Source organism: Crocodylus porosus, unplaced genomic scaffold (genome assembly GCF_001723895.1).
Source record: "Crocodylus porosus isolate Cpor-Errol unplaced genomic scaffold, CroPor_comp1, whole genome shotgun sequence".
Classification (NCBI taxonomy): domain Eukaryota; kingdom Metazoa; phylum Chordata; order Crocodylia; family Crocodylidae; genus Crocodylus; species Crocodylus porosus.
In genome coordinates, this window is record NW_017728950.1 from 67,223,009 (window position 1) to 67,287,117 (window position 64,109).

The 64,109-nt window shown below is 43.5% G+C and overlaps 1 protein-coding gene across 1 annotated transcript; it reads right to left on the minus strand.

The window, feature by feature from the left end:
- Positions 1–7,394: 7,394 nt before the first annotated feature.
- RFK (riboflavin kinase) lies at positions 7,395–18,754 on the minus strand. The gene is made up of 4 exons (XM_019555259.1): positions 18,592–18,754; positions 14,905–15,056; positions 13,533–13,635; positions 7,395–10,524 (listed from the first exon to the last, which is right to left on the minus strand). Exons 1-4 carry the CDS (start codon positions 18,671–18,673, stop codon positions 10,394–10,396), a joined length of 468 nt encoding a protein of 155 aa, XP_019410804.1. The 5' UTR covers positions 18,674–18,754; the 3' UTR covers positions 7,395–10,393.
- Positions 18,755–64,109: the final 45,355 nt, after the last annotated feature.

Sequence of the window (64,109 nt, forward strand, 5' to 3'; positions counted from 1 at the left end):
CCAACCCCTCCAGAAGCTTCCTAACTAAATCCTCGCTAACCCATGGTCCAGGTCATGCACTTAGCCTCATGTGACCAATTTGCCCCTCTATTTGTTGCTGTGACCTGTTTATCTGAACTAAAATCAATGCAGTTACAACAGGAATGAATCTGACCCAGTGGAATGACTCAAATGAATTGAGAGAGCAAGACACAGTGCTAACTTTGAGTAGGTGATTATAGAGCTAGTGATGTATCTGGGGAACATTGTATTTTGGATTTTGTTTTTAAATCTGATAGTTCACTTTCTCCTCATGAGTTCCTGTTCTTTTTTAAAGAAAAAAAACCCTGCTCCCTTGGTTTAGTTCCATACTTACATTCTCAGCTCAGCTTCTATATGGTTAGCTTTCTTCAGGTGTAGTTCATTTTTTGCACTCATCTAACATCCAACATGCTGCTGTACATGTTCTCCTCCCTTCTGTCTGTCTGCCTGTCTCTCTCTTTCTTTCTTTCTTTCCCCTATGTATCAATTAGTTTTTTTCACTGCGTTCTCTCATCTTTAGGAAAATCAAAGTTGCTACAATTTTTTGGATTACTAATGCATCTAATCCCACATTCAGTTTCAACCATCTAATTCATAAAATTGTAGGGAAGGCAAAGCCAACTGAAAGACAAAAAACATAGTCCACCTGGGTCAATTTATCATTAATTAATTCTCAACCCAAAGGCTTCATCAAGTGATTCTCAGTGCCTAATCGTTCTTTGAAGTTACATAACTACAAATGTTACCAATGCTTATATAGTTCCGGTCCTTTAACAAAGACAGCCAGAAAATGTATCCCTAAAGCTTCCAGAAGCAGTTGATACCACAGGGTTTCTATATAATATATAAACAGTATGTCCTTCTATTTGATACATGGATTTTAAATCTTTCTTCTTTATTACAGAAGTATAAGCAAAGAAATACAATACAAAAGTATTTTATGTCCAAATTCAGTATGAAATCAATAGTGATTTGATATTTATGTATTTTATACTTTGTGCCAGAAAAAAGCAAGCAGAAGATCCAATATGCTTGAAAATTATAGTGCTAGAAAACCTACAGAAAACATTAAAGCAGTTAGGTGCTGTAGGATGTGGTGATGATGACTTGCGAGTCACTACTGAACCAACAACTTCCAGTCTGATGCTGAGAGAAACTGGGCTTGGGGGGCTGTCTTTCGAACAGGGCATCAAACTTTGCTAAATATTCCATGGAACCTAACAAAATACAGCCCCTTGTGCTCTATCCTCATTAATACGTTAGACTGAATTCATTCCTGGTGCAAGGACAACCATTTCATTGAAGTGCAACAAACAATTTCTATACCCTGGGCATCAGCATCAGTCAGGGCAGCAGCTGGGCTACCAGCAGTGGTGGCCCCCATTCTTGCACCCCCTCTAAATTAGTGTCTGGGACTGGTGCCCCATGCACCCACCCCCAGTTAGGATACCAGACTTCATTCATTATAATAAGGATGAATGATGCCACTTCCATGCTCCTTGTATTTTGGTAAATAAGGTATTTTTGCTTCATCCTACAGTTTTTGTCTTTCTAACAGACTAAACCTCTCTACATTTATTGCATATTAGTGGCAAAGAAAGACTTGTTCCTTGACTCCACTTTCAGCCATTTCCCTCATTCCTTTTCAGACACCAAACTTGGCTGATGAATACAGGGTATTATGGTAAGACTAACACAACTGTATAAAGAACAATGCACAAACATGTAGCCTCATGTAGTGGGGCTATTATGTCTTTCATCTGTGCATGCTTCAGCATTGTTTCAGTGGAGCCCTACTGAAGAGCTTTTCTCCAGCCATGCTTTGGGAACTAGTGAATTAACTTATCTTTCATTTCTTCTGATCCTGATTTCATGCTCTCGTTTTTGACACATTCAGAAGAATCTTCTGTATTTGATTTTCTATTACCCCAAATGCTAAGCCATAGATGGGGAGAGAGAGAGAGAGAGAAAGATCAAATCAACATAAAAACTCAATTTACTCTGGTGAAGAGATACTGCACAATTACTTTTCAAAAACTTGATATAAATGTTCAATTTACTTGAGTTGTACTGTTATAGATTAGAGCTATAAACCTGTTGGCATTTTCTATACAATATTTAGTCTTTATCTTAAATATCTTAAATACTAAAGGTATCCTTTGTACCTGAGGGAGATGATTCAACTAATGTTCAGTGTACAGCCCTCAGTAAATGACATTGGACTTTTCATCTAATTATCAAACCAAGACCAAATCGACTACTACACTTCCCTTATCCCACAAGCTTGTCATGACCAGTTTTCAGTTTTTCCTTTCATTTAATAAAACAACTTTTATGTCAGTCTCAGGACTGAACAAGTAGCAATAATGAACACTTTGTATTCTCATGACAAGTACACTTTATTCTTGTTTAGAATAGTTTGTTGTTGACAGTTTGAGAAGAATTGCATGACTAATATTTGGATTTCCAACCAATAGTGACTAAAGAGACAAAGTTCAATTAAAAGTGGGTTCCTTGAAATATATACATTTAAAAACAGTTTTAAGCATGATTCCTGCTTGTGACTGTGGCTGATTTTTGTGGTTCTACAGCCCTATTTTAAAAACATGTATCCATCTGTTGTTACTGTGTAGAAGACCCATACCAGCAGAGGACAATGACAGGCTACATATGAGTATACATTAGACCTGTGCAAAGTGGCCAGTATTCGCTTCAGATTCAGTCAATTAGGGGGACAGTGATTCAATACAGTGATTTGAATCACCGTCCCAAATCGATTTGGACAAATCTGATTCAGAGATTCGGCTGCTGCTGAATCAGCTGAATCCCCAAGTCGGGCAAGGGATGGGGCCTTTGTGGTCTCAATGGCTGCCCTACCTGCCCCAGCTCCCGGGTCTTTGAAAAAAATAGCACCCACTCACTGGCTCCTGCCAGGTAGAGGGGTGATCCCCACTGCCGCCCACCATGTGGGGGGTCCACCATGACCCCTCAACCCCTGCCCACTCTCTCAGCCCCCTCATAGCTGCCCCACATGCCCCAGCTCCTGGCCCTTTAAAAAAAAGAAAAACAAAAAAAGCCCCAACTCACCGACTCCTGACCGGCGGTGGGGGGCAATCCCTGCTGCTCCCCACTGCCCCATACTGCATGGGGAGCTCTGCCACGAGCCTCCAGATGCCCCAAGGCTGCTGCAGCAGCTTGCACATGGGGTGGGGGGTTGTTTTTCTTAAAGGGCCAGAGCTGGTGCAGGTGGGGCAGCCATGTGGGGCTGAGAGTTAGGGGGCTTGTGACAGAGCCCCCATGCAGTGTAGGGCAGTAGGGATCCCCCCCCCCCCAATTGGCAGCACCTAGTGAATCCGGACTTTTTTTCTTAAATGGCTGGAAGCCATGGGGGGGGCTGGGAGAGCAGGCGGGGTTGGAGAAGCAGGCAGGGGATGGGGCCTGGCAGGAATCCCCCCATAGTCCCTTCCCCCCTCCTCCAGCCTCTCTTCTCCCACCCCCTACTTACCAGCTCCGAGTCCAGGTTCAGCTCCCTGCTGCAGTGGGTGGGAACTGCCCGAATCACTGAAGCTTTCCAATTTTTTCCGAATTGATGCAGAGAACTTCAAATAGATTCAGACCTTTTAATTAATCCCCCAATTTGATTTGGATTCAAAGATTCAGCCACTGAATCGGGCCGCATCTCCTCCAAATCAAATCAGCACCCAAAGCTTTGCACAGCCCTAGTACACATGCATCCCTTCCCTGTTATCTAGTCAGGTAACAGATGTTATTACACAGATCAGACATGAGTTTCTAAAAAACTGTGTGTAAATACAGTCTACACAAATATATTTGTGCAGACAAGCCTGTGCCCTGTGCTCCAGCCTGCCCTGCCCCACACAGATCCAGGAGCCACCCCCTCCCTGGGTGCAACCAGCAGCAGGAGGTGCCCCCTTGACAAGCCATCCCTCTACCCCACATCCCTGCCCCCCTGGGCAGTGCCTGCCCATGCCACCTCCCTCCCCCACCACCCCTTCCCTCCCCACCTCCTTTCCACCACAACAGACTTACCACCTGAAGGCAGCTGCATCAAGTATCGGATCAGTATTGGCCGATATGCCTCCTTAAATATCAGCTCTCGGTATTGGCCCCCAAAAATCTCTATCAGTGTACCCCAACAGCTACCCTTTCCCTAAGTTATCCCACCAGACAAAAAAGTAAGATCTTACCTTTTTACTTTCCCCCTGCCTTTAATAGATAATATTACTTCTGTGAGGTGGGAAACAGCATAGCATCTATTTTACCTTAGTATTTCAAATCGCTTGGTAATTTACTACATGGTAATTTGATTTAAGCCCAGAGCTTTATAAGCAATTCTTTGCTCGAATTGGACTGCTTTTCCAGACCAGGGAAGGACAATTATAGCCTGAATGCTCTTCCCCAACTATACAAGTTGATGCAGTAAGTGGTATCACTTCTCAGCATAAATCTTCTCAGATTTTTACATGTGTTAAAAGTAGTAGTGTCAAAGATGCAGCCTGCAAAGGTATATCATACAGCCCAAAGTGCTGGGCCTGGGTCTCCAGTTGATCCACATGCCACACACAGTGGGCACCAGACCAGCCCCATGCACAGGGCCTAGGACAGGGGCTCCTAATGCAGTGCCCACAGGGACCATGACCTCCCAAGGTTTTCAGGTGCCCGCGTGCATTTTCAGAATCAATAAAAATCATTATTCCAACAAAAAATGCTGTTATATTGGTGCCCACTGCTTTTTCTTTTAAATTCGGATGTGCCCTTGGGCACATAAAGATTGGGAACCCCCAGCTTAGGATACGTGCTGCAGGTGGCAACCACTCAAGGACTTACATTTCACACAGCACCTGCACAGGGCCAATTTGGACCCCCCTAACATGCCAGATCCAATGCCCACAGGAGTTGCCATAGGACTGAGCTGTATGCAGCACCCACTCTGGGCAATCTGAGATATGATCCACACAAGGAGCCTGCGCCAGCCGGTCTGGGGCAGGCAGTACTTGCAAAACAGGTCCTGGAGCAGGCGTCTCATGCGGTGTAGTCACTGACCAGTGAGAGAGCAAGCATTGGATCTGAATGAAGGGGAGTAAGAGTAGCCGCATACTAGATCCACATCTTCTCTGGTCAGCCAGGGACTTGGCCACATGTGGCACCCACTCCAACCAGCCCAGGATCCACAGTGCACAGGTTTAGAAGACTAATTCCAAAGCCACGATCCTGAAAATCCCTGTTCAACTAATTTGAGCTGGCACAGAGGACACAGAAAATGAATCTGTAATAGTGATTTGGGCACTGCAATTTCCAAGAGAAATTTCAGTCCCTGCTCTACAGGATGCTTGTGTGTTTTACATTAAATGTACACTGGGCAAAAGGCATAAGTAGTTTTAATAGCAGGCAGTGAAATCCAAGACTGTTTTCCCAGGTGTATGTTCAGTATTGTTATCCAATGCAATACTTAAGTTATTTAAGTGCCTTAGAAAACAAAGTACCAGTCCCAAAAAACCTAATTTTCTAAGCATGCCTGAAAGCTAGCAGGATCAATTACAGCTTATTTTGATTTTCATACAAGTTTGAACTGCTTCCTACACCTAATTTTGAGATGGGTACTTTTTCTGCCAGCTAAAGAACCCAATACCTACTTTTTCATTACTCTAAAAAGATCCTGATTACCACGACTTTTGAATTGATTTTTTTTTTTAAAGAAAGGGTGAGTCTGCAAGGGGATAAAAATAAGTACCCAGAAAGCAGCACTTAAAAACAAATAATGTACTTGTTTTATTTTCTATATTGGAATAGCACCCTGGGGTACTAAATGAAGGACCGAGTTTTTATTGTGCGAGGCAATGAACAATATAAAAATGGGACTAGGCAATAATGTGATATCATACAGTACTCTGTGAGAAAGTAGTTTATGATTAAGCCATGAATTGCTGAGTTTTGCCAGTAAAAAAGGTCTGGTGAAAAATTAACATTTGCTGAAAATGCGTGAAAAATAAACTGTTTTTAGCCTGGTGAGTTTACTAATTTTCATTAAAAATAGCTTGCCTTTGCAAAAACGTTACCTAAAAAGCAATAAATGAGCCATGCTATATAGCACAATGTGTTAATGAATAACAGATGACAGAAATTAATAAAATTCCAAGAACGTGACAGGACAGAGTAAGACAAATCCCCAGCTAACAAAATTCTCTGCATACTACTGCAAAGTCTATAGTAATATGAGGGATTTTGCCAGCCACTTACACTATCTTGACTTTTACAAAGATTGTTTAAAAGGTTATCTTCCTTTGTCAGCTCTCCCCCTACCTCTGACCAAAAAAATATAGTAAAGACTTATGACAAAAGTATTGGGTTCCCACAGAAGAGAAAATTAAATACAAAAACCCAAATTGCTAGAAATGTTCAAATTCACACCAGGAATTATTAGAAGCTGACACTATCAATTTATCTACATGAAAACCCCAAATAGCAACATCAAGGTCTTGCTCAGTTAAGGTAAAACAGTTTTCCAATTGTGTAAATTACAATGAATTTGTCTAAAAGTTTGCAGCTGACCATTCAATATTGGATTTTTAAAGATGAATACCATTTAGTAGTGCTTCATGATGATTTGGACTGAATTTCAACAGTGCAGTCCATTTCATTGTCTGAATTTGGAAAATTGTATCTGCTGAACTACTAAAGTGAAATGAAATTTATTTAACTTAGTTTTAAATATTAAATATTAAGAAGCAAATTGAACATGAAAACTATTTAAATCTTGTATTGAAAGAAATCTTTTTCAGAAGGCAAAAGATAGCAAGATACAAGCTTCAATATTTAGTAGACTTTCATTTTAAGTTTGTTTTTGCAAATCTTTCATGATTAGTCTACATCAGGAGCTGTTGCAATTTAAGCTAGTTTGGACATTTAGTGTGAAACAGCTGTTAAACTTCATCTCCCTGCATGGAAACTCACTCTGTAAAATACTAAGTGCAGAGTAGAATATTCACATTAGGAATATGTGATCAGTATTTGAATTGCTGTGATCAGCATTTGAATTGAACATTAACTCAAGGGAAAGGCTAGTTAGCAGTTCAAGTCTTCCCTTTGCTGTTGCTTCCCTCTCCCTCAGTGCAATGGCTATACATCCAAATGGTGCAATGGTCCTAGACACGTAGTGTTTGTTACTAGTTACAGAACAGTTCTACTCAAAATGTTTCAAGGCACCCTGGTTTCCTAAAATTATGATAAATAATTTCAAAGCTGACATATGAAACAGTTGGCAAAAAAGGCAGCTACTATAGTAACTGTAATCTTAAAAATGAACAGGGGTTTTACTAGATAAAACAGTTAAGACAGAAGAATCAGGCAAAAACAACAACTTATTGTACTTTATTTAAATCTTCAACATCAGCTACAAGTGTATACACACTGTAAACTACCAAGACTCAAGGAAACATTGTGCAGTTTTATCCAAATGCAGGACTAAAATCCCTCCCAGCTTCCAATTTTGAAGAGTGTATTGTACTGATTGGCCCCCAACATCATCAATAAGTTTTTTCAGACAGCAGGAAATTTCAATTGAAATTCAGCTAAAAAATACAAGCTTTGTTTAAAAAAAAAAGTTTTGTGTTTTGTTTTTTTACAATCATCAACAGAAGCATTTCCATGGTTCTTTTTAAAATCTAACATTTACGACATTTCCCTTGAAGGGTTTGTAACCCAAATTGCTACACTGAGCTCTTCAAAACAAGCAGCAATGACAGCTTTCTTTCAGCTTCAACACTGAAATGCAAGAAAGAACAAAATAGTGAAAAGATAACAGCACTTCTTTCAGAACATGCAGGATTTATATCACGCAACAACTTGTTTTACCTGAAAACAAGTAACAAGCAGGAATATCAGTAACTGTCACTCAGCTTCAGTTTCTTCAATAAGTTAGGCAGAAGCAACAGTAGTATAAGCAACAGTGTTTGTATGTTTAGTTTGATATAATACAAAAATATAATCCTTCATAAAGTCTCTGTCAAACTAAGAATTCAGTATTAAATAATGAACGGTGTGTTTAACAAATAAATGGAGATGGGTGCTGTCGGACAGTGTAAAAATATTCATCTGTTTTTTTCAGTATGCTAACTTGAAGACAAAACAAGCACTTCTCTGTGCATATCAGTTCACTATAACTGAAGTCAGAAGTACAGTTACAAATCTCACAAAATTAGCAGTTCAAGTCTTCCCTTTGCTGCTGCTTCCCTCTCCCTCAGTGCAATGGCTATACATCCAAATGGTGCAATGGTCCTAGACACGTAGTGTTTGTTACTAGTTACAGAACAGTTCTACTCAAAATGTCTCAAGGCACCCTGGTTTCCTAAAATTATGATAAATAATTTCAAAGCTGACATACGAAACAGTTGGCAAAAAAGGCAGCTACTATAGTAACTGTAATCTTAAAAATGAACAGGGGTTTTACTTTTAACATACAGCTGTCCTTCTAATGCTGGCCACATTTTGCTTATAGGCATCTCTGCTGTTTAGACCTCCAAAAAACACTTACTGAGGAATATCCTACTAGGAAAAACTAGTCATCCTTGCACACAATGAAAACAACCTCCTATCATACCTTCAGTTAAATGAAAAAAATATCTTGAACAGTTGCCCTCCTTCCTGCTTAGAAGTCTGAATTGTTGTACAGTTATTTTATTTAGGAATATATCTTCCACTGAGTCAGATAGGAAGTGCCACTCAATCACTATGTCATTTAAATAATATTTGCAACCACATAAGTGAATTTGTCTTTAGTATGAATAGAGGAAGAGTGACAAGAACTGAAATGTCTATGGAAAAATTCCAAGAAGAAACTAGAATTTTCTGTGCATGCTCTGAAGAGACAGATTTAGGGGGACAGTTTTAACTAGAAAGGTTAATATTTACTTAACTCTGTAGACTATTTATATTAAACAAGTTTCTGCTGCAGAATTTCTGAAGCAAGAAATACAGCCTAATACATATGGTGAGATCTTCTACCTCTTTAGCCCTCTGCAGTTGTGGAACTAGAAGCCCTATATCCAGTACACGAACTGAAGCAGTAAGCTGTAAGGCTATCTTCTGAAGATTTCCTCGTAAACCCTGGAGAAAGAAGCATGCTGGGACTGGGATGTGTCAAGGCAAGATCACAGCACTGCATTTATTCTGAGTCCCACTACAAAGCCTGTAACAGCTCTGGGAGGCAGCTGTAGTTTTGACAGGTTCCCAACACTGTCTGAATTGGGGCTGCTCCAGCCCATGGAGTAGCCCAAGATCACAAAGACTTAAAACCACTTTAATTATTCCCTGTTCCCAACATAAAGCTAGAAGAAAAACATTTATAGGTAAAAATGATCATATTTGATCTAAATCACACAAAATGCAAGGAACTTGATTTCCAGAATCCACTTCCCAGAGTACATCCAGTTTATAACATGGAATTTTTGTCTGTGTCCATGGCTTGTGTGTCAAGAACAAATTTTATTTAATATTTTTTTCTAAAAGAATTTTTGCTACACTATATATACTTTTGAAGTTACCCTCTTCAATTCCCAAGGTGGCTAGTTTCCTTGAATGGTAACTGATTCAGTGGACCTGATCCTTAGCTCCACTCAAACTAGTGCATTCAGTCTTCAGGTTAGTACATTGTTATTTTGAAAGTAGTCAATTCATAATTTTTTATGATGGAATTTATGTACTTAAATACAGAGTTTATCTTTGGTTTCCAGTAAACCTTAATCTAGTGGCCATGGACTTTAAACCAGAAGACAGTCTAATGATAAAACATTTTATATAAAGTTACAATAAATAGTCTCAATTAAAAATGCCAGCTTCAACACTAATTTCCAGAGATATATACACCTTGTGAAACACAAAACTTACAGTATGCTATTCTCGCTTTAGTTATCTGACTGCTGGCTTTCCACCAACAAATTTGTAACATGGTCAATATTTTTATTTCTTAAGCTAATAGCTAAAGCCTATATGTAAGGAAATGTAAAAATAATTACAAAAAGTAGGGAATGACTTTCTAATTTGAAATACCTTTAAATGCTACCTAAATATACGAGTTTAATAAGGATATGACTAACTTTGGTTCAACTTTGTACATGATACAAACTTTTGAGCAATTTAAAACAAAGATTCACAATGATTTTCTAAAGAACCTACCAGTACTTTCCACTCCCTTTGCATGATATTTTTAATTTGTTTGTGCAAGGAAGCCTAACACAGTGGTACTGTTTTACAGTGCTTTGCTCCCACTTCAGTTAGCTAACCAGAAAGGACAGTTCAGTATCAATGGAAGTAGTGCAAAGATTTCATGTAAAATTGCCCAAATAAGAGCTTTCACTTAGTGGCCATTTACTATTGTGCCTCCTAGCATTTTGAAGAAGTTGTCTTCCTTGAGTTTAAGATGTTCTGGTAAGTCCAGTTTTCTCTTAGCTTCTGCAATGTCTTCCTGAATTTCTGAAATGAGTTCATCTGTAAATGGAAGGAAGCACAATACTTGCATTAAAAAAATTAACCTGAATTCAAAGCACAACACTGAAAGAAAGCAAAGGCAAGGACACACATAACAGGTGTGGATACACATAACAACTGAACTGTTCCCAAATGTCACTGATTAGGAGCATGTGTGTGCATGAGCATGCACATGCACTCAGCCCAGTATGCCTCATAGTGAATAAGCACTTGGGGCAAATGTTAGGGCCTGCACTTTAGGGTCCCAGGAGGTATTTTTAGTTTTCTGCTTTCCTTTCTCTCCTAAACAGGAGTTCAATAAACTTCAGTTCCCTGCAAGTGACCAAAGCCTGCAGCGTGCTTGCTTGATTTGTAAGTAGGGGGGAGAAAGTGCTTGGAGGCACACAATTAGGTTCCCAAGAGCTGGGGGAAGATGAGGAAGGGCTGCAGTCATGTAGCACATGAGGGCAGAACTGGGTGTTAGAAAGATAGCTTTCACTGAACAAGCAATGCAAGGGAGCTCAGTGATGATAAAGTGCCAACAAAATGGGAAACAGGTGGGGGGCAGTAGAGTTCTGGCTGCATACCAAAGTAGGCAGTTACAGCAGTGTAGTGTGGAATGCCCAGAGGACTGAGCAGACTTATGCCACAAGACACTCGGTGCCCACGCAACAGTGAACCAGTTCACACTGATTCAATCTATTCAAAATAGTACTTGGTTTTTCAGGTACATTTTTAAACATTCCAGGCAGATGTAATAGGCTTGCATGTGTGTCCACTTCAGGTTTAAAGCCCTCTCAGGGATTAGAAATATATAGCATTTAGAATATTGAGATTCCAAAAGTTTAGTTTATTTCTCAAAATAGACATTTACTAACATGATTTTTAGTAAACTTAAGAGAATGCATTTAAAGCAGATTCTGTAAGACACCTTTGTTTCTCTAACGTACAAATTATAAGCAAAGAAGGCTAATAAATGCCTCCTGTTTGAGATATGTATTGTGTAAGAGAAAAAAAATAAGATATGGACTAACGAGTGAAAGAGAAAAGTAAAAATCTCAAAAGAAAAAACATTAAGCAAGCATTAACTTAACATAATACACCACTGGAGAAGAATAAACATCCAAAGATTGATATACCAGAAATCCAGGCACCACTGACATGCACTGGAGCAGGTAGAAAGTAACTGTCTCTCAATGCAGGTTATTGGTAACCAGTTAAAATAAACTTCAGTATATGCCAGTCTTGCTTCATTTGTAGTAAGGTGTTTTTGTCCTGCTTATTCACGTTTAAGATGTTAAAAAGCTAATTTTGTTTTTCCAAGTTGTCCTCGGAGGTCTCTTTGGAAAACCCAAAGTTCTTAATAAAAGAACTTAATGAAAGACATTTGACATAAATTTGTTCTTCTGTTTACTAGCTGTTTGCATCAAGCACATATCATATGAAAGTGAATTTAATATACTTTCCCCATTATTTTGCCATCAACTACATTTGATTTCTTTAGCACTAGTAAACCTTTAATCTGAAACTAAACTTTTGAGAGTAATGTCACATTGGATGCAGTGAGAAATTTAGGAAGTTCCAATTTCTGAGACCACGATTCTCGAAGGATTTCCAACATAAGAATCAGAGATTCCTAGATCAGAAAGTACCTCAATAAATCATAGAACCTTGAACAGCACAGACCACAGAATATTACCTACTCATTTGCATATCAAGTCCATAACTTTGGGTTCATGGGGGGGAAAACCCTGCTATGTATAATCTGAACAGAATTTCACATCAGGGGCATTTAATGAGTGTTGAGAATAACTACTGTAATGCCAAATTCTTTTCCTTGGACACTTTGAAGAAAAGGTAACATGGAGAAAAGTAAGTAGTAAAAAAGGCACTACTGAAGAGATGCTAAAGTGAAATCTTAACATTACTCTTCTTCAAAATGCAAAGGAGAACTGAAACGCTTAAACATAGCAGCCTCTTAACCTGTTAAACAGGCTGCCACATATCAAGCCACTGCAGACAACATTACAAAACTAAAAAAAGTGAAGGTAATTTAAGTCCTATGACAATCACATGATTGCAAAGCATAAGCAATCTGCATCTAAATCACACACTTCAGTACAAAAAGACTCATTCTCAGAGTTTCCTACTCTTGATGCATACCAGATGAAAGCTCAGAGCACCTCCCACTGTATAACGAACACCAATATTGGGAAGAGGTTCAGGCACTTTGAAGAGAGTGTGGCCTAAGGCATTATCTGTGACAAGATTCTTCCCCGCCACCCCAAGTCTACCCCATATTCTGTGAAAGCAAGACAAGTTTTATACAGAATTTTCTAACAAATCAGTTCTAGGTTGCCTGCTGCTCCTCCACAGTCAAAGTTGGGGTTTTTTGGCCAACATTAGTAAGAAATGTTAAAAAAAAAAAAAGGGCACGACTTCGGGTGGCTTATTCTAATCATAGTGAAAGGTTTAAATATACCATCTACTGGGGTGTCTTATGCTGCCTGCAAAACATAGGAGTTCAACTGAATTTTGTACTAAAGAGCCACCCAAGAATAGGGTACATGTGAAAAGTAAGCAGCCTTGAAAAATAATTCAGATTTTCTGAAGAACTCACTCTCAACTAAAGCTCAGATTCAGAAAGAAATGTAGAAAAATACCATGGTTTTAGCAGTGATATTAACACAGTAACCCAAAGGAAAGTATTCCGTCTAGAAAAAACAGATAGAACAAAGTTGAAAGGTATGAAGTTTTGGCAGGATACTCTTCTGTGTTTTTCTGTATTCCTTAATTTTTCCTTTTTACCTAAATAGTAATGGCACCTTTCTTCTACGTACTGTACAAGTAGGCACAGTACATAAGAAAGAAATCTGTGCAACTATGGTTAAGTAAACACTACATTTATGGTTGGAATGCAGAAGATTACCTCCTTTTTCCCTTTGATAATTATGTAATAGAGAAAAAAGACAAGGAAATGTACAACCAGCTCAAAAATACAATAAACATTTGAAGATCTGTATACCTACCTAAGGAATCAAAGTTTTTTTCTGGTCTGATGTACCCAACAATAGCTATACTAAGAATTTCTCCATAAAAGTCTTCTTTGAAGGTATGGATGATGTGTGTTTCCTAAAGACCCAAAGAAATAAGTTAGGACCTTAGCAATTTAAAATTATTTTAGGTATCCAACTGCCCTATTTCTAGAAACCTTAACCCACATTTATCCCTTTAGCTCATATTATATTGAAAGAAAAAAACTTTATTTTCTTAAGGCGTTAAAGTAAAATACCTTAGTTTAAAATTTATGCATGTTCAAGAAATCTGACTGAAAACTGTTACAGTAAAATGTGAGCATCTGTGAAGCTCCAGTTAGACAGACTTAAGTCTGTTTCATGCCATTCCCCACATGAGGGGAGACTATGGATCATAAATATTACTAAAAATACCCAATGATTTGATATTCCAATCATGGATTCTCAACTGGGATACTATGAGACCCTCCCTGCCCTCCAGGAGTTCTGCAACACTGCAGCCAGATAAAACTGCCCTGTGACTAGGACTATGGTGCATGCACACACTCCTGCACTCGGGCTCTTTGATAATGCTGAAAAAGACCAAGCTGACTTGGGCTGTACCTATTTTCTTCCATTTTTAATGGCATTCATGTTCCTTTAGCTTAGTACTAATTCCTTTAAGAAGTCTTTTTTTACATTAATATACATAGATTCCCACAGTTATCAGTAAAATGAATGGAAGGTTAAAACAAAAGTACACAGAGCAATGGTTTTCAAACTTATTTCACTTGCCGACCCCTAACAAATTTGAAATGGAGGTGCAGACCCCTTTGGAAATGGAATGCCTTTTCTGGGATCTGAAACTATTTTCACAGTCATCTTTCACAGACCCCTTTGACATAGTCTGCAGACCCCCAGGGGTCCACGAACCACAGGTTGAAAACCACTAACAGAGAAACCTATTAAGTTTTACAAATGTATCTTTTGATTTATAGGTGGATTAAAAACAAACAAACAAAAAGATAGATGCCATGAGGCTGCTGGTATCCGTATTTACTATGGAGAAGTCCATATTTATCTGCCACTATCAGTACCACAGCATAATCTGTCACACTTCAAAGAACTTTTGCAATAAAAATTTAACTAGTTTAAACTTATAAGACAAGAAGTAGAAAAGAGTCTCTCTCATTCTTGATGACTCTGAGATGCAGTCTGAGAGTTTACCTGTTCAGTATGTAAATACACTAGAACCAGTTTCCTGACTGAAATGGGATTTCTAAGCCCCACAAAACCCATTTAAGGACCAAATACTACTTATGTTACTCACGCCAAATGTCCCATTGGTTTATTGTTGTTGAAGTACCATAATAAGCAGAATTCTTACCACTGACTTCTTAACATTCTTGTAGTATGGGTTCCAGCCTATGCTTAAAACCATTTTATGCACATCTCCATTTCCAACGCAGGCCCATCCATAGTATATACCAGTAGAAATATCAGATGGAAAGCTTTCGACCACTTGTTCAGAAAAATTAGCTGCAAAATATTTTTTAAAAAATGTACACATATGTAAGTCAAGTGCTTATAATATACTGAACAGTTTAAAAACACAATTAAAAACAAACCATCGCTCGTGACACTTAAAAATAGAAGATACTCAACATTAAGACACAATGTTCTAATCAATACAAACTTTAAGTGTAAAACAACATGGCCAGCCCAGGAAAGGCTGTAGCACATACACATGCTTTTTGTATGTGAGGGCTCTGATCAGCCTAAAGCAGGAAGGAGCTGCTTAATGCTGCTCAGCCATTTCCAGTTCAGTCCTGCTCCTTACACTCCATCTGGACACAGAAGCACAGTGAGTAAGGACGATCTTGCATGCCTCTGAGGTAGGGCTAGAGCCAAAAGCCAGCTCCTGCCTACTTCAGCCTGTTCAGAGCCACAATGCAGCAGGAGTGTGTGTGGGGCAGCTTTACCCGACTGCTCCTGCCATAGCAACACCTACATCACTGAACCCAAGGTGTTTCATGGACCCTGGTTGAGAACAACTAAACTAGACAACAGAATTCACAATGAAACAAGGTTTTGAGTCTTAGAAAGTCAAAGTTAGGACTGCAAACACCCCTCAGTAGCCGGAGTACATATTGCTTTTTTGAAGTTCCTAGAATTAAGAAACCCTCAGATGGCAGAAACTCAACCAAAGAATGTAAAGCTAAGACCACACTTTAAAACAAATCTTTTTTTTTTTAAACTTGAAAAGAATGATCCTTGACCTCCCCCAGTTTGAATCTTTGATCATCCTGCAGACCTCCCAAAGGATATCAAATTCATTTACAGAAAGAATTCAGGTTCATAGTTTCATAGCTGTTAGGGGCTGAAAGAGACCTCACAGAACATCGGGTCAAGTCACCCTGCACGGGGGCAGGAAAAAATGTTGGGATCAGATGGCCTTATGTAGTTGTTGTCTGTGAACTGGATGATGAATTCAGGACTTTGTATTCGTCTCAAAACACTTCCTGTGGAAATTCTGTAGAGTTATTAAGAAAATACACCACTGTAACAACTTACTCATTTTCTTCCTGCTAGCCATTATCACTTAAGGCATGTTTCCGCAAAGAATTTTAATTTGTAATAGGTCTACTTAAACCAGTACAATTTATGTAGGAGTGTATCGATGGAGATTTTGGGGGCCAATACCAATAGCCGATTTTTAAGGAACCACAACGGCCAGCACAAATCCAGTTTCAGATACAGCTGCATCCAGGTAGTAAGTCTGTTGTGGTGGAAAGGGAGGGGGGAGAGAAGTGGTGTGTGTGGTGGGGGGGGCAGATCAATGTCACCAAGGTGAGGGAGGGAGTGGGGCATGCACTGTCCAGGCAGGGCAGGGCACGGAACAGAGGTGCAGCTCTTCCAGGGGGTGCGGGGGGCATGCGCCCCTGGATCTGCATGGAGCAGGGTGGGACAGCTGGAGCCAGGGCTGAAGCCAGAGCTGCACTGGGCCCCTTTCAGCAGGGGCTAGGCTAGAGGCCAGCGGCAGCAGGGCTGGGAAGGGGCTATGGGGGGTCAGGTTGCAGCCACACTACATTTCACTGTAGCCTACTCCCCCCCACCCCGTAGTTCCTTCCCAGCACCACCACTGCGCACCCCAAGCCCAGCCCCCACCAAGAAGAGCCCAGTGCTGCCCTGGCTCCAGCCTGCTCGTCTTGTCCTGCACAGATCTGGGGGGCACACGCCCTACCCACCGCCACTACATCTCCCGGAAGAGCCACAGATCCATCCTGCACCATACCCTGCCTGGGCAGCGCCTGCCCCAGCCCCTGCCCCACTCCCTCCTTCACTATGGGGGCACTGATCTGCCCCACTATGCCCCTTCCCTCCCCCTTCTCCTTCTACCACAACAGAATTACCAGCTGCACACAGCTCTCCATGCTGCCAAGCTGTGCTCCTCACCGCCTACAAGCTGTATTTTGGCTGCGCGCATGCACAGGCATTTATCAGCCAAATTACCAGCTACATCAGACAGATTTCCAGTTCAGCCAATTTTCTTTATATCAGTGCCAATCCAATAGCGGACCAATGTATCAGTGAACCTCTAAATTTATGTGATTTAAATTGTGGTTACCGATTTGGATTACATTTATAAACTTACTTACATGTGTACAACCTCACTTATATACCGAGACTCAGTGAAAAAATATATTCCCTTTAGGCCGAGCCTAGATACTTTTGCCTTCTTTTTGTTTCCCACCTTGCATTTTCTTCTCCTTAAGGAACTCCTAATGCTCATGTTTTTCCTTCTAGAGCTAAAGTACAATGACACTTTTATAAACATCTTATAATGCTCACAAGCACCCACCTGTTCATCTAGTCAGTTCTGACCTTGAGTGAAGAGAATTTTTTTTAATGACACAGAGTAGTACACACAAACTTTATTCAACACTAGGAAACTAATTTGTTACCAAAATCTGTGATCAGTAAAAAGACACCTCCAACCAATGATGCAACCATTCAAACTGTAATATGTTTTCAATGTATTACAAAACATGCTATGTCATTGTAGGAGGGAAATTCTTCAGAAATTTTCCTTCCTGCCTAGACCAGCCAAGTTCCTCCAGCTTCCCAGCATTACAGTCACAGCCAGGCACTAGCTGTTACTAGAATCGAAAGCTGAACATCATGTAGTCAAAATGAGAATCAAACACTAATGGCTCGAGTTTAGGAAGCGCACAGAAATAATTACAGAATTTCTCCAACACGGCCATTGCAATCAGGATACGTTTCACTCTCAAAAAAATAAGTCTTATGCCTACATGACCAGTTGAAATTTTCCCCACTTCACCCCATCTTGGTTCAGGAGACCCAGTGCAGATAACCTTGCTCTGGACAGCAGGGGCACTTGTGTGTCAGCAACAGGTGCAGCTTCACCTCTGCAGAAAATGGCCTGCCCTTTATTACACATCATGCTGTCCTGCACGGGCTGCGAAACATGGTCTCACATTACCAATGCTGCAACACCACCAGAAGTTTCTGCAACAGCAGTGACATCAGTTCCAGGTTTCCCTCCTCTCCCCCTGCACCCCAGTCTCTCTGCACCAACCAAATCACCAGGGCTGATGAACTGTCCCAGGGCCAGACTGACTGTGCTCAGGGGACTGGCAAGAACAGCATCGGCAAAGGACACTTTTATTTTTTACAGTACCGTGTCCACAGGAGCATGTACAGGCATGGGCATGTGTGTGAGTGCAGGCATATATGCCTGTGTGTGGCCACCTGTGTGAGAGCAAATTTGTGTGCTGGTGTAAGGGTGTGTAAGGACAGACATATACACATGCAGATATGTGTTCACGCACCCGTATGCCTGCCCATATGTCCGTGTGTGGAGATGGGCATGGGCAGGCGCACAAACATGGGTGCATGTACACGTGGGCATGTGCGGAGGCAGATATGCCAGGGAGTAGGAGTGTGCACCTGGGCACACACGGAGGCGCGAGGGGGAGCCGGTTTTGATCCCCCCAACCCCCGCCACACACACACACACACACCCCCCGCCACGTCGCTGGCCGCTCACCCGTGGGGATGCCCAGCTCCTTGGAGCCACGGCCGAAGCCCCGCACCACCTCCCCGCGGCAGAAGTAGGGCAGGTGCCTCATGGCGCCGGCAGTCGGAACGGGGGCCAGTCCGTGACGAGGCCGCGCGGCTCTGTGTCGCAACCCGAACCCGGCAGCCGCGGCTGCAACTGTCCTGCGCATGCGCGCGCGGGCCGGTGCGGAAGCGGGTGGGCGGGGCAAGGAAGGGGGCGGGGCGGGGCGTGACCGTTTCCAGCCTGTGGAGCCGTCGTAGTCCGCTCCGCCCCCCCCCGTCCCGAAAATGGGTTCGCCCAGCGGCGCTCTGCCCCCGCCTCCCGCAGGCGGTTTCGTCGGGTTACGCCTACTGGCAGCATCTGGCCCGTGGGGGCTACTCGCAGATGCGGAAACGTAGCACTGAGTTGTTACACGAGTGGGAAGTCTCGGGGCCCTGCATGCTGGGCTGGGTGGTGATCGCAGTGCGCGGGGACAGCACCAAGGCCCGGGGGGCACGCCTAGCGCCCTGCACCGGAGCCCGATCCTCGTGACTGCCTCACAGACGGCCGCGCGCTGCTCATCTGGTCCGAGGGGCCAGAAGGTTGAGCCCCACCGGGTTAGACGAGGGATTTGTACGGCATGGTTTGGATAGGGATGATCCTGCCTCAAGCACGGGACTGGACTACACCTCTGGAGGTCTTTTCCATCCTGGCTTCTTATGATTCCCTATGAATGATGCTATCACTCCGTCACCACCACATTTTTGAGCCCCCGAGGCCTGGATGACACGCCTCCGCAGGCTGGCTCTGGCCCATGAGGTGCAGGTGTTGAGCGCTAGTGCCACTGGCCAGTAGTTCTCATTAGACTCCAGACAGCCCGTTGGGAACTGCCAGCCCCTATCTTACAGGGGCAGTGGCCAGCCTGACGAAGGGTGTGTGTACCCGAAAGCTTGCTAAGAAGAATTTGTTCAACTATTTGAGTCCGTCTAATAAAAAATACCAGATTTATCCAAAAAACATTATCCAGCGTGTCCCTCGAGTTTTAACTACTGAAAAATAACAGCAGTTCTTCTGTGGTGAAGAACTTGGAAGGATTGCAACTGGTCAGATGCATTTTGACACTATAGATTCCTATCTGAAACTCCTGGGTTTGGCCTGTGAATCATGCACAGGTGCCAAGACTGAGCAGCATACTTAAAAGGATTTTATGGCACCCTGGCTGAGAATCTGCTATAGACTCTGTCTATACTAGAGAGGCCTTGTCATTGAAAAGTGTTGGGAACAACATCAGGACTTGTATATGGCTTTCATTGACCTTACTAAGTCCTTTGATTCCATCGGTTAAGAGGCTGTGTGGAAAGCACTGGCCAGATTTGGCTATCCTGAGAAGTACATCAAGGTTTTGAGGCTCCTCCATAACCAGATGACCGCGACAGGTCTATGTACCAGTTTGGAGACAGATACATTTGTCATCCAAACTGGAGTCAAGCAAGGTTATGTGATCACCCCAACCTTGCTGTCTCTTTTTTGACAGTCATCCTAAGAACCACCTTCCTTCTGGAACTGACATTGAGTACCAAATGGAAGGATCTGGGACAATTTCAAATGTCAATCTGGGACATTTTCTCTCAAAGACCAAAATACTCAAAACAACCTTCTTTGACCTTCAGTACATGGAGAACTGTACCATCCTTACACACATAGGCGACTGGTGCCTCCTGAATCTGGGGGGGTATCCGCAGAAGCCGGCAGTGGCAGCAGGGATGGGGCTGGTGAGCACCTGCAGACACCACCAGCAGTGGGGTCAGGGCTGGTGAGCACCTGCAGACATCATTGGTGGCATCAGGGACGGCTGTCGGGGTGGAACATGCCCCCCCCCCCTTGCCTCCCCTACCAGTCACCTATGCTTGGACACACTGAGGAAATCCTTCAGGTGGCACTGGATCTTTGGGCCTCTCTCAACACCAAGAAGACTAAACTGTTTTATCAGCCTGCTTCAGACCATAAATTCGACCGACCTCCCTAAATTATCATTGAGGGAAAGACTGAAAGTAGTTGTACATTTCCCTTACCTCTGTCAGAGTGAAGGAGATCAATGAGGAGATCAAGCACAGGATTTGGTGCACAAGGGCCTCCTTAGGAAAATTATTTCAGCATGTCTTTATTCATCACAATCTCGAGAAAGACACAGGTCTACAATGCAATCATCGTCACCACCCTCCTCCCCAGGTGTGAAAGGTGGATGACCTACCATCATGATCTCAAGAGGTGGAGAGGTTAATCTCAATGCTATTCCTGTACTGCTGGAGAGATATCACGAACGATACATCCAGCAAATCGTCCGTATCAAATGGGAAGATTGCCGCACAAACCCCAGCATCCTTGCCAATGTTACCAGCATTGAGTTGGTGATCCTCAAGCACCAACTTTGCTGGACCAGACATGGTGTGTAGATGCCTGACTCTCAACTCCCAAAACAAGTGTCTTACTCCCAGCTTAGTAACAGCTTGAGATCTTGATTTTGTAGTGGCCAGAAAAAATGCTACAAGAACACATTGAATGCATACCTCAAGAAAACAGATGCTGAAATCAAGAATTGGGAGGAGCTGGTTGCCAACCAACTCCAATGGCACTGCAGCCTCAACCAGTGATCACTCATTTTGAGGTAAAACATCTTGCCCTCAAAGCAGAGAAGAGACAGCAGAAAAAAGGAAAGGAGAGACATCCTGCCTGCAGCTGACTCTCCCCTGTGGAAAGACCCACGCCTTTGTGGTTCATTCAAGGACTGGACTCTTAAGTCACCTCAAGACCTATCAATGAGCCATAGTAGAGATCATTATCTAATCAAGGGATTGCAGCTGCTGCTGACTAGAGGGGCAGCTGCTACTGCTGCTTTGACAGCAGTGTCTGGTCCTGCAGGTGTAAATGCAGCTTTGCTGAAGGAGATTCAGAATTACGCCCACCTCCCTTGCACAGCAGAAGATGGGGGGGTTTGCTCGTAGAGCCCTGCCATGGATTATGATCCTTTTACACCACTAGCCTTCCTGGCTGACTTGGCACAACTTTGGTATGTATGCCATGGGATGTTTCTCTCTACTTTTCTTTTGGATGTGAACTCTACAACTCCTTATAATACAGTGTGCATATTATCTGGGTTCTTTGGAGCTTAAGCAGAAAAGCAGCAGCATTTCAGTCTTTCACAAATCACTTCAGAATCCTGTCAGCCAACAGATGTCTGTCCTAGTAGCACATGGGGTAATATTTCATTGGCTGGACTACTTGAAACAGTAAAACTCCAGTATTAACCATTTAAAATGCCCATGTGTAAGGCAAGCAGCCATTTAATTAGTGCATAAAAGCTCTAGCTATTTGCCAAATCCCACTGATTTCAATATTCAAAGCGGTGGGATCTCCTAATTTGCACTCAGATTTTGCAACTCCCCAATACTGGTTACCTTGTTACACAGAAGGCGCACTCAGCCTCTGTTTTAGAATTGGCGCTTCGTTAAGACTCCTTACTACCCAGAGGGCCTTGCTCTTGATCGGCCTTAAACCAATGTAATTTAGCCCGGTGGTGCTCACATTTTTGACTCTGCAGACCAGATGAACAGCACTGGTTCACAGGCCGTATTGGACCCCAGGCTACCTCCACTTCATGGGAGTTCAATCCCAGCCAGATGGGTGTTGGTGTAGGTCCCTGGGATCCAATCCCAGCATATGGAGGCTGGCCAGAGGCAGTGTGGGGCCCCAGAGCCTGATCCCAGCCAGGGGGAGGTGGCATGGGACCCCAGGCTGCCACCACCTGGCTGGGAATGGGCCTTGCAAAGGCCCTGCCCAGCCCCTGTGCACTGTGATTGAGCTCTGCACTACCCTGTACACCCAATGTAGCATGCAAGGGCACAGCCCATGGGAGCCCCACAGGAGCCATGGGGAGCACTGTAGGCTAGATTACGAGGTGCTAGAGGCTAGATCTGGCTCATGGGCCAGGAGTTGAGCACCCCTGATCTAGCCAGTTTCAGAAGTATTAGTAGCGCAGCATTGTTTGAGATGGGATTGAACTGTCTATCCCACACAGGCAATGTTCTGATTGCTAAATAAGCCTGGTACATATGATTTAAACCAGGGGATGGGCAACTTGCAGCACAGATGCCACAAGTGACACAGGGAGCCTCTGAGATACCCAGCAGACTGGGGTGGGGATAGACAGAACAGTGGCAGAAAGGATGGAGCTGAAAGCTTCATCAGATGAGGTAAAAGAAAGGAATTGGAGTGGCAGTCAGGGAGGGCCTGGGTCTAATTTCAGCATGCCTGCTGAAAAAGTTGACCCCCATTTATTAAGACCAGCCCCATCTTGGACAGACATATCAGTCCTATATTAAATGCTGAGTTTACAGGCTTTTCTAATTCCTACACTGATACTCTCCACACTGAAGTCATCTTGGTGTCATTCTCAGACTGGTTGTGAGTGGTCTTACAGCTTGGCTGAATGCACCTCTGAGTAACCAGGTAACCAGTATTAGGGAACTGCAAAAACGGAGAGCAAATTAGCAGGCTCAAGTGCCTTCAGTATTCAAATCAGTGGGATCTTACAATTTACTATACAGAAATAGCATATATGAGACCTGACACACACCGTACCTTTGGGATGTTTCCTATTCATTCTAGCTGAGTTGCAGTGCACTACATACTGTATACATACATTTGGAATCCACCTCAGTACTTTCCCTCCTCTTAAGCCAAAATCATGCAGGAAAATAAAGCTCATGGACTACATGTACATGTCGAAAAATGTCTTATATCAAGTAGTTTCATATATATGTATGAACAAAGAAGTAGAAGGGAGTGAATCAAAAAAAGAAAAATGTCCAGGTGTTGCTTGTAACAATGGTACAATTGCAGTCATCATCAAAACTTTCCTCTGTGCTGTAGTTGTTGGGAAGTCTTATTATGGATCATTTTGTAGCCTGGGAAGTGCAGCAGCACAGAAATGCTGTTCCAGTGCCTATTTCTCTGTTAATGCAAGTAGAGTGGCCAGTTGGGGGAGGTGCCACTTCACTTTTTCATTCCTCCTTTGTGGTGTCAGAAATTCTTCATGCTCTTCCAGTATTGCTAAAGCAGCTCCTAAAGTTCTCTGATGGATGTCCCATCCCATTACTCAGTTGGTTTAATAGAAGATAGCACACCTACGCAAAGAATCTTGCCTGCCTGTGTCCTTAGACCAACATGACTACAACCAAAAACCCATTCCTCACTATTTATCTGATCCAACTGACTTCACTGCATACTGGGTCAGACTGCTGGATCTGTGTATGCCATACGCAGATTTAGAACTTAATGCCCCAGCAGCACAAATAAAGAGCTCCAGTATTACAAGACTGGGAAAGGGAGGAGGTGAACCAGGAAGAAAAAGAGAAACTACACTTAAGCTCATTAGAATCAATACAGAGGCTTATACGAACTTCATCAAGCTTTAAGAGAAGAAACCTAGTTAAGGAAGAACAGAATTTCTAACAAAGGAAGGTGTTGTCTGGTGTAGTACTTACATGTATTTGTCAATTGTGTTCTATGTGCAAGGAGTATTAAGTATCCTATTATTTTTGTTACACCTGCCTTTCTATGTGACTGTGATCATTCTGCCTATTGTATCTTTTCTATCAGAGTATAAGAGATTTGCATCAGAGATTCTATCTGTATATGTACAAAATCCTGCAATTAATGGTATGTGTACAGTCTGTTGTGCCTCTGAGTGCCATATTAACTTCCACACAGTCATAGCAGTTTATCTGGTATCCATTAATTGTAGGACTGGCCTAACCATTAGGCACTAATTTTTCTAGAATGCCTAGTACAATGGAACTTAGCCTGTTTGAACAAATTTAGGTACTATTACAATACAAATTCAAAATAATAACAACACTTAATAATCTAATTGCACCTATTACTTTTAGGATTTTTTGCATTTATTTGTTGAAAAATCTGCAGTTCCTTTGTATAACTTATTCAGATAAAATATGAAGAGCAGTAAGAGATTACAAGCAAATTATTAATTTAATCAACATCCTGTGATAACATGTGCTGTCATTTCACATTTTTTCCACTGCAGATGTTTCTATGTGTTAACGCCATTTTCTTTAACTTATTTAATTACTGATGGATTTCAAAGAACAGCCTGATTTCAACAGCAACTTTAATACCCCAATTTCATTAGCAAATATTTTCAAATGTGCTGTGTTTTAAGCAAGCATATTAACACTTTGGTCAAATCTTTTCCCTTGGTAAATACAAGGGAGTTTAATATATATTGTCATAGCATTTTATGATGTATGATGTTTGTTTGCTTTTGGTAATCCAGGAAATCCAAGCAGGTACATACCATCTTGGCTTTTTGGGTCTCATTTTGCAATCCTTTCTTTTACTAATATGAGCAACTGCTTGGTACTTGGCACTCCTTGAATGGGTAGCTTTTCAGTATTTCCTTTTCCTCTATTTCAGCATATGATGCTAAGACTATACCAGGGGTTTTCAGCCTTTTTTGACTGGTGTACCATGGGCAGCCAGCAGAGAAGCGGGGAGTCTCCTGGTGGCCAGTAGATGAGCGAGGAGGAAGAGGGGAGGTCCCCCAGCGGCTGATTGGCTATGGGGGAGGGGATGTGCAAAAGCTCCGCCTCCCACTTCTCTTGTGATGCTGCCACATACCCATTGGGCCCTTCCCAAGTACCCCCAGGGGTACACATACCCTGTTTGACAATCCCTGGTTCTATAGTCTTCTACTGATGGCTGAATTATTACATTGGCATTTCAATGGTTATTTGTCTTCCAGATGCTCCTGTAGGGTAGAAAGAAGTTGTTGCTATCTTGCAGATGGGAATTTCTGAGGGATTTAGGTCAAAATTGTAAAGTATCCACTGGTTTTGGGTACTCAAAATGACTACAGGTTGAAAGGACACAGCAGGATGCTGCCTGGTGCCACAGAACTGCAGTTGTTTTGCTTTTGGGTTGGTGCCACAGGCTCCTGAACAAGAAGCAATATGGCTGTATGAACATGGCTATGCTAATGAATGTTGCTGAGGTAGAGCTAATCAAGCTGTCCCTAGCACCTCACTATGGTAGCTGCAATGTCTGGAATTAGAAGTGGTATAAATCCTGGTTCAGGAGCTCTATGGAGTGCTCAGAACTGTGTCCTGGTTTTTGTTCCCTGAAAGTTAGCCTCATTAATATATGCTCATGAATACTTGTCCAAAACAGAGCTTCATACTTGTGATTGGTACACATTTCAATAGACAGGAGATACTCCAAGTCTACCAGTTTCCTTCAAGTGACATCATATACCAAGTAGTTTTTTTAGGGTCTCATTTAGGCAGGCACTACAATTTTTACAGTGTGACATGTTGGTTGCTGAAAACGGTAAAAGCGAGTTTAAGTTTTATTGACTACAATTTTCTGAGCTGAAAATTGCCAGTTTTACTAATGCAATTTTATTAGTGCAATATAGCTATAGTCTGGAGCTAACTTTAACAATTGTCTGATATTTGACTCAGAAAGACCACTGTGAGCTTGTGTTACCTGTGCTAAAATCTGACTACAATCCAATGTGCTGGTAAACAGTATTAAAAACTGAATGATTTAGACCTGGCAAATTCTCATTCAGGTCCTGAAATGATGAGTGCTTTCATCTGGGAGCTGAGGACATACAGCACCTTGAAGGGTCAGGTCCAAAGTTAATAGAAAGTATTCAAATTCTTTTTACTGTTCTCTCTAACATTTTACTCCACTCATTCTTTCAGAATTGCTGTATTTCATTTTTCTTCAGTCCCAGCTCTCTATGCTCTCCTGTTTTCAAAAGATTACTTTAATTCATTCTTTCACCCTTAGTGTCTTAAGTTGACTGACACAAACATTTGTTTCTGCCAGTCCAACTAAATTAAGTAAAAACAATGTGTCAGCAGGGGAAAACCATTTATCTGTTTATGCATATACTCATCGTGCTGCTAGCTAATAATGAATATGGTGAGACATTAAAGCTAAGTACAGACAGTCAAAAAGCCTGAGGCTGAATCAATTCAATCTTTACAGGTTAGTTTAAACTGCATAGATTGAACTGATAAGCAAGTGAACGGACATTGGCTTTTGATTCTGGAAATGCAGCCACATGCCCATGGTGGCCCAGGCCAGAAACTGCGGGGCACTAGGGTATGCCTCCCTGCTCAGCTGGGGAAAACAGCTTGAGCCAAGGCTAGCTCACCCACCCTGCAAAGGGAAGTTTACAGGAGAGGTGTAAAGCATCCTGGGATGCTGGGGGACCATGAGTTAACTTGAATCTGGAGGGGATCTGGGCCAGTAGCTTAATAAACTGATTTAACCTAAACCAGTTAAGCCTGATACTACATCCATCCAGGTTTATCTTAAACTGGTTTTGGCCATTTTGAAAGTGATTTATATGTGCTGAACTTCTGTTGTGTTACAGATCTGAACCAGTTTCTGATTACTTATACTGGTTTATGTGTAATTTATGTCCCTAGCCAAAAAAGCCAATAGTAGCAGTTTTCTGATTTTATTTACTAATGGTAGTAGCTTGGAAATAGTAAACCAAATTCTGAAGCCCTTGCAGTGGCAAAATTACCAATGACGCCAGGTGGGTGCCTGGCAAATGAAGGAGCAAAGGGCTGCATCATATGACCTACTGGCAGCTGGGACTCTCAGTTTAGCTTAGTCCAAGGAACTAAGGTGCTTTTTAATGGGAATAGACAAAAAAAAGTATGTCTCTATTGTTTAGCATGTTTCTTCATCCCGAATATACTTAATAATTCATTTTGTATGTTGAAAGAACTGCAAGCTTCGATTTTACCATTTTTAAAGAAACTCAAAAGTCTTCAGTATTTTGACTAAAACATCTCAGAATAAATGTATAATGTTCCTTTGATACCCACAAGGGGGCAGGCATTCTCTTTCTTACTGATATTGTTACTGAAGCTATTTCCATAAAACTGAAATGTAAAGCTTACTTTAGAAGTAATTATTTGTATAAACAGCATGCTTTATAATTTCAGAATATGTTCATTAATAACTAATATCTCATTCTATCAGGTTGTTGTCACAGCTAATAAAAAGGGACTATGGTCAAAGATAGCTCTAATTTTTAGGAGATACTTATATGAAATTAATTGACAGTCGCAATGTATTCATTTGGACACCCATGACCAAGTCTGGAGACTCTGCACCTACCATTTTCTGATTCAGTGTTTCAAAGGATATCTTGAACATAGAAACAAAAAGAAGAAGAAAAATGAATCTCAATTACTGAGTCTTTTATTACAAGACAGTTCCTTCTCAGCTAAAATTCTTCTGAGTGAAAAATTCACAGCAAATGTTTTCAATGAATTTCATGTTCTTTACAGAGTAATAAGTACCTTGCAAAAATCATATTCAGTATATTCACCAAATGAATTTCATTGCATAGTTTTTAGTGCATAGGTTGTAGATATAGACAAAATTATCTCTATCATAACAAAAGCTTCTCATGATAATGACTATATCTTTATATACTCTACAGCAGGAGTTCCCAAAGTTTTTATGTCGCAGCCCGGCAAACCGCAGCCCAGCAGTCACAGCCAACCATGGCTGGAATTTCCAGTCGGAAGACAGGTAAGGATACCCCTACCTCCCAGGCGGGGGGGAATGGGCCAAATCCTGTGCTGCCACAGGCCCTGCAGAAGGAGCCGCAGTCTGTCCACGCGGCTCTGGGGGACCGTGGTTTGCCAGTCTGCAGCCACTTCCGGTCTGGCAGCTGACCGTGCTGTGGACCAGCAGCAAACCTGCTGTGGCCTGGTACTGGGCTGCGGCCCAGGGATTGAGACCCCCTGTTCTACAGCAATAGGTAAACTGGGTAAATTGAGTGCAGAAATAAATTTCGGCTTTCACTTGTACTCCTAGGTGTCATCAACAGTAAGAAGCTGTAGGAAATCATTATTTCCATAACTTTTCCTCTTTATTTTCACTCACTCCACAAGAAAATAGTATTTCAGTTTGTTTAATTATATGGACTAAATTTCAATAGACATAATAAGTTTGTGACATTACTTGAATAAAACCCACATAATTAATGTATATAATGGATATCTAATATTTATGCAGTGCCCCTCTTCTGGAAGGATCCCACACTGTTGGAAACATAAACGATCTGGAAGATGGGTTGGAGTGCATCCTCAGCAGGTTTGCAGATGATGCCAAGCTGAGGAAAGTAGTAGATGTGCTGGAGGGTAGCACTAAGATTCAGAGAGCCCTAGACAGATTGGAGGATTGGACCAAAAGAAACCTCATGAAGTTCATTAAGGACAAATGCGAAGTCCTGCACTTAGGACAGAATAGTCCCATACACTGGTACAGACTGGACTGACTGGCTAAGCAGCAGCACTGCAGAAAAGGACCTGGGTGTTACAGTGGACAATAAGCTGAATATGAGCCAACAGTGTGCCATTGTTGTGAAGAAGACTAATGGCATACTGGGCTGTATTGGTAGGTGTGCTGCCAGCAGATTGAGGGAAGTGATTATTCCGCTCTGTTTGGCACTGGTGAGGCAACATCTGGAGTACTGTATCCAGTTTTGAATCCCCGACTACAGAAAGGATGTGGACAAATTGGAGAGAGTCCAGCAGAGGGCAACAAAAATAGGAGGCTGAGGGAACTGGGCTTATTTAATCTGGAGAAGACTGAATGGGGATTTAATGGCAAGCCGTCAAGTACCTAACTGGTGGCTACAAAGAGGATGGAGCTATATTATTCTCAGTGGTGGCAGATAACAGAACAAGGAGCAATGTTGTCAAGTTGCAGCAAGGGAAGTTTAGGTTAGATGGGAGAAAAAACTCTCTCACTAGGGGGCTAGTAAAGCACTGAAACAAGCTACTTAGAAAGGTTTTGAAATCTCGATCCTTAGAGGTTAAGACTTCACTAACCAAATCCTTGGCTGGGATGATATAGTTAGGGAAGGTACTGCTTTGAGCAGGGGTTTAGATTAGATGACCTCCTTATGTCCCTTTCAACTCTAATTTTTTTATGGGTCTGTGACAAATACGGAATGTAAATGGATTGCTTCACTCATCTCTGAAGGGTAGTAATCTGCTACACAGTTCACAAGAACCAGCTGTAACTAGATAGAACAAGAAATACTTGTGACACCACCACTATTTCTCTCAACCAAAAATACATTTATCTCCAACTGAATAAGTTATTAATAAAACTATTAATAACCATGAGAATTAATAAGCATTTCTTTGTTCCAGTGCAGCTTCATCAATGTTGGAAGCTATTAAGCAGGCCTTCAGCTGAGAAAACTTGCTGGAAAGAAATTCTGCACCCAATGTAAGCTGCAGCTTCCTCAATAGCTACCATTGGTGGAGCTGAACCAATGCTGAACAATACTTACAGTAGTGTAGGTGTGCTGTTGTAGTCATGATGGTCCAGAAATTATGAGAGGCAAGAATTTCTTAGGGTGATATATTTTATGGGACCATGTACTTGGAATAAAGTTATACAAGCTTTTGAATGCAAGTCATTTATTTCCCTCAGGTTTCTGATCACAGGAAGCCAGACACCACATAGTGAAACAGAGCAGAGCGGGGGGTGAGAGAAATTCTCAGGGGTAGCAGACACATGACGGGCAGAAAAAAGAAGCTGATTACTGGAAAATCAAGACCTATCAAAAGGAAGGAGGGTCAATCTCATCTTCCTTGTATGGAAAGAATTCAGGAATTTGGTAAATTATAATGTGCCATAAACTCAATATCCATATTTTAGTTCTTGGTTCTTAGTGTCCAGCTAGCTTATGAATTTTTGTTCCCAAGTTCACCTTTTAAAGGTGTTAAATAAATTTGCCTTAAGCACAAGAATAGTGTGGTCAGAGAGAAAGTGGTTGTATTGTAAGAAATATGCTCCTTATGGTATATGTATGTCTCTGTCCTTTATATTTTTTTCTGCAATGTTATGTTTCTTACACAAAAACAAGAATTGTTCTTAAGAAGAATGCGTATGAATTTTACCCAGAATGAGGTATTTGGTTGCTTGCTGTCTGTTAAATCACTAACACTCTTTCCAGCAATACTTAGCTAGTTATTCCTTGACAGTCCCACATTCAAAAGTGAAAGCCTGGCTCCAGCTAAAGCAATAGCAAAACTCCCCTTGACTTCACTTCCTTGTGACTGCACTTTGAGAGCTCATCTCTGACATTGCTTGATGCTAGAGAGTTGAAGCCAAATGATAAAATTAGAACACAGAGGTGTATATAAAACATTCACTAGGTATACATACACACTTTCTCTAAGTAGGCTACATTGGGATCTAGGACAGCACAGGGCTCTCTTTTTTAAAGGTTCAAAGTGTTTATTTCATTTGAAAGATCTAGGACCAAACAAGAAATGACTGCCAGAATCTGAACCTTAACTTGGTGCATAACAAGATTCCAGTTACTGTAAAATAGGGCATGAGTGGGTAGAGCTTGTTGACAACAGGAACTTTAAATGCCAGAGCACTAGAGTAATGCCGGTAGCAGAAATTAAACAGTAATTAAGAACCTTAACAATATCTCTGTTTAATTCGTCCAGTGATACCACAATTCTGTGTTTCAACATTCATTCTTTCTACAGAAATGAAAGTTTAAGTGTTTGATGCTTATTGAAAGCTTAGCTGTATAAATTTACTCTCAGCCTTCCAATCCTGATTTATTTCTCTCAGGCAATATTTTCCACAGCAGAAGCTAAACTGATTCTTCCGGGCATCAGGAAATGTTAAGGTACCTAATTTCTGGTGGACTTCTGTTGTAGTCAGGTCATCTTCTCCTATATCTGTGGAATCTGCTGTAGAAGCTGGACCTTCTCCCAGAACCGTGCCTTCAAATCCGAGCACACAATTCCTAGCCCTTGTGATTGAAAAATAAGATCCTCCAACTGGGACCTGAGGATAACTGAAGCAGTAAAGTCTGCCCAAGTTCAAAGATTACCTGAAATAATAACGGTACTGTTGACTGCCCTCATTGTAACCTGAATTGTGACAACGATGATTTAAATGTGAAAAATAATTGTTTCTATGGGAGAGATTTTAGCAGAGAGATCTAGTTAATGTAAAAAGGCCACAATCCAAAACTGCTTTGTTAGGTGCCCAAACCCCCAAATATCTTTTACTTAGGTATGAAAACCTTCAACTTCTACAAAGCAGCTCTGCATTTACACACAAATGTCTACAGAAAAGTGAAAGTGTAAGGTCAACACATTAAACTTAATTGTTATTCAAGTTAATTAATACTAATTAATCCCTCTGGTTCTATATTCTAATATTATAAAAGCCTTAATCTGTCTATCTGTCTGTCCATAACACTTTATTCACGCTCTGATTGTCTGACTGAAACAGCCGATTAAAGTCTGAATAAGCATTCGGACAGGAGGTGGTGGTGCAGCAGAGCACCACCATGATGTCTGGGACCCAGGGGACAGAGTGAGGCAGCTTCCTCCCTTTGTCTTGTGAACCAGCAAGGAAGTCCAGAAAAAAAGGGGGAACACTGCACTCTACACAAAATTAAAGGCTTGTTGAATTTTTTTACGCTGAGACAGTACTCTCTCTCTCCCATTGTGGGTTTGCATAGAAACTGAAAAGCCCTGCAGCCTCTGCATGTTTTTATAAAGGAAACAGAAGGGAAATTAGTATCACTGATGAAATGAGTATATGCAAAAGAACCTGTGCAAATGCTGCAGACACTTGACTGTTAAACTGCAGGTTTAATGCAAAGAATTTACCAGCACCCAAAGAACTCGGATCTATTTTTTATCACCTGCAGGAGGGGATTTGGGGATTGGGCAAGTGAAGGTTACTACTGAGTTACACTGAGTGTGGAAGAACTGCCTGGTTCACCTCTAGTTTTCCCATCTAAACTGAGTCCAGTGATCTTACCTTAACAACTGCAAGCAGAACTAGCAAAGTCAAGTACACTAGCAGAGTGAGCTGAGAATCCTACAGCTGTGGGGGCTCAAGAGAAGCAGCTTCACATGGCATTGGACTGACTTGGGATGCACTAACTTTTTCTTCCTTTCACTTACATCCTGGCATCCTATACTCAAACTGGTCAAATTTGTCCCAGGGTCCTCCTGAGATAAACTGTCTGCCTGGAGGAAAGTGACATCTGATGATTTGTAAGGTTCATGTAGTTTCTCCACGTAGGGTAGAAAAAGGTGTTGCCTTTCATCACCTTTGTGCTGTAAAAATGTTTATGGCAGCACAAGGGCCAAGCAAACAGACATCTATAACCCTTGTCACACCACAGATGTCCAGAATTCATAGCCATGACAAAAGCAGTGTCAAGTTGTGCTGGTATTTATAGTTACTTTACAGTGCAAGACGTGCTGGCAGGCCTGAGCTGCCTATGCTCTCCAGCTGCCCAGAGAGGTGCTGACCTGAGGGGCCCAATCCTGTGCACCGAGAATTCCTGTGCAGAACTGGGTCCCTCAAGCCCTGGGAACTCCCACCTGGCTTTCCCTGCTTCCTGAGAAGTGTCACCAGCCTCTCTGGGGCATGTCTCAGTAAATGGGGAAAGTCAGGGTGTCCTTACTCATGGAGCTATACCCCAGAGATCCTGGAGGCACACCTCATTACAGAGAGAAAGGCAGGCTCTTCCAGGGTTTGGGGGATTTAATCTCAGGAATTCCTAAGGCACAACACTAGGATTACACATCACCCGTTGTCCCACAGCGTCAACAGGTATGACAACAGGCAATGTGTGTTTTGCAAAATGAATCAGACCAGCTGTGTGAAGACACCTCATTTGGCAACCTAGCCTCAGAAAGCTTTCAGAAAGGGTTGTTTTTCATTTTTCATTCTGAAGTGCTCCACAGCTACACTTGTCCAGATTAACCAGCAACAGTTCTCTTGCTGGCTTTGTGAATGATGGGTGATGTTGCTGCTTAAGCTGATATCAGTACCTGACATCAGTTTCTCTCATTTGTGTGATTCAGTATGTATGCACTGTATTAAGCAGTGTTAAAGTAGGAGTAGTTTTACTACATTTGTAGCACGCCCTTTTAAAACTACTTCAAATGTAGGTGAGTCCACACCTTCAAGCAACTTCTACTTTTCAGGGTTTTTTTCCACCTTGCAGAATAATAGGCTTTGTGGTGTGCAATGAAATCAATGAATAACCACAGTCTTGCAAAACAGTACAGCAATACAGTCAGCCAGCACAGGTACAGGGGTCAGAGCAAGAATACCTGACCTGACTATCCAGTAATGCTGAGAGAGCTCTTTCCAAAAACACAGTTTTGCTCTGCTTCCAGGCTATAAGCAAGCATAAGCAAATCCTCAGTCATAAGGAGAAGCTGACTTGAACTGCAACTTCAAGTGGCTATACTTAACTTACGAGAAATAATGTGAAAACCTCCAGTGAATGAACACAGAGCAACATATGACAGTATTAGGGTAAAATGGCATGGCACAGCTGAAATGAAACAAAAAAATAGTTGCTTAAACTTTTTGCATTGCTACAAAAATGGTTTACTGCCAGGTGTGCCAAAAATCAACATGGACTTATAAAAGTGTTCTGTTTGAATTAATTCATATTTTTGGCAAAAAATAAACAAACAAAAACAAATTTATCGGGGAACAAATAATGACCAGCTCTACAGAGAGGGAACCAGTCTGAGTAAAAGGGAACCAAATAACAGTTCTGCTACATATGAAAGAATAGGGGAACTGGAGTCTTTCATGGAAAGGCTATGACTAAGGTTTAGTTTCTAACTCTGTACATTAAAGGATGGCATCTTTAATGCTTCAAGGCTGTAGGTTGTAGCCATGTTAGTATAAAGACAGGCAGACAAGGTTCTTTGGGTGAATCTGATATCTTTTATTAGACCAACTGAAATAGTTGGGGAAAAAAATATTGGCAAGCTTTCTGGTTTAAAAACACTTTGTCAAGCTAAGGAAGTCTCTGCAGTTGGTGCATGCTCTTCCTGGATGGAATGAATAGTAAAGAAGCCAGAGGCTGGTATGTATTGGAGGGGTGGGGTGAGGGAAAAGGAGGATGAATGTAGTAGTTAAATAATGGAGAGGTACCTGGGGAGTCAGATGTCAGGCAGGTTATAATGTGTGTCATAAATCCAATGACTATATTTAGTTCATGATTTTTTGTATCCAGGAGGTTGATGAAGTGAAATTCATGGCTTGTCTCAGAACTGTTTTGTAAATTCCCTTTGAGGATCAGAACTGAGAGATTGGAGAGAGAGTGGTTTTCTTGTGAGAAATGTACCCCCACTGGTAACTGGGTATTCTTGTCTTTGATAGATTTCCAGTGTGCATTCATTCTGGTGCGCAGTTGTTGTTTGGTCTCTCCTACATATTTTCCATCAGGGAATTTGGTGCACTGGATGAAGTATATTCCATTTCTGGAGGTGCAGCTGTAGGATGCAAAGATGCTGATGGCTCTGTTGTGGGGTGTAGTAAATGTGGGGGTGGTGGATGTGTTGTCAGGTTTTGCATTTCTTGTCATGGCATGGTCTGGGTCCATTTTCTGTGTTCTGGGCTGTAGGAAGTTTGCTTCTGGTGATGAGGTTAGCAAGGTTCGGTGCTTGCTTGGAGACTAGAATGGGTGGTTCTGGGAAGATCTCTTTAAGAATAGGGTCTCTTTCTAGTATGGGTTGCAATTGTTTGAGCATTTTCTGTACGGGTTCGAGGGAGGGATATGTCATAACCAATGGTGTGTGATTTGTGGGGGGTTTTCTCCTGTACTGCAGCAATTCTTCACATGGTATTCAGGTTGCTCTTTCAAACGTGCAATCTCTCTCTCTGCAGGAGTGTCCTTATTGTGTGAAAGCCGTTTTAAGATTGGTGAGGTAGCAATCCCAGGTGTTCTTCTCAGTGCAAATTCGGTGGTATCTGAGGGCTTGCCTGTATATCACAGGTTTGGTGTGTTTAGGGTGATTGCTGGTTCTATGCCGATATGTATGTTGGTCTGTGGGTTTCTTGTATAATATGGTCTGTATTTTACCATTCTGGATACTGATCATCATGTCTAAAAAGGAGAGGTTGGTGTTCAAGTATTCAAAAGATAGTCCGATGGAGGGATGATGATTGTTGAATTTCTAATGGAACTCAATCAGATATTGCATGTTTTCAGTCCAAATAATGAAGATGTCATTGATATATCTTAAGTATAGCAAGGGTTTGATGGTGCAGTCCTTGAGGAATTCTTCTTCTACGTGGCTTATAAAAAGGTTGGCACACTGTGGGGCCATTTTGGTGCCCATAGCTGTGCCCATGGTCTGGAGGAAGTGTTGGTTATTAAAAGTGAAATTGTTGTGTGTGAGGATGAAGTGTACAAGGTCAGTAATATCTTTGGGTCTGTATTCTGAATTGTAATCTTGCTTTGTAGATATGTAAGGCAGGCTTGGATGCCATCCTGGTGTGGGATGTTGGTAAGCTGGTAACAACCATGGTGGCTAGGAGGGTGTTGCTGGGAAGGTGGTTTATGTTTTTAAGTTTCCATAGAAAGTCTGTTGTGTCTTGGACAAAACTTGCTGTTTGGGTGACGAGCGGTTTTAGGATTGATTCAATGAAACCTGATATTTCCTCAGTTAGGGACCCATGGTTAGATATGATAGGTCTGCCAGGGTTCCCTTGTTAATGGATTTTAGGGAGCATGTAAAAAGTCCCTTGGTTGGGTAGTGGGGGGATCAAGCTCTAGTTTTTCTTGTAGTCCTGCTGGAAATGATTTGATGGTATTTTTGAGTTTCATGGTGAACAGGGGAGTAGGATCTTCTTGTAGTAGGTGGTGTCAGAGAATTGTCTGTTGGCTTCCTTTATGACATGTAGTCTTCACGGTTTAGGATGACAGTGGCTTCTCCTTTATATGCTGGTTTTATTACTATTTGGTGGTTAGATCTTAGAGATGCTATGGCCTCTCTCTCTGGTAGGCAGAGGTTGTTATCGTGGCATGTATTGTTGGTTATTTCATTGTTCATTCTTTCCCTGAAGCAGTCAATGCAGCGGTAAAGGTTAGAGTTTTGTCCATTGTGAGGTGTCCAATCTAATTTTGGGGGGGAATTGGGGGGTTGATCTTTTCCTCTGTCTGCCTCCTGCCACCAAGCTGCACTCTGTGGGGCTGGCAGAGCCTATCAGAGCACAGCACCAGCTCTGCCCCCCTCCATCACCAGACTGCACTCTGATCGGCTCCGCCAGCCCCACAGAGCACAGCACCAGCTCTGCCAGCCTCCTGCCACTGGCTTGAGCTCCGTGGGGCGGGTGGAGCCAATCAGAGCACAGCCTGGTGGCAAGAGGTGGGCAGAGCCAGGGCTGCTCTCTGCCTCCCGCAGCCGGGCTGAGCTCCGTGGAGCCTGGCAATGGGTGCAGGCTGCACCCAGCACCAATCCCAGGCAGCAGCGGCAGCCTCCTGTCATCTGGTGCAGATCTGGGGGCCCACACCCCTGGGAGGAGTCTGGCAGAGCCCTGCAGCTCTCTCAGGGGTGCAGACCCCCAGATCTGCACCCAGATAACAGGAGGCTGCCGCTGCCTGGGACCAGCGGCAGCGTCTGTCTTCCCTGGCGTTTGGTGTGGGCTGTGCCCAGTGCCGGTCTCAAGCGGCAGCAGCAACCTCCTGTCATCCAGTGCAGATCCGGGAGCCTACATCCCCGGGAGTAGTCCGGCACAGCCAAGCAGCCCTCCAGGGGACGTGAGCCCCCAGATCTACACCCCAGATGAAAGGAGGCTTAGGCTGCCTCTCCCACGTGGGACCAACACTGGGTGTGAGCTGTGCCCAACACTGGACAAGAGTGCTGCTGCCGCAGCCTGAACCTCCTCTCATCCGGGGTGCAGATCTGGGGGCTTGCCCCCTTGGGAGGACTGCCAGGCTGTGCCAGATTTCTCCCAGGGGTGTGAGCCCCCAGATCTTCATGCTAGATGAGGGGGAGCTGCCACTGCTGCCTGGGACAGCAGTTTTATCCAGTGCTGGGTGCAGCCTGTGCCTCGCGCTGGTCCCAGGCGAAAGAGCAGCCTCCTCTCATCCAGGGCACAGATCTGGGGGCTTGCACCTCCCAGGAGGGCTGCCAGGCTGTGACTCCTCCTGGGGGTGCAAGCACCGGGATCTGTGCACCAGATGAAGGGAGGCTGCCACTGCTGCCTGGGACAGGTGGCAGCAGCAATTTTCTCTGGTGCTGGGTGCAGCCCATGCCCAGCACCGGTCCCAGGTGACAGGGCAGCCTCCTCTCATCTGGATGTCAAAATTAAATGATGGTGTTTTGCACAGCCCTAATGATATACAATATCTGAAACATCAAGAATATGCTATAACAGGCTACAAGTAAAAGCAGAGTGGGTAAAGGTATTGGCAATGCCCTGCTACTGCAACAGTAGAGTAGTCGTTGGTTAATTAAGGTATGCTCAGAAGATCCTAGGAAAAGGACCATACCCCATGCTACAGGTGAAGGTAACCTCCTCCTCCTCACCCCCGTAACACACACCCACCCCTACCTCAGTCTATGCCAGTCTCCCAAATTGGATGATTAGGATGGCTCGGAGCAGAACAATTTCTTTTAGATCAGGGGTGTCAAACTCACCTTGTGTCCTGAGCCAGATCTGGACTGCAGGGGGTCCTTGTAGGCTGTCTCCAGCTCCAGCATAGGAATTGCACAGCTTTGGCATGGGGCAGCAGTGGGGCTAGCACTGGATAAGGTAGGGCAGACATGCAGTGGCAGTACTGTAATGGCAGACCAAAGGGCAGCAGAGCAATCAGACCTGCATCAACCCTTTGGCTCATCCTCCTACTGCCAAGGACTATGACTACAGGCCTCAGGGACCCAGAATCCACAGCAGGCCATACCCCTACCATGTCTCAACTTCCAGCCAGTAGCCTAGTGGGCCAGATAGAATGGCTCAGCAGGCCAGGTCCAGCCCACAGGCTACATGCTTGACACCCGTATTCTAGATTTCTAGTACCAGACAACACACATCAATCAGAAATCTCCATTCTTAGCTGTTTCTTTTTCTTTTTCTTTTTTTTAGCCAAAACCCCAAAGTTTTGGGGAAGGTGTAAGAGCTCTGCACTTCAGCCAGGCAACTAGATCAGCAACACTCAACCCTGCATGTAGGATCGGCTGAGCCTGACTCTGCTGTTTGGTTCCAGGGTTGTCCTTAAGGAGCTGTTGAAGCATCTGGCCCCTGCCATGCAACAAACTGGTCTCAGTATACATGGAGCTGTTGTCTGTGCGACCTCCCTGCTGCCTGTTCATGCATTCCTGCCTGTATACCCAGTTCCTGAACTTCAGTACCCTGGTTGATGTCACACACTCTTGATTACATATGCATCACTTGGCACACTGTAATTAGCACTCTGATTAGCATGTCAGAATTTCTTATGTTACCATAAGACCATAGACTGAGAACTAAAAGAAAGCACAGTAGTTATGAATGAGCTAGCCCAGAGCAAAGTTAATGAAGGGTTTGAATGCTGGGATTTTTTGAGTGAGGTGGGAATAGTGAAAAATAGCAACAGGAATTTGAACAGCCAATGCAAATTTAAATGAGGGAAAAAAGAAAGTGCTTGAAAGAAAGAGTGGGGGGAAATCTAGTGGGGTCCTTGTCTTTCCCCTTTAAGGACAGCTTACATTTGCGCTCAGTATTACAGCTTTTGAGGTATAATTCAACTCCATCTTCATCTATGACACACAAAAATGACAGTTTAGAAAACATACAAGAGCTGAGAACAGATCCAGTCATGGCAAAAATTTCTAGAGTATATCAGAGTATACGAGATTCAGGGCACATTGTAAAACCCTTCTCTTCTCAAAACTTCCCCAGTAAAAACAGGTTAATAACTGGAGGTGGGAAAGAGAACAAAGAAACAGAAAATGCATGTCTCAAGCCAAAAAGCCTCCATGGTTTAAGAGAAGACAGAGAAGAGCAGATCTTTTTTATGAAGTCCACCAAGGACTTTGCCTTGTAGACTTAAATTCACTGGGAAAATTCAGTAGCATCCATCATCTTAATACCTGAGCTAATCTATATAAGATACAATAGCAGATATGTGGAGCAATCTATTCAAAAGTTTACACATTCCAGTTACCAATATTAATTAATCCATATGTGTGTGTAATCTTCCCATGGTCTAATTGAACAAAGGTTCCTGTATATATGTATTTTTATTATTTTATTACACACACACACGAGTGCATATATGGACACAGTGGGAACCTTTTTGTTCAACTGGAAAACAGGATGTAATACCCTGGGAAGATTTCAATAATCTTTTGCTTTTTCCCAAAGGAGAGAAAACCAGTCTGTTCAGTTTTTTTGCTTAATAGATTTTTCACATCAGACAAGCAGCTCTAGCATTCATTTGCTAACTCTTAAGAGTAAACAGCAAGAAATTTAAGACAGTGTAAAATCACTGGAGCTCCTTTATACAATACTAAATGATTATCAAGAACCATGCAAACTGATCTTTTCTCATCTTATGAAAGGAAACTGAATCACAGTATGGAAGCCAATACCCTATATCACTTCAGCACTGTACAATAAATTATTGCAATATAAACTCGCCCTGTTGCTGTGTTTATTCTTGTTCTTACATGACTGTTTCTTAATAACCAGGTATCTATTCTGATTGCCTGTAAGTTTAGTTTGCATCACTAAGGACCTTCCTAAATAGAACTTAATTTTTTTGATATGATTAGATTCTGAAAGGAATTGGAACTTACAGTAGAGACAATAACTTTTATTAGACCAACTAGATGTTTTCCAAAAAAATCTTTATTTGCAAGCTTTTGGGCACAGGCTCCCTTCTTAGGCATAGGAGAAAAGTTTGTAAAAAGTTCTCCTTGATAGAAAGGAAAGTTCATATTTCATAGGATAGTTGAAGATGTGGTTAAATCTCCTGTTTAGAACAGTTTATTTTATGCAGATTAAGCTCAGAGAAAAGTTGGAATAAGTCTGTTTACCTCCAAGTTGTTTGTGGCAAGAAGGATATAGAGTCATATTTCACAGAAGAGCAAAAAGGTGGAATGCTTTTCTGGGCAGGAATTTTTTTTGTGCTGGGGCATCTCCTGGCTCTGTGATAATGCAAATTACCTCGAACAAAGGCAGGAGCAGGATCACAGGTGGTAAAACTTGCTTCCTCCTTTTAAAATTACAAAGATTCTGATTCTGAAACTTATTTCCAAATGGTTCAGTAGTTCAATACACCATTCAAAAAAAGCTGTGAAGCATCAAATACCAAAACCTAATGGCAACCATTCTTTTGTCTCCTGGGAAGATGCTCATTGCTCTTTTTTTCCTAGAGGCTTACTATCCGTGTCACTTATCAGTTTCCAGTTTATACTTACATTAAGAGACAGGGCACAGTAGCTCACAGGGTGATATTTGATTACCAGTGTAACTACAAGGGTTCAGTTTCTTTTCTTTAATGCAAAATCATAGGGATCTTAGCAATTGTTCCACTGCATTGACTCACTCATACATGAGGCCCAGTTTTTCAGTATATGTTGAGATGAACTCATTCATGCTAGCAGACTCATTGAATTGAATGAAACTACTTCCAGAGTGAGTAGCACTCAATATGAGTTGCCAGCCCCAAGTATTTAATAGTTCTCTAGAAATTTTGTTTTAGCTTTCACATGGATGTCTGTCAAAGGCATTACAAATAAAATAAAGGGCCAATAAAGAGCAATTGGTAATTCAAGTATTCCAAACCAATGACAACTAATAATCACCTGTTCTTTCTGGGTGATTCTAATATCTGTATGAGTTTCAACAGTATGTCTTCCTATTTTTAAATAAAAAAAAAAAAAATCAAGTAGAACATAGTTCCTGCTGAGGAACAGTTCTTCAAACCATCATTGAAAGGTCAAATTCAGGCCCACACCCTGCAAACCTATGTATTAGAGATTATATCTATGCAAGCCGTTCCACTGATGTCACTTTAATGACTCATGAGCTTGGTGAAATTATGTATATTTTACAGACAGCAAAACCTTAAGTTCAAAAGTAATACTACTGTTGTTTCTAGTGGTGATTTCAATCAAGAAAATGAAGCATCTGTGATTACAGGATCAGAGCTATATTCTTAGATAGACCCAGGCACATACCTTGATCAAGCACAGAATTGTTTGGACCTGTTTAAGGTCCAGTTGTTAAGTTCATCTCCAGTCAGTCCAGTGAAGAGAAATAACTGTATTTACTCAAATACAATATGAGGAAAAAAGCTCCTTGTCTTACATTTATATACAAGGAAACCTCATTAAATACATTGTCCATCATTTAATGGCTGCCAAAAGCAAGATGTGCTCAGGAATGGAAAGCAACTAATCAAGATCTACATGTGCTAGAACTGACCCAATCTTCTCATACTTTCAAATTCAGTCTGTGACAAGGTACAGACAGAAGAGTAGCTCCCTTTGCAGGAAGCACCAGGAGTTACAATAATCCCCTGGATCCAACACTTTGGCAGCTGAAAGTCGGGGCTTGGCAGGGCTTACCCCCCACCCAGATTAATTTTGCAGCAGCCAGTGACAGCAGCACCACCATGGCACCGCTCGGCATGCAGCCAGGCCAACACCCCAGGCACGCTCAGCTCCATATGGCTGAGGAAATAGAAGCTAACTGTGCATTCGTTGCACTGTGCAGAGCATGTTGGGAGTTGTAGTTGTGCTGACATGTGCACACAGTCCCCCCAAATTATATTTTCTCCCTCTGTCTATGACCAGCAGAAGTTCAATTGTTGGGTCCTAGGGACTGTGGAATCCAGCTGCTGGCTGCCAGTCTCCAGCTGGTCTGCCATAGCAAAACCCCTCCCCATCCCAGCCCCTTTGCTGTTTCCAGAATGAGAGCAGGGAAAGGGAACCCAGGGAGCTCATTCTGGGGAGTCCCCAGCCCATGCTAGGGGGTGGGGTGAGTGGATTGGAGCCCCCACTGCTTAAGGGGAGACTCCAGTCCACCACCCCACCCTCCAGCATAGGCTGAAAAACCCCTAGACCAAACTTCCTCTACTCTCTTTCTCCACACCCATTCTGAAAACAGCACCAGTGCTAGGAGGTAAAGCAGACAGAAGTTACTGAGGGTGCTCACTTTTGGAGCATCTTTTTCTGAACCCTCATTTCATAAGGGTTTAGATTTTCATGGGATCAGGCCCTTTTAAAGCATTCTGCAGCTGTGCACTTCTCTTTGGCCATGGCTTCAGAGTGCTTTTAGGGGCCATATCAGGCAAAAATTGTCACTTGTGTCTGCGCCTACAGTTCCTTTTTTCATTTCCTAAGTCTGACTTCTGCTGACTTGGCCTAATTTAAATGTATTTATTCTTAGAAAGCACCTAAGAGCAAGGCCTACTAAAATAGCTACACTGTGGAGAAGGTAAAAAAGGAGTCAGACATCTCCTACAAATCCAAATTTGGCTATTGAAGCCAAGGCATTACAGTTGTTGCATCTGTGGAGTTAATATCCCACTAGTGTACCTGAAACGCAAGTGAAAGCACATACACATGATATTCAACTAAATATCCACAAGAGTTAGTTTTCTGAAATATCCTGGTCACTTTTAAATAATTTTGTTTTCATTTTAGCAGTGACATTTCAAAAGGGAAAATGAAATCTGATAGCTCTTCCGGAGAAAGGATCAAACAAGCCAAACATTACAGAACCAATGAGCCACCTTTTGGGTGACCTATCAACTTCTGCAACTTATCGTTATCAACTTTTGGAACCTTGCAGAGCGGGTCAGGTTGACCTAAAATTGTGTTTGACCACAAAAATATAGTTTCAAAAGTACACACACAGCATTATCTTTCTATAGTCACCTTTCATACGCACAGGAATAACCTCCTAGAGACAAAATGCTGAGGGCCCAGGCTGACATTATTTTGTTGCAATACAAAATATAGAGGCTACTGGCAGGCTCATAATGTACAGTCCCCTGGTGGGAACATGACAAAGTTGCCACAAAGGCAAACTCTGCAGCCAGGGGTCTATAGGGGCCTGCTCCTTAACTTCCTCTGCCCCCAGGGCCAGGAGAGCCTTTGGCAAGAGCTGATTGAGACTGAAGACCACTGTAGCAGCTGCAGGGGCTGATCCAGGAATCTTCAGTTTGGAGCTATCTGGGGGCATTTTAAAGAGCTCCTGGCACTCGAAAACAAGCAGCCCTTTAAAGTTGCCTGTGCAACTGCCTGCAAGCCATCCTGGGATGGCAAAGGCTGACCAGGTACGGAAGTCACCCAGCCAGCCATTGCTCCTGAAGTAGCCCAGTCCCTGTTGCCACTGAGCAACTAGAGGGCCTGGATAGCCTGCATTCTGCCCATGGTCCTAGGGCTAAGCAGGTGGTCTCCTAACCCTGTCAGCTCCTCCCCCCACTGTCCCCATATTGCTGACCAGTAGGGAAACTGCTAAGTCAGTTCCTGCTGCTGCTGCAGCCACGCAACCCCCCTGACACTGGGCAGGTTATCAGGAAGTCAGCTGCTCTCCCAGGAGCATTGTGGGATAATAACCCCACCATGCATTAAATTTGTTCCAGCAAGATAAAGAAGTTGCTGCTTGAACTGCATTTTTTCTAAAAAGTTAGACAGTGGATTTGTTTGGGAAGGTTGGGATAGGGATGATATATCCTCAGGCAGGGGGTTGGACTAGATCACAGGAGCTCAACCTCAGGCCTGCAAGCCAAATGCTGCCTGTGGAGCCATGTCATCTGGCCCATGGGGCTCCCTGTGGGGCAGGAAATTTAGCAGTGGGAAGCAGTGACCATTAATATGGTCACCCTCCTTCTGCCAAATCCCCAAACTCCATGCATTCAACAGCTGCCAGACCACACTCCCTGCCATTGGCTATGTGTAGGGGGGCACGTGGGTGCACATGCACCCCCTGAGATTGGCGGTGCACCCCCTGTGGAAAGAGCTACCAACACTGCTGGTGGCACCTGCGCGCGGTTGCCACTCACCCCTCCTGCCCCCATCACTGCCACCGCTGGTGGCATCTGTGGCAGCTCACCGCCACCATGCTCCCCAGCACCAACACTGCCACCGCCATCTGTGGGCAGCCCCCATGCCCTTCCAGCCTCCAGGGACATGTGGCATTCATGCTCCCTGCCTTGCATCTGGATCAAGGCCAAGCCATGCTCCACGTGGAGCTAGGCCACACCGCACTGGGCTGGTTGGGGCTGAATCATGTTACTTTTTCCTTGCTGAGCTGGTTTGGGGGCCTGCCGTGCCTCCTCAGACCCCTCACACCCCCTTTTCCCTGCAGAGCCAGGCCATGCACCCTCCCCCCTCAGGGCCAGGTTGGGGCCAAGCCATGCCTACTTTTCCCCATGGACCTGACCCATGCTCCCTTCCCCTAACACAAACAAGACACAGTTCAACCAAAACCAGAAGCCCCCCAGATGAGGCAATACAGTCTGTTTCTTCAGAGCCCTCTCTATCTCCCTTCTACTTTCAGACAAATCTCCTGAGACTCCTACCTGTGTCCTACCCTCTCACCTGTTGGCCAGCTACTCTCTGGTGTTCCCTAGTTTTTGAAGGACATAACATTGCTGGTCAACCACCTTATGACACTCTTTATTGCATACAGAGTGGGGAGGAGTGTCCAGTGCTAGTGCAGAAATCCAAACCTTCCATTTTTATGGCCTTTTCCTCATGCTTAGTCTTCCACATTTTCCATTACTACAAAGCCTTAGGGAAAAAAGCTTGCTCTTGTCTAGATCAAGTTGTTGCTCCTTTGCAATGTTCTTGCCTAGAGGTAAATCTTAGGATGCTCTTTCATATTTAAATTTAGGTTCCTCAGTCTAAACTCAGGTGAACCCTCAGTGAACCCACCACAAGAATGACAATGCACTGGTTAAGCTGGTTTTTGTAATTCTGTCCACATTTTTATGCCTATACCTCATATATCACTGCAAGTAGTTGTCCTTGGGTTCTTCCCAGGACCCTGTGTGTATTAGAACATTTTGTCAGACCGCTGTGTAGGCATCAATATTTTGGGGTCTCACCTTCTCTTTGGATACAGAAACAAGCTATATGTATCCATACTAGTGATGCTTTTGAGTGATGAAAGTTACAATCTTTTAGAGGCATGCTAATTGACTTGTCTATTGCGATTGCATGAAAGGTCAAGTGGAAATGAAGGCATTTATTAATAAAACTAGAAGTGTAAAAGTGCTTATCTGCATGGCAAGTTTTCTATTCCTTCCCAGTGAGTGCTTACCAGACTGCAAAATAGAGATAAGATTCCATGATCTTATTCACCTTTCTATCTCAATCCATATAACCAAATAAAACATGTTACTGATGGCTTTTAATGATATTTGTCCTGAAGGATTTATGAAGATTTAGGAGTAATCATTACAAAAAGTGTAAGTAATTTCTGATCATAATTTTATACAATGAATGTCCATAACAGACTGCCATATGGGATACATATAAAGACATTCTCATCTCAGTGTAAATCCATAATAACTCCACTGAAATGAATTAAACTGTAGTGGTATAAATCTGAAATAAATTAGATCAGAATCTTTAATGCAATTCTGTAAATTTTTGAATGTCTGGGTAGGCTAGCTGTCCGATAAGATGCTTGCCAGCAATCCAAACTATGGATTATATTCTAAGTATTAAAATGTATTTGTGCTATTTGAAATAAGTCTGACTAGTTGGTCTTTATTTATTTAATAACATCCACAGTTTAAGACACTTAAAGTTTTTGACCTGGAGGGATGTGGGCAGTGGGGTTCCCCAGGGCTTGGTCCTCAGGACCGCACTGTTTAACATCTTCATCAGTGACTTGGATGAGGGGGTGAAAAGCACCCTGTTCAAGTTCGCAAATGACACTAAGATGTGGGGAGAAGTGGGCACATTAGAAGGGAGGGACAGGCTACAGCTAGACCTGGACAGGTTACGGGGTGGGTGGATGAGAACAGGATAGGCTTCAATACTGACAAGTGCAAGGTACTGCACATGGGGAGGAAGAACCAGCAGCATACCTACAGGCAGGGGAACTCCCTTCTCATCAGCACAGAGGCAGAAAAGGAGCTTGGAGTAATTATTGATTTCAAGATGAACATGGGCCAACATTGTGAGGATGTGGTCAGTAGGGCCAACTGCACCTTGTCATGTATCCACAGATGCATCATGAGCAGGTCCAAGGAGCCGATCCTCCCCCTCTATGCAACATTGGTCAGGCCGCAGTTGTAGTACTGTATCCAGTTCTGAGCACCGCATCTGGGACAGCATCAAGAGGGTCCAAAGGAGGGCCACTTGCATGGTCGGGTGGCAGCAGGGCAGGCCCTATGAGGAGAGGCTACGGGACCTGAACCTGTTCAGCCTCCACAAGAGAAGGCTGAGGGGGGATCTCGTGGCCATCTATAAACTTACCAAGGGCGACCAGCATGCAATGGGAGAGTCCCTGTTCCCCCAAGCACTACCAGGAGTAACAAGGAATAACGGCCATAAGTTGACTGAGGGTAGAGTCAGGCTAGATATCAGGAGGCGCTACTTCACAGTCAGGGCAGCTAGGATCTGGAACCAACTTCCAAGGGAAGTGGTGCTCACTCCTACCCTGGGGATCTTCAGGAGGCTGGATAATCACCTGGCTGGGGTTGTTTGACCCCAGCTTTCTTTTCTGCCCATGGCAGGGGGTCGGACTTGATGATCTGCTCAGGTCCCTTCTGACCCTACCAACTATGAAACTATGAAACTAATTCCTTGCATTGCCCGCAATTTCTTTAACCTGTTTTAAAACAATTTGTATCTGGTTTTATTTGAAAATTACTTTGGGATGTTCTTTTATTCTTAAATTAAAAACATGCCTGATGTTCTTATATTAAAAACATTTACAGATGTTTCTTACTTCAGTCACCAGATCTAAAACATGGTGCAAAATCATTTTGGGTTTTTTTTTAACCTACCTAGTTTCTGAAGAACCATTTCCTTATGTAAATCAAAGCAGCCCTGTACTCTGTTCTACCCTGTTCTATTCAGGTTCTTGTACTGTGCCCATTACAGAAAAATCTAAGATTATTCCAGCAGAACATTAAGCAATATAATTACAATCAGCCACTTGTTAGTTTTCTCATCTCCCCAGGAGAATGTGTTTGCAGTGCAGTGTTTGTTTTGGTAGGGTTAGATTTTTAAACACACACATTGCTTTGCATCTATGTTTAAGAAGGTAAGATTAAAGAAATGTACCTTGTGCTGAAGTTTATGGCTGTCTTTATTTCAGAAGTGTAAAGCACAGCTGGGCACCAGAAGCAGCTGCCACACCCAAGGGCAGCAATGACTTCCAGTTGCTACCACTTCACCAGTAGTCTTTTTCCTGCTTCCCTCCTCCCCACCCCTAAGTTGGTGCTTGGGGCGTCTGCTGTTCTTTCCCCACAAACAACCTAAAGCCAGTTCCAGAGAAACCTCATTCTCCTGCACGGATGAGCTTTACCCATATCATAGAAAGCTCAGCCATGCCAGAACAGCTGTCAACACTGGACTTCATTCTAGAGCTTTATGTGATCTGAGCCCAAGACATGTGCCAGACATCTGGGCCCTATACATGTGCCTGATGCCTGCTCCAACATGCTAATTAGCACACATCGAATGAGCTTTAGTAAAGTGCCCATGCCACCATTTTGAAGCGTGGGATTCTGAATACACGAGAAGCTACAGCCGCTTTAATTAGAAGATCCCATGAAAGCCACTCTAACTAAAGCACTCTCCCCCACCCCAGAACATGTGTAAGGACACCCTGAGTACCTTGAAGATAAGGACTAAGACATTGACTTGGTTTGATATTATATGGGAAGCTAACAAAAAGACTAGAGAGGTCTGATGTGCTCTAGTAACCCTGTTGCTGAGAAGACATATTATAGCAATGTAGTACCCAACCTTGCAGCAGTGCTTATGTTAATTCTGGTCTGATAAATGATAGACCCTGCAAGCCTTGTTTTTATGGACAAGCAAAGATTTGCAATGGCTTCTCCAGTTTACTTGGGGGTGCACTGCTGCATAGTGAGATAACCAGGGATCTTGCTTTTCTCTGATAAAAAAAAATCCCCACTTTTCATATATATAGATATACACACACATATATACACACATATACACACATAAAAGGGGTAGGTATTTCATTTTAATCATGGGGAAAATGTGGATTTGGGGATAATTTTTTAACCCAAAAAAGTGGGGATTTTTTTTATCAAAGAACCAGGATCCCTGGAGATAGCAAAGACTTTCTTTTATTTAATACCTTTTTCTGGGCAAGTTTCAGGGCCAGCACAAGCTGTAGGTCTTTTCATACAACAGCTTCTATACTTCAGCTTATTGAAAAAAAATACTGACATTGTGTTTCCTCCAATCTCCTGATATCCTGCTACCTGTAGTAACTCCTGTCATCATCCTTAACATATAGAAGCACTCTCAAACTGCCAGATGCAAGAGTGATTTTACCAGGTAATTAAAAAAATGAACTATCTTTACTGCAGTTTCCAGGTAGAATAGTATCCAGCAGCCTCTCTCAGTTCTCATATTAGTTCTCAATTCCAAAAGGGCCTCTGCAAATGAATACAAAAAATGGCAGGTCAAACAAATTTAAAACTAGTCAAAAAGAATAGATGCACTTTCCCCACTGTGGCTTCAGTGAAACTCTTTACAGCAAAGTAATTTGTTTGCAGCACAGTATTTTTTTAGAGCATTTCACTCAAGTCTTCATAGTTCATAGTGCACAGTTCTTGAAAGAAATGAGTCTCTCAGTACTGGAAATGTCACACAACTGCAACTAGGAAAGCTGATCTTTTCTTGTGTCATTATGTTTTTGACATAAAAGAACTGAAAAAACATTGTCTGTAAACCTCCAAATCCAAAGCTTTTCCATTACAGTGGAAACCATTTGTTTTTTAATACATAGTGACTTCTACATTTAAAATATTTTACCAGAGACCTTTCTCTATTTGTTTATTTTTACTTTACTTTTTCAAAAGGCTACTGCCAATTCTGTTGTTTCTCACTAGTGATTTTTTCTGTTCTCCCCAAGAACTCTTGTTGTCTCCAAAAATGCAATAAGCAATGCTTTTTCATTTAATCTGAACTGGGTCAAAGTAACAACAAAATAATCTATGTGATATAGGAAGTGGACCCTAGTTTACAAGCTACAATGTGTCTCACCTATTTAATATGTTCAGTTCACAATCAACTCTAGGGATAAGGACAGACATTACACACAAACTGGTTTAAGTGACCAGAAACTGGTTTAAACCTGTAACAAAACAAACGTTCAGTGCATATAAACCAGTTTGAAAATGGCTGAAACTGGTTTGAGATAAACCTGGTTGAATGTAGTATCAGACTTAACTGATTTGGGTCAAACTGGCTTAAGCAGTGTCTGTCCCAGATCCCTTCCTACTTTAACTTAAACCAGAGTCCCCTAGCATCCCAAATGCTTTGTAGCCCTGGGCAGGGCTCTCTGCTGGAGCTCTGGCAGAGACTACAGATACAGCAGTGTCTGCCTGGCTTCCTCTTGCTCTTGGAGCTAATCAGCAGGTCCACAGGTAATGTCTCTCTGTTCCTTCCTCGGAAAAAATTGTTTAAAAAGAGCTTGATAAGGGAGGCTTTGGTTTTCTTGATGGGGTGCTAAATGCTCTGTTATCAACTCCCTGCTTGGCTGGTCAGGAGCAGGGAGGAGGGGGGACCCCTCCCTAATCAGAGCATCCTGCTAGGGCCTGGCCACACCCCTCCCCTCCTCAACTCAGCACCATGGAAGGGAAGGGAGGGCTGCTATAGTACCCCCCTCCCCCGGCTTCTAGCCTGAGCCACTACAGGCATGTGACTCCATTTTCTCAGTCCAGAGGGAATGTCTTTGTGGTTACAAATTGGTTCAGCATAGCCAGGTTAGACTAACCTGCAAAGATTGAATAAATTCAGGCTCAGGCTTTTTGAATGGCTGTCCCTATCCTAGATGCAACCAAATCTATTTCATTTCTACTTTCAGTCTTCCAGCCACAACAAACTGCCAACCAGTGTCTCTGAACATGTTGTATTTCAATATTTCAGACCTTATCCAAATATTACTGGCAACAGAGATATAAGTGAACCCTGGGTGGTGGCAGCCCATAGGATAAGAACTACAGCCAGTAGAGGCAGCTGCTGGGCAGCAGCACCTTGCCTGCAATTTTTGTCCTCCAAGTTGGTGCCTGGGGTGAATGCCCTGTCCCCACTCCCTTTGTTATACCACTGACTGTCAATCCAGTGTAGTTCTAGCATGCTAAGCATGAAAGAATATCTGCCCTTTTTCCTCAGACGTGTGACAGTCTATACTAATGTATATAATGAACACTGAACTTTGCTCATTGTCTATTGCAGACTCTCACATTTAACTGTAAGGAGAATTAACTGCTGTAATTTAAATGCCAAGGACCTCACTTTCACAAAAGCTTGCCTAATTGCTTTTTCTTCCTATGCCCTTCTTCTGGCCTCTGGTGTATAACAAGTTATTTCACTCATTTAGATTTTCTGGTCTCTACAGCAGAGAACTACAGAAGATAGAAGCATCCTAACATGTTCTAGAGACAGCCTTACTCTCGGTCCAACTACATGTGCAATTAATGCAGTTGAATAAACTGCAGAGCAATTTGCTCCCCAGTAAACTACTCCCAGGTGCAGCATCTACATGTGTGCTCCAAATAGCAGCAAACTGAGCCAGGGCAGAGCTGTTTATGCCAGGGCTGCTCCTTCCATGCTCTGTCCCCTGCAGCAGTCAAGGGAAGGCCCAGGCTCTGGCCCCAGATGCCAGGGTGCCAGCCCTGCTCTGTCAAAGGCTCTCAGCACTTTGGTTCCTGGCCACATGCTTCGGTGGCCCCAAGCAGTCTCAAGTTTGCTGACACAGCCTTTCAGAACTCTGTCCTGGGAGTCTGTGCTCAGCATGCCATGGATGCTTCTTGCCCTCCCGCCCAGCAGTAGCAGCCAGGGCACAGTATCCACGAGACAGTCACTGCAGACCCCAGGCCCACAGTGCAACCCTAAGAACATGTATGCTGCGGATAGTGCAGCAAACCCTCAACCTTCTTTCCATCCACAATGTAGCATACCCCCTCCCTCCCAACAACAGACCTCCCATCCAATCCCAACACGCACCAGCAATAAAGCACCCTCATCCTCATGAAACTCTGTACAGTATCTATTTCCAAGTGTCAGGGGGAGAACAGTGGGGACAAAACACCAAGGGTGCAGAGCGTAGAGAGAGATGCCCAGCACTCCAGCCTTGGCTGCCACCTCATCACATCCAGACACTGCAGCAAGGCCAGTGGGCCAGGGACTGGCCGAGGGGCCAAGGCAGGCACTGTCCAGCCCACTCAATTTGCTCCTCCTCCTCCACAGGGCTGGGGCCAGCAGGGCTCAAGTGAGGAGCCAGCCCTGCCACAGCCACTTCCCCATTGGGGGACAGGCTCAAGGGGTCAGGCCCGAGACAGTGGGTGGCACCATCAAGTGGCAGCTGGCAGTGGTGGCTTGGCACAGTGCCTGGGGGCAGCCCTAGACTGGCTCTGGGGTCTGCCCTGGGCTGGGAGGGTGCTTCAGGGTCAGTTCAGGGCCCTGGCTGGTGGGGGTTGGCCTCCAGGGTGGCAGTTGGCCTCTGTGTGCCCAGGCTGGCAGGGGCTACAGGATGAACCCCAGATTGGTGGTAGCCTCCAGAGTGAGCCCCAGGCTGGTGGTAGGCTCTAGAACAAGCTCTGGGCAGGCAGCAGACTCCAGAGTGAGCCCCAGGTTGGCAAAGGGATCTAGGATGAGTCCCAGGCTGACAGTGGGCTCCGGGATGAGGCCCAGGTTGGCAGCATGCCCCAAGGCAAGCCCTGGGTTGGCAGAGGAAAGGGGATCAACTCCAGGCTCTGGTTGGCTCCCTTGGGCAGTGGAGGAGCTGCCCATACCACAAGGGTCCTGCCAGGAATGTGGTCCCCTGCAACCTGGGCTGACTGGGTGCAATTTGTTCAGCATCTGCGCATGCAGTGCTGCTCAGTAAAAAACTATAGCAGGATAGTATTTAAGTTTATTAATCTATTACCTAATAACCCAGCACATGTAGATGCATGACATTTACTGCAGAGCTAATTAGTCAGCTCCTCAGTAAATATCTCATGTCCATTGAGAACAGCCCTAAGCAGATGAGCAGAGGTGTGCATCCAGTCATGCTTCTTACACTGGCTGTGTGCCAGAGCTGTGGATTCATGTAGGACTGACGCACTGGTGCTATGCCAGTTGAGCACTCATTCACACTGGGGGAACTCTCATTCCAGCAAAAACATGCTCTAATTTGTATGCAAATAAAAGTCCTTGGTTTGTTTTTTTTAAAGGTAGTGAAAAAAGAAAGAGTCCCTTTGATTTTATTTTTTAGTTATTCCTTCCTTTTATAGGAATGTGGAATTCCTTGTCATTGGACAAGTTTATATAGCTTGCTGTGTTATTTAAGAACAGTATTATATTGTAATAACCCCGCATCAGTGGCAGCATCTAATTTTGTTTGCATAGATAGTTGTATTTAGTGGTTTGACAGTTATGCCAACCACAACTCTTACAGTCCAACCTCATTTTCATTCACTTCTTAGGAAGTCAACAGCAATATTTTCACTGATTTTTAAGACTGAGCACCTCACCCTGCTCAGTCCTCTAATTAAGTGTATGGATATCCTTGTTTGATTAACTGTGAGGGTCACACAGCTCAAAGCTTTTATTTCATGTTGTCTGCAGACTCACACAGACATAGTTGGTTTATGCTGCAATCAAATTCTCAATAATTTATTTGCAACCATAAAAACTTGAAACACTTTTTTTTATTTTTTAACGAAAGCTAAGGTCTTTATGTAGTCACATGACTGCTGATCTTGGCACAAGCCGATGGTGTCCGTGCCTTATTCCAGCACTAATGTAGGCCCACACCCCAAAGCCCTTATTTGGGTCTGGACCGTGCTTCCAAAATCTACACGTGGAAGAGTACAGCACACAGAAGAAGGGATTCAGCAGCCTCCCTGGCACCATTTTCTTACTTTTCCAGTTCCTGCCAAGAATTCTGTGGGGAAGGGGTCTGCACAAAGCAAGTAGGCAGATATGAAGGGAGCTGGAGGCGAGCAATGGAAACATAAATTAACCCCAGCCAGACTTATGCAGTTTACCATAGGAAGAAATGGCAATTCAGGTTCAGACTGCATTCTCCTTTCTGCATGATTCCCCCCTAGTGAGGAACACACATACACGCATCTTTGTCCCTTAAAAAAGAAGTTATGAGAAAGCTACCCTGGTTTCTTGTGGGAGGTGTCTGGTAATTATATGTTTCAGGGCTTTGCTATTTGTCCTCTGAGGCCAGGTTAAAGAACTTTTTGGTTTCTGGGGTGTGTTTTCACCTTCCTCAGAAACACTGCATGTTGGCTGTAGCTAGAAGTGGGAGATTAGCTTGGGTACACTGGTAACTATAAATGCTACTGAGAAGCTTCTTAGGTCCTTGGCTGCTGTGTCTTGCACTGAGGCACTCTTTACCTACACTACCAGAAAGCACTAGTGAGATACTTGTGCTCCATAATGGATGTGGAGTAACAAGGCTCCCACACTGAGGAACCCAGCTTCCTTCACACACGTTTTCATAGATTTCATAGACGTTAGGGCTGGAAGGGACCTTGAAAGATCATCGAGTCCAGCCCCCTGATCTGGTGACTATGGTACTGTTGACTCCCACACAACCTGACTAGCTGTTCCTGGTGTGGTTCACCCCTGCCTTTTACTGTTGAGCTCACCAATACTTCTTTTGCCTCTCCCTCTGCTCATATCACTTTCCCAGTCTGTCCCCTTAACTTGGGCCATTTTCATACCCCTATGTGCTAAGTTGACTGGCTTTACTGCGAGTCCTGTCCCTGTTCCAGCAACCCTTAGGTCACTGGGTCCTGGCATCTTCAGATCCAGCTACTATCCAGAGTTCCTCCTGGGGGCACGGTTTACCTGCATCAGTCTTCCAAACAGGGATTGTCCATGGAGTACCGACACTGCCTCCATGGCCTCTGTGGAGCGACCATACCCCAGCGTCAGCTTTTGCCATCTTTCCTTTGGACATCTGCCCATCTCACAGCTCCCACCAGGCTGAATACCTCCTTTAGCCTTCTCCAGCTGATCCCTGGGTTCAAGTTCTCCACCAGGACTGTGGCCTCATTTTCACTCAGCCTGAGGTTCCTGTTAACTTTGAGGGGCATCTTTTGCTCCATGACAAAAGGAGGTGGATCTCTTGGCCCAGGGGTCCTATGAAGTCTCTCTGCCCATGGGACTCAGCCCCTAGCATACCAGACAGTCTCATGAACTCCCTGACGCTCTGGGTCTTCCTTGATGCTCAGGGCACCCCCCCCCCAAGGAGGCATTAGTTCATAGCCTTTAGGGCTCTCTTTGCAGAGTCTTTGCTCTCAGATTTCACCATCCCACAGCCACTGAGTCTTCCTCCAGCTTCCACGTGAGTCACATCTCCCACTCTTTCACTAAATGTTTTTTTAATAGTTCACCAGTCCATTGTACCTGGGAGGTTACTTATAAACAACTTCCTGTGCCTTGAAGTCTTTTCTTTCCCCAGCATGCTTCCTTGGTTTTTGTCTTGGGGCAGGATACTGACTTTTTCCTCTTGTTTGACTCAATATGGGTGTTTTACCTTTATCCATGGTGACACAATCCATCTATGTGGCTGCCATTGCTACTACCTCCTTGCTTGGCTACTTCTCTCTGCTGGCTCCTAGTAGCAGTTACACTCTTCTCCTCCCCCTCTAATGGCACTGCCCTGGTCTCTTCTGACTCCGATTCACACACAGGTATGGTGGACTTTCTACCAGTGTCCTGGCTATTTAATCCCTGTTCAAGCCTCCTTGTAATGTCTGGGAAGCTCAGGGTCTGCAACAGATCTGGGGGTCTGTGCGAGCCTGGCAAGGGCTTCTTATTGTCTTCCCCACAAAGCAGCAGTCCAGTAAACCCCCTTGGGGAAGTTCTGTTACTTCCCTTATCCTTAGAGGGAGTCCTCCCTAGGCTAGGGTCATTCTCCTCTCCACCTACAGGTCATGTCATAAGCACTACCCACGACCCTTACATTTCAGGTCACCTCTCCCAGTCTTTTGTGAGGGCCTACCTTTCCTTTTCAGGGTCACGTGCCTCTCTTTGTGGGCTTTATCATCTTCTGCCTCCAAGCTTATCTTATTTGCCTCAGGCAGAAACTCTCTCTTACCACAGCAAGCTAGACTACCTTTGATCTCTGGAACACCATGCCTTCTGGTTAAGACTTCTCCTTCCTCCCCTGTTTCTACATCTCCTACTTTAAGGTCTTTGCCTTCTAATCCAAGCCATTCTCCACTGTAACTGCAGTCCCTACCATCGCCTCATCTTTTCTCTACTATTCCTGTATGGACTGCAAATGAGGTTGGCTGGTTGTAGCCACTCAGTCCACTTCTGCTGCCTGCAGGAGCACTGCTCCAACATCCTCTTCCCCTGTGTATGCAATCATAACCCTTGCTTCTGGCCTATCCAGCGGCTTCCCCCTGTGGGTGCAGTTTTGGTGGGGCTCCCTCTCATCAGTATCCCTTAGAGCCTGAGTTCCACTTCCCTTGGCAACTTTGTCCTCTTCTACTCTTTTGGCCTGTTCTAATCCTTGTGGAGCTGTGGTCCTACTCTCTTGGGCTCCTTCCAGCTCCTCTTGAGTTTCCCTGGACTGGCCGTTCACAGCCCTTGGATCCCAACATAGGATGCCGTAGCTCATATGTGGGCCTCATCCTCATGTGGTTAAGCTCTGCCTTAAACTTCCATTGCTCGAAGCAGGAGCGACATGTAGGGGGTGCATGTGGTACACGTGCACCCCCTGGTTGTGGTGGTGCAGCCCCTAAAAAAAGGCACCGCCGACACTGTTGGCGGTGCTTACGGGGGATCGCTACTCACCACCCTGCTGCCAACACTGCTGGCAGCGTCTGTGGGTGGTCCACAATCCCCGCTGGCTGCTGCCAGCACTGCCAGTAGTGTTCATGCCCCCCGGCTCTGACAGCACCACTGGTGTCTGCAGGAGCTCCCTCACTTACCACCGCCACGCTCTCACCACTGCACTCCTGCCGCTGCTGTGCCCCCCAGCCACCAGAGACATGCGTCGTTCAGGGCTCGAGGCTCAGCTTCTCCCTAAGCCTCTGGTTCGCTCCAGCCAAGGCAATGTTGTTTTGTCAGAGCTTAGCAAGTTCTTCCTGCAGAGTCCTGATTTCTCTCACTGGGCCATCTAGCCAAAGTCCACTGTGCTGGACTTGGCTTCTAGACTCCAGCTCTTTTCTCAGCCTGCTCTGGGCCCCTGGCCCTGCTTTCTGTTCGTCAGGCTTGTGCTCCTGCCCTCTTGGCCTCAGGCCTGTTATTGCCCACTTAAGTCATGTGTACCAGCCCTGGCAGGGCTGCAGACCTCATGTGCCTCTCAGGCAGTGAATTGTCTAATTCAAACCTTGGTCTTAGGGAAAATATAAAGCCCAGGGCCTGAATCAGGGCACTCAGTCTGGCCTTGCAAGCTGCAGAGGAAAGAGCTCTGCAGGGAGAGGGCTCTAGCTAAACAACTGGCTGGGATCCTGTTATACCTGGGAGCAACAAGCAGCGGGCTGAGGGCTTCCAGGGAGCTGGGGCCCAGGGCCCATAGTGGCATGCTCCCTGCTTATAGTGCATTGCTACAGTGACGTACCAGGCAAATCTAAGCGTGTGCTGCCCACATGGCACAGTATGGGCAGCTACTGTATCATGCTTTAGTACTTACATAATGAAAGTACTAAAGCATGATGCTGTAGCAGTGTCGCTACACAGCAACATATAAATGCATCCATCGTATCTGGGGTTTTGAATTTTGTAATTGCTGGTATTGTATAAGCAATAAAGGGAAACATAAATACAAAATATTTGGCTCTAAACCTTTTACTTTAGAAACTTAAGTGAAAAAAAGAAGAAATTCAACTTAAATAGTCATAAACACTCATTATTATTTATATAGCAATTTTGAACATTTTTCTCCAATATTGTAGTATTTCTTAAAAAAATTAATATTTACTTTAATTCTGATTTCCCTTTATAATCTTAGGCTATGTGCATTGCCCAGAAGGCACATAGTCACCAGTTGCATTTACAAAATATTCTTTCATATCAAAAGGAATGAAAAATGTTTGCAAAAAAAGGGAGTGAAATTTCTCGCTAGTTGGAGAAATCAGTTAACCAGTATTAATCAATGCTGGGTTTCATGGGTGACTGGTGCCAGGGTCACCTGCCAGTCAGCAACCAGGGGACAGGGGGTCCTTCCATGTCTGATTGCACTGACCGGGGTGTGGGCGGGCCTGCACTGGGCACACATGCCAACCTGGAAGAGCCAAGGATGTGCCCGGAAGTGCCAGCAGCGCTTCTCCTGGTGCCCCCACTCTCCCGTCAGCACTCTCAGGGCAGGGGGGCCGGGGCGTTTGTGTGCACAGGGCATACAGTGTGAATTAAAAACAAGCAGGAATCTTATCAGGGCATAAGGCACAATGTCGCATTTATTGGAACATAAAACATAAAACATGCAACATGAAAAGAATAAAGAACAGTAAGGTTATTTGCTTCACTCATTTCCATGCATACTTATTCATTCATTCATAGAAGAAACAAGCACACACACACACCAGCTGCATGGTTAGGATAGACCTTGACAAGCATTCAAATATGAAGTACTCTTCATCAAGTCCCAAGGAAGAAGCAGGCACAGCAATGATTAAAAACAGCATGGAGAGTGGTGGGATAGGAAAAGAGAAATTCCCAGGGGTAGCATTCAAACAATTAACAGAAGAGATATCTTTACTGCTGGGAGATGAAAAGCTTTCAAAAGGAACAAGAGTCATTAACATGTGTAGTATGAAGAAATATTTTCAGGAATCAGGTAGATTTTGGGGAATCAGGTATATTGCTTCTCAGCCCCTTGTGAGCTAAGATCAAGTGTAGTAGATCCCCAGACCGACTGCCATCAGACCGGACCCAGAGGGAACCACCTGAATCCCCCTCAGCACCTGATGAACACTGAGAGGAATCTTCAATGATGGACCACTCCACTCCACCCAAAGAGGACCCCCATGATAAGACTTTATGGACTGAGCAACTTCTTCGTTCTACCTACCCCCTCCACCACTGCGGACTATTGTACGGGTTTTTGTGTACCTATCCTCTTTCTCTCTCGGCATCATGACCCCCCCTCCCTCCCTCGCTTCCCCCACCCTTGGGTTTACCTTATGACTTTGTCATTTTTTGGTTCATAACTCTTAATATTTTCTAATAAAATTCTATCACAAAGAGAGATACAGTATATAGAATTACTACATAGGCCCAGATTTTGATGCCCTTGTGCTGTTTTGTAGTACCTTAACATTTTGTCCACTTGAAGTTTGTGACTACATTTGTAGTATACACTAAATCTGTACTACAGATCTGATCCTTAATAATCCTCAGTGATCACTGACAGATAATATGTGGAAGGGTGGTTGTTAAAAGATATTAATTGTAGGTTTAGATCGTTTTTAACGAGGTAGTGATATATTTGCATTCTTTGGAACTGAATTTATTAGCACCTATTGCTAATAAAATGTTTTATATTGTTATGATATATTCTATCTTTACCTATTGCACTTCCACATCACATATTTAGAGGTAAAAATGCTAATGAATGTTCCTACAGTTATTTACAGACACAACATTTCTGACAAATGTGGAGGCTGAGTTGAGACCTTGAAAGACAGATCCATAATCTGGCTTGACAGGATTTTTTTTTTTCGTGGTCTAATTTTAAATACTAATAAAATTAGTAGCATTTATCATACATCTTTCTATTTTTCTCCCATTATCAAAAGTCAACATAAGATTTAACATATCTGAATCTGGGTGGTATTGTGGCAGATTGCTGTTTGGTGAATCCTTTTTGATATCTGGAGCTGCGTATACATTTCAGTTTGGAGCATACCCTTCATGAAACTCCATTGTGGACTGGAGGTTGAGCAAATCTATAGCAATCTGAGAAGCTTTAGCAGAGCCATCTGTAGCAAACCCCCAGTTGTTCTTTTTTTTTTTTTTACTTAGAAATATGACATCCCCTTTTCCTCATCATTTCTGCCTTTTTCTCTCCCCTCCTCTATTTCCTATGGGTATATATATAAGTAGTTATAAGTTAAGTTGAAACCTTGTGTACATAAGTCCCCTTTTATAGTAACCATGAGCTATTGTAATAGTGCTTTCCTGTGTGTGCTGGATTACTGTAATGTATTACACCATATGGTTATTGTGTTTTACGTGTTTCTTTGTTAACATGTATGATTTAGGCCTGCAGTGTGGGTTGGCATGAGTAATGACAAGTATCCATTTTGTGTGTCATGTTCCCATCTTGTCTCCATGCCCTGTTGTGTAAATATGTTGCAGTTATGACTCATGTTTAAGTCTGTAACCTCTCCCATGTAAACTGGTTTTCCTTGAATGCCTGAAACAAAAGAGTGAACGGTTGAGTGAAACACAATGATAGCAGGACCCCCTACTAAATCACCCCACCATCAAAACCAGTACCTGGACCAAGGACCCAGCCATTGAAACCACCCTCAGCATTCAAGAAACCAAAGATGAGGCAACTCACCATTGTGCCAAGGCTGCACATGCTCAGTATGAACATCTGGAATCCTCTGGAGCAGGGCTGACCTTGCCAGACATGCCCTCCCCATAGGAGATCAGAGGTAGTCATAAAAAAGGGTAGTGAAGACTGATTCCTGGGGATGCCATCTTCACCTGAATCAGACCTGCTCCACATCATGCTGCCTATTAACCCAGAGGCACTGCTGGTGACCCTCTGTGGACAACATCTGGTGGAGAAAGACCCCGACTGGCCATCGAGGACCCCCTCCCATCCTGGATAGGTAGCTATCACTCTCTTCAACCAAGGACTTGGACTCTGTTCCTCTTCCCTACCTGGACTCCAGCTCTTCCACTGAGTCTCTTTCTCCTGCTACCATTGTGTGAGTGTGTGTGGGAGTGCTTGTGTGAGTGTGTGTGGAAACCAAGCTGTACAGTACAGTGTTCATTTAATAAAACTGGTATTTGGACCCCTGAGTTGGGTTGTGCTTTACTATGGTTCCAGCCCTGCTCCAATCTCTGCTCCTCGCCCCTCTAACTTCTGCCTCATTTCTCCCTCTCCTGCTTCTGGCTCACCGCCACCTCCAGCCCCTGTCCCATGCTCCTATGGCTCCAGCCATCCTGAGCTCCTCTCTGCCTGCAAACCCCTGTTTCTTTGCTATTGCCTTATCTCCACCGCCTTTTCCCCCCATCTCTGCCACTGCTGTTGTCTCATACCCACTGCCTTTTTCCTGATCTGTGCAGCTTGCTTTTTAGTTACCAAACACCCCAAGCATAGGTACCACAGGCACCAACACACACACACACACACACACACAGTTACCTGAGTCAGTGTTTAACCTGTGTGTATATGTCTATGTATGTGTGTATTGTGTATGATTTCATGTCATTATCATTAGGGTGTGTATGTGCTTGAATTGGTGATATGTGCACATGTGCAATTGTACACCATGCCCTCCTGTCTAACAGCACGATATTGAGATCCTGAGCATTGGCCTGACCCCACAAGGTAACATTTTTATCTACTGCAATCTGAGAAGCTTTACCAGAGCCATCAAGGGCCATCAGTATTGAAAGGTTTTCCTGTTCTGGAACAATTAGTCTTGCATGTCTCTCTACTCAGACAAGGTGAGAGGCTGGGGCCTTGAATTCCCATATATGGGCAAAAGACACTGTTTTAATAGGTGAAGGGTCTATGCAAGGGGTCATGCCAATGCCACATGTAAGACTAAGCCAAAAAAGGCAGGGAGGCCTGTCTGGCCTAAAGATATCAGCACTCAGGAGGGAATGGGAACTGGCTGGACTTAGGCTTTTATTGTTCTTCATGGATCTGTAAAACACTGTAATCTGTGTTTTTAAGAGTTAAAGTGTCTGTACTTAAGTAAATCCTTTGCTAAGCCTCTGTTCTTTGCCTTCCTGCCAGTATTGTTTCCAAAAGTTTTAATTATAAAGCAGAGCCTCATAGACAGGTGGACTCTGAGGAAATATGAAGGCTCAGATAAGCTATGACACTGTTTTCTAGTTTTAAGGCTTCTACTGCCCAGGAAGTATGTTAGATTTGGAGACTCCCTGGAACAGTAACCAGCCACTCCTCAGATCCAGGGCCTGCTTAGAAACTGGGAGCCAGGAAATTGTGTCCATTTACAATAGACTGGTGCCCACCTACTAACACTGCTCATCTGAATCTAATACTGATTAAATTATCATGTATTAGAAACAATAGAAGAATTACATCAGATAAAGCAGGCAGACAAAGATACCTGGGGACCTGATTCTTCAGTCATTGAATACTAGTGATTCCCTACAGAGGATCTGAAGGTATGTATCATTTGGCCTGACAGAATCAGGCTAGAAAAGTGAACATCTGCTTCTCTCCTGTTAACCTCATGACCTATGTAAGGCAGAGAAAGGGATTCCTATCAACCTTTGAATTTCTTAATTCCACTATAGGGAAATCTGTGCTGCTTCTCTTCAAAGAACATGAGGAGGTCCGTGTGACAGAAGCCACCCTCCTGAGAAGCACAGGATTGTAGAAAAACACAAGTATAAATGCGTTGCTATGTAAATACCAAAGGAGTACTGAGATGATTCTTTGGGTGATGCTGGAAAATGAAATCTGGTTCTGAATGAGGATATTTTGGGGCTAAGGGATGGCTTTTGGGAAACTGGGGAAAAGCACTGGGTGTGGATACATGCATGTATGAAGAAAACTACCACTTTTTAATACTTTTGGCACAAACAATGAGGATGAGGTATTCAGATGGAGCCAAATGATGGAGGAAGAATTTATTATGTTTCCCATGACCTGGTCTGGGGAACCAAACCACCATCTTCTCAGGAGAGGGTATAATCACCACAAGCTTTTCCACATAGAGAATTATGCAAAACAGGAGGGAGGAAGGGGGGCTACAATAATAAACAGAAGGAGAGGGGAAAAATCCTGCAACCATTCCATGCATCAACTCATGCAATCCAGGAATGCTTCACCTGAAAAAATGCAAGCAATAAGAAAGACAGGAAACATGGTAATAAAACAATGTAACAGTAACAATAAGCAAAATCATTGAAAAATATATAACGTCACGAAAAGAAAGCCCTTTTTTTCTCACAAATCTCCTAATTGGTAAAAAATAAAGTAACCAAATTCTCCATAGAGCTTCTCTTCCATCTGACAAAGGTGTTTCTAGCTTCACCTGCCTCACTAAAATGGAGCTATAGTTCAGGAAGAGCCCACAGGTATGCTTGATGCCTATCAAGGTATGCTTGATGCCTACCTGGCTGGAGTCATTTGCGCCCAGTTTTTCTCCTGCCCAGGCAGGGGGTCGGACTTGAGGATCTACAAGGTCCCTTCTGACCCTGCTTCTATGATTCTATGATTCACAGGCCCCCCCAGGTGATACATGATATCCTGCCTCCCGTCTCAGAAAGTGAGGCAGGTAAATGGAAGAGATGGAAGGGAATCTCTAGGCAGACTTCTACTGCTTTTTTATCAAAAAAAAAGAACAGAAAGATAGGGCTTTCTTTTTCTGACACAGTCCTAATGCCCTTGTGCTGTCCTAACAGAACCTTCATATTTTGTTGACTTGATGTTGATGATAACATTTGTAGCACATACTGCATTTCTACTATGATAGCTGATTCCTAATGATCCTTACTGATTATGGAACACAATCTCTGTGGAGATTTCTGATAGATAGATAGATAGATAGATATTGGATGGAGATATATAAAAGTTCTTTTATTATATTATATAAAAGTTTTATATATCTCCATCCAATATCTTTTATTAGACCAACTACATATATACATGTAGATGGTCTAATAAAAAATATATACACCCCCCCCCCAAGAACCTTGTCTGCCTACATATATATATAAATACACACATATATACATATACACACACACACATATGTATATACACTGGCGAAGCATAGGGGGTGCATGTGGATGCACCCCCTGAGCGTGGTGGTGCACCCCCTGCAAAAAGGTGCTGCTGACACTGCCAGTGGCACCTGCCAGCCGGGGGGTGCTGGCCCCCTCCCCCCCTGCAGTGCTGTGGCTGCCTGCAGGAGCTTCCTGCTTCCTGCCACCACGCTCCTCCCACCCTTGTCTGCAGGAGCTCCCCGTGCTCCCCCCAGCCTCCAGGGACATGTGGCATTCATGTGTATGTATGTATATCATATGTATGTGTCTATATATATCTGTTTATGTGTGTATATACACACATATATGTGTGTACACTCACGCGCACACACACATACACAGTTTCTATATGTGTTCTATACGTTCCCCCAGAATCTGGGGGAACGTTTGTTCACCAGAGCGCCCCAAGGGATGACGACGTCGAACGGTCACAAACTCCTGCAAGACCGTTTCAGGCTGGACATAAGGAAGAATTTCTTTACTGTC

What these genes read in the sequence shown, in the direction of transcription:
- RFK (XM_019555259.1), bottom strand. Translation starts at nt 18,673, where the DNA reads ATGAGGCACCTGCCCTACTTCTGCCGCGGGGAGGTGGTGCGGGGCTTC. An exon ending in AGAATGTTAAGAAGTCAGTG is followed by an intron (nt 13,636 to 14,904) that starts GTAAGAATTCTG and finishes TTGGGTCTTTAG; the next exon opens with GAAACACACATCATCCATAC. An exon ending in AAAAAACTTTGATTCCTTAG is followed by an intron (nt 10,525 to 13,532) that starts GTAGGTATACAG and finishes TTCCATTTACAG; the next exon opens with ATGAACTCATTTCAGAAATT.